The sequence below is a fragment of the Pipistrellus kuhlii genome, unplaced genomic scaffold, assembly GCF_014108245.1.
Source record: "Pipistrellus kuhlii isolate mPipKuh1 unplaced genomic scaffold, mPipKuh1.p scaffold_m20_p_2, whole genome shotgun sequence".
Classification (NCBI taxonomy): domain Eukaryota; kingdom Metazoa; phylum Chordata; class Mammalia; order Chiroptera; family Vespertilionidae; genus Pipistrellus; species Pipistrellus kuhlii.
The window spans coordinates 67,196,295-67,268,383 of NW_023425515.1; the positions used below are offsets into that span (position 1 = coordinate 67,196,295).

General features: G+C 35.6%; 1 pseudogene; it reads right to left on the reverse strand.

Annotated features, from left to right (window-relative positions):
- Nucleotides 1-41,383: 41,383 nt before the first annotated feature.
- On the reverse strand, nt 41,384-41,732 carry LOC118724733 (annotated as a pseudogene).
- Between the last annotated feature and the right edge of the window lie 30,357 nt (nt 41,733-72,089).

The window sequence follows — 72,089 nt, forward strand, 5'->3', positions numbered from 1 at the left end:
GGTGGAAGCCTGGATATCTGCATGTGTCTGCTTTCACCTGTGACTATCCCCATGCCAGTGGGAACATACCATTGAATAGAAAATGAAAACACTATGACAGTTTGGGAGAGAGAGATTGTTGTAGAAAAAATGAAACTTTCTTCCAACTTTTTGAAAAATAGAATTCTACATTTTCATTTTTCCTTGGTTTAACAAAAATCTGTAGCTGGCCTGATCTGAGTAACTGTAAAATTACTTATATTGGCTTTTCCCCCCTCCTAATTTCAGGCTCAATGGGTAGAGCATCAGCCTATGGACTGATGGGTCCCAGGTTTGATTTCAGTCAAGGGCACAAGCCTGGGTTGTGGGCTCTGTCCCCAGTAGGGGGTGTGGATTCTCTCTCATCATTGATATTTCTATCTCTCCCTCCCTCTCCTTTCCTCTCTGAAATCAATAAAAATATATTTAAAATTTTTTATAAAGAAAATAACAATAAAAACCTCAAATATTTCGAAGCTAAAAATCATATATTTCTAAGTAGAGTATTAACAAAAATATTTGAATTGAGACTTAGAAAAATGATAAATTGAAAGAAAATTTTAGAATATTGTGAAATAAATAATGAAAATGCAGTATTTCAAGATTCATGGGACACTACTTTTATTTAACATTGCTCTGAAACTCATATCCAATGTTAAAGTCAAGGAGATAAATAAAAAGCATATAAATAGGAGGAAAATCATATAATCTATGATTATATGAAGACTCTAAAGGAAATTAGAATAAAGCTGGTACAACTATTAGGTGACTTCAGCAATGTTCCAAGATACAAGGTCACTATATAAAAACCAATTGTGTTTCTAGGTGCTAGCAATGAATACTGAGAAAATAAAAAATCATTCATAATATAAAAACATTACTTAGGAATAAGTAACTTTACTATAAAAACTGCAAAACACTGGGCATGGAACTTTAAATAGATCATATAAATATTATGTAATCATTGAAAAACTCAATATTGTTAAAATTTGAGTTCTGTCCAAATTGACTTACAGCCATGCAACCCCAATCAAAATTTTAATATGCTTTTTAAAGAAGTTGAAAAACTGATTACAAAAGATATAAAATGGCAAAATGCCTTAGAATATGTAAAATACTTTTTAAAAAAATAACATATTTAGGGAAAGATGTACTATCTAATTTCAAGATTTACTTCAGTCAATACTAATAAAGATAAGATATTAATATGACTAACTAAACAACATAGTCCAGTAATACACATGACTTACCTGGTCATTGATTTTAGTCCAAAGCAACACATTAATTTAATGAAGAAAAAATAGTGTTTTCTATAAATGGTGCTAGAGGTTAGATATCTGTATGTAAAATAATGAGTTTCAATCTTTACTTCATGTGATACACAATTTTCATTGAAATGGATCACAGGCCTAAAGGTAGGAACTAAAATAAACTTTTGGAAGAATATACAGAAAACATTTGTGATATTGAGTTAGGGAAAATATTAACTTAACAGAAAACAAAAAAAAGCACCAAGGAATATCAGAAAGGAAGTACTGGTAAAAGGAAATACCTAAGAGGATGGAAAGGAAATGATAAAATGCTAGTTTTAAACCCAAATATATCAGTAATTAAATTTATAAATGAGATTAAAATTATAGGTATTACAAAGGTAAAAATTTTGTGAGGTTTTAGACATATGATTATGACTGTGTCATTTAAATCTTCAATCTCCCTTTAGTCTATTTTCCATATGCATTTCTATGTGTATGGAAAAACCGAAGGAATATATGAATAAATTATAAGAATTCATAGCAGTTTTACAAGGCTACTGGATACTGTCAATATACAAAATACAACATAAAATATACATATTCATTTCTATGAGAAGCAGCAAGCAGAAAATAAAATGTAAACATGTCATCTAACATTATAAAATATAACACACCAAATATTATCCTAGCCAAAGATATTCATGATCTTTATATAGAAAATTATTTATTTTATTATGTTACTATAACAGTGAGAAAAATCTTATATAATAAAGATGTAATATGGCAAATTAACCATCACATCATCACAAGATGGAGGTAGGGTTCCTGTAACACAGTGGTTCTCAACCTTTCTAATGCTGCGACCATTTAATACAGTTTCTCATGTTGTGGTGATCTCTAACCATAAAATTATTTTTGTTGCTACTTCATAACTATAATTGTGCAACAGGCCTCTAGTTTTTATATAAGGCAATATAAGAAACTTTAGTATTAATGCATTACATTTTTAATCACTCACAGAGATTTCATTCTCATTTATTTCTAGATATCTTAAAATCATTTTTATCAAACTCATACCTCTGCTTTATGATCTTTATACATTTTCTCACACAACGGTATGGCCACTAAGAAAGTCATTGTGATTTGGAAACCTTAACTCTATTTCCTGCTTTTCTAACTTGAACAGTCACGATTTAATGTCACTTTTTTATTGTACTGAAGCATAAAGAAATTAATTCTATACAAATTGAAATGACTGAATTGGTAAGGAGCAGAATTTAGAAAATATGGGGCTTAATTTATACTAAGTTGCTATATAGACATATCTTATAGATATTGTGGATTCACTTTCAGGACACTGCAATAAAGTAAATGCAAGAAGTCACATGAATTTATTGGCTTCCCAATGTATATAAAAGTTATATTTACATTACATTGAGTCTCTTTAGTAGGCAACAACATACTGTCTATAAAAATACTGTACATATTTAATTAAAATATTTTAAAACCTTTATTGTTGAGAGTATTACATATGTTCCCTTTTTTTTTTTCTGCCATTAATGCTTCTAACCATAGGCCTGCTCTCAGCCACAGGCCTTTACCACCTTATTGTCTGTGTTCATGGGTTATCATATATGCATAAAAGTTCATTGGTTGATATTTTCCCTCCCACTCATTCATTCCCACCTTCCCTCTGATATTCAACACTCTGTTCCATGCTTCTATGTCTCTGCATCAATTTGTTCCACAGTTTATTTTGTTCATTAGCCTCCACATATGAGTGAAATTATGTGACACTTGTCTTCCTCTGACTGAGTTACTAGTATTTTGCTTAACATAATACTCTCCAGGTCCCTTCGGGCTAACTCAAAAGTTATGAGATCATGCTTTTTTACTGCTGCATAGTATTCCATGGTGTACATATACCACAGCTTTTTAATCCACTCATCTACCAATGAGCACTTGGGCTGTTTCCAGATCTTGGCTATTGTAAATAGTGTGCTGTTAGAATATAGGGGTGCATACTTCCTTTCTGATTGGTGTTTTGGATTTCTTAGGATATATTCCTAGAATTTGGATCACTGGGTCAAATGGCAGTTTCATATTTACATTTTTAAGGAAACTCCATACTCGCATCCTTAGTGGCTGCACCAATCTGTTTGCCCACCAGCAGTGCACTAGCATTCTCTTTTCTCTACACCCTGGCCAGCACTAGTCATTTGTTGATTTATTGATGGTAGACTTTCTGGCAGGTGTGAGGTGATACCTCATGGTTATTTTAATTTGTATATCTCAGATAATCAGTTACTTTGAACATTTTTTCATATGTCTTTTGGCCTTCTGTATGTTCACTTGAGAGAAGTGTCTATTTAAGTCCTTTGCCCATTTTGAAATTGGAATGTATGTCTTCCTTTTGTTAATTTGTATGAGTTCCCTATATGTTTTGGATATTAATCCTTTATCAGATGTATCATTGACAAATATGTTCTCCCATGCTGTGGGCTCTCTTTTCACTTTGTTGATGGTTTCTTTTGCTGTGCAGAGCTTTTTATTTTGATGCAGTTCCATTTGTTTATTTTCTCCTTAGTTTCCTTTGCCCTAGGAGATATATCCATAAATACATTGCTACGATAGCTCCATCAGAGGACTCAATATCTGTGGCAGCTGTAGCCTTATAAAATGTATTTCTTAAATAATATGAATTGAAAGTCAAAATTACTCCTTCGCTATGGGCTACAGAATTGAAGGTGTGTTAGTAGGCAAAGAAACAACATTAATTTTGTTCTACATATCCAGAAGAGCTCTTGGGTTTTCAGGTGCGTTTTCAATGAACAGTAATATTTTGAAAGAAATCTTTTATTTTGGGCAGTAGGTCTCAGCAGTGGGCTTGCATTATTTAGAAAACTATGTTGTAAACAGTTATGTTGTCATTCAGGTTATGTTATTCCATTTATAGAGCAGAAATCAGAGCAGATTAATAAAATTCTTAAGGGTCCTAAGCTTTTAAGAATTATAAATGAGTATGAACTTCAACTTAAAGTCACCAGCTACATCAGCCCCTACCAAAGAGTCAGTCTGTCCTTTGAAACTTTGAAGCCAGATATGACGTCTCCTTCCTAGCTATGAAAGTCTAAAATGGTATCTCCAGGATAAGGCTGTTTCATCTACATTGGCAATTTGTTGTTTAGTAGATTTTTCAATAGATCTTCTGGATAACTTGTTGCAGCTTCTTCCTCAGTACTTGCCATACCTTGTACTTTTATGTTATAGGCATGGCTTTTTTCCTTCTACCTCATCAATAAACTTCCACTAGCTTCAAACCTCTCTCTTTTGCATCTTTCTTACCTCTTTCAGCCTCCAAAGAATTAAAGAGAGTTAGGACCTTTCTCTGGATTATCCTTTGGCATAAGAAAATGTTATGGCTGGTTTGATCTCTCCAGAACACTAAAACTTTCTCCATATAATCAATGAGGTTGTTTTGGTTTGTTTGTTTTTGCTTTCTTCTCATTTCTGTGTCCACTGGAGTAGCACTTTTAATTTTCCTAAGGAATTTTTCTTTGATTTCAGAATTTGGATAAGTATTTGGCATAAAATTTCTAGCTTTTAACCTATCTCAGCTTTCAACATTCCCTACACACTAAGCTTAGTCATTTTTGCAACGCTTCCTTTCTGTTGAACACTAGAGGCCATTGTACAGTTTTTAATTTGTCTAATGTCAATATTGTTGTGTCTCAGGGAATAAAGAGGCCTGAAGAGTGGAAGAGAGATTGGGGAACAGCAGGTTAGTAGAGCAGTCAGAATACATACAACATTTTCCCATCGCCTTCACCCTCTTGTAGAGTCATGGCTCATGGAAACTCAAAACAATTACAATAGTAACATCAAAGATCACTTTTAACAGATAACCATAACAAATAATAATGAAATAATAAAAACAAATAATAATTTTAAATACAAATAATATGTAATATTTCTTTTTAATTGAGAGAATTACTCGAATGTGACACAAAGAATGATGTGAGAAAATGCTGTTGGGAAAATGAAGCTGATGGACTTGCTCAACAAGGGTTGTCTCAGACCTTTAATTTGTATAAAACACAGCATCTCCAAAGCACAATAAAGCAAAGTGCAATAAAATGAAGCATGCCTGTGTAAGAAACCTGAATTTTCTGTAGACATCAATGAATTCTTGTGGGCTATAATTTATTCACATGTGCAAATGTCAATTTGCCTTTGGTGAAACAAAACCAAGCAAATAGAATTTTGTTTGAGCCACACCTGAATCATTCATTAGGGCTGGTGAAAAGTTCATTTCGGAATCTAGCTGTGTGGGGGAGAGGTGGCCAGAGACCCTATGGTATGCTTTTGGGTAAGCTTCAAATCTTTAATATCTGTATAATCCCCTTAGTTTTCCAAGAAACAATATTTTCATGAAATTTTGGCATTTCAAGCTATTACATCTTGCCTCTTTCTACAGTGCAGTTTTCCAACCGATAGCTAAGAATGTCATCCTAGATAGTGAGAGTCTTATGAGATTTCCTGTATCTTTTTGTGACCAACTTTAGGAGCTGCCAAAGCAGACAACCCCTCCCCCTGTATTTAACCCCCAGAGGGCAGAAGGTGGAAACATGTTTTATAACACTCTCAGCTCTTTTTAAGTTGGAGGCATGCTGACTTTCTGGCCTGGTGCCAGAAAGATAGAGACAAATGAGATGAGGCCTACTTTTATTCCTGTTCCCAATGCTCCCCAATCTAAGAATCACAAAAAAGTAAAGGATCCTGTTGAAAAGAGGCCCTGCTTCTTTCACCAGGTCAGAAGTTTAAAGGGAAATAATTGGATGCAGTCCTTAAACTGAGCATTTGCTTAAGAACAATGCGGCTGTTATTTTTGATATTTATAATAAGAAATAAGGAATCTATGGAGGAGTTTAAAACATTTAATTAAAAAATAAACTTTTGAAAGTTCATTTCCTTCATTCAGTCTCCACTATGTTTATTTTTCTGTATCATTAACACATTATAGTACAAATAGTAAAATAGTGAAATGAAGTATGACACATTTTCACCCTTTATGTGTTTGAAGTATTTAGCATGGACCTCTCTATTGGCCTCCAAAAGTTATTCTTCAGTTTCAAAAATGAAAGGAAATTAGGCATATGGCAAAGTCAATTCTATGAAATATGGATGGAATGGCATGCTCTAAAACTAACATGTGTGAAAGTTTTTGTGAGGAGTTATTCTGCTTCAAGAGTAATCATTTTAGATTTGTTATCAAGATAAGAAACAAGTAAAATCAGGTAGAAATGCTTAATTTATTGGTGCTTCTTCAATAGATCCTACTTGCCTCTGGGAGTTAATTGAATCTTGCATGGAGTCCAAATTAGAGTAGACATAGAGAGACTGCTCACAAAGTTGGATGAAGAAAACTCTTTCATTGGTTTATTTCCATTTAAAATAATTCTGTGTAGATTGGTGTGGTTTTTTTTAACGTCTAATAATACTGAGATTTTATTTTTCAAAGCAGTGTAAGGTTTATAGCAAACAGGAAGGGAAGAGAGAGATTTTTCATTTAGCCCTTGCCCCACACATGCATAGCCTCCCCTATTATTAACATCCCCCACCAAAGTGGTACATTAATTACAATTGATAGATCTACATTGACACATCGTAGTCATCCAATGTTCATAGTTTACATTAAAGTTTATGGTTGGTGTTTTACATTGTATGGGTTTGGACAAATGTATAATGACTTGTAGCCATCATTATAGTATCACTCAGGATATTTCCACTCTCCTAACAATCCTCTGTACACCACCTCTTTATCCCTTCTCCAAATGCAACCCAAATTGCTTCTTTTTTAAGTGTTAATTTTGATTCTATTGGAAGATATTTAAAAAAAAACACCTCTATTGGGAAACTGACTCAATATATCAGGCATAGCAGTATAGATTCCCCAAAGCATAAAACAACCCCAATATAATTGACCCAGATGATAGTCTTTTGTCAAACCTGAAGTAGGAAGACTTTTCCTTCATTCAGTCTCCACTATGCTTGTGCCTCCCAATTACCCATCTCTAATAGCTTCTGGATTTTTTCCAAGTGCAAATCAAGTACAATATATCTAAATTTATTTCTTATTTTTCTCAACTTTTCATAATAACCTTTTCTACAACCACATTCCACAAATAAGATAGGATTAAATTGCAAGGTAATATATTTTTTTAATTTAAAAATTTTCAATTAGAGTTTACATTTAATATTATTTTTATTAGTTTTAGGTGTACAGAATTATATATTTTACAATGTGTTCTCCTTGATATCTCCAGTACCCAACTGGCAGCATACATAATTATTACAATATTATTGACTACATTTCCTATGGTATACTTTACATCCCATCACTAATTAGTAACTATGAATCTGCACTGCTCAATTCCTTCACCTTTATCACAAAGTCCCCAAACTTTGTTCCCTCTGGCCCTCAGTCCGTTGCCAGCATACGTGTTGTTGTTGTTGTTTCTTTTCTTTTTAATTTGATGTTATGCTTTAATGTTTTATGAAGAGTCTGACAGGTATTGCAAAAAGGCACTGATAATATTAAGTAATTTTTGAGTTTTACAATATAATTAAATCACTCAGGGGAGCTGATGTCAGATTTTCAGAAATTTTCATCATGACACAATTTGAAATGTAATATATGCTGAAATAATACTTTTTAATATCACCTTTTGATGATATTATTATGATTTTTATTAGTTTGGAATGTACAAATGCAGCTTGTATATCCAGAATATTTATAAAATAATGCTTATTAACAAAGTCACCACAATGCATTTTGGAATATGTCAAAATAAAAGGAAACAGAAAAATAAAGAAATTTTTCCAATTTTAATGACTTTGTTGAGAGAAAATAAAAATAATTTATGAAATAAAAATTATCTCCATCTCTCTAAACCAAGTCAAATGCAGAGTGAGGTTTTGTCATTTTTGCTTTGTATAGCTATACACTTGCTTAAATAATTATTCTATATTTTAGACATAATTAGTTGGTCACTGGTTTTCTTATCTTAGTGACTACTCATTGAGCTTCTGTAATAACTACTGACCCTGGATCCCAAAGCAAAATTTTGAGTGACTCCATAATTCCACATATAACAGTAATGATTCCTTTAGCCACATATAATACTTCATATTGATAACAATAAATTATTACTACATGACAATTTTTAAATTTGAAATCATAAGGAGAAGAATGACACTCCTGACTCCATCACTCCTACCTGTGAATGATTTGATAAGTCATATAAACTTATTTACATCATGGCTTTTTGAAAGTATTCTTATATTTTAATTATCTGGGTATAAATATCAAATATTAGTATACAAATATCAACTAAATAAGCAACATAAGTTTGAAATTCTGATAATTTAAATGAGTACCAATGATGATCTGCAATTCCTTCCTCTAATGAGAAAAAACAAAAACAAAGATGTCATGTGTCCTCTCAGCATATCAAGAAAGTGAAACTTTTTAAATACCTTCCAACATGACCAAGGGATATTTTTTTATATATGAGATATGTTATAATAAATACTTCACAGAATTTTTAAAATGATGACATTATCCTTGTAAATATCCTATTACAAAAATACTTTCAAAACTTTTCCATTAAAACTGAGCAAAATATGAAAAAAAATTATTTTCATTTGCCAGTTATACAAGTCTTCCAAATTTCTTTTGTTAATTGTAAAGATAAATGGAGCACTAAATACATGAGAGATGTTATTTTAAAAATAACTTCTAAATTATGCAAGTTAAATTGGAGAAGATAAGAATAGTATAATTAATATTCAAAAGTACTTCTGTAAAGTATGAGAATATTATGAAATCATTTTTTTCTGATTGCTATAAAATTTTTAATTACAAAAGTCCCAGTAACTTAAAAAGACTCATAAAAATTATATGCACACAAAAAAAATTTGATTTCTTTATAGGTGGTCTTTATCATGGAACAGATGTTAAATAAACATGCAAACTTATTCTTGGTATGTCTTCTTTGAAGTGTAATAACTATAGAATTAATGAAGGTAAACACTAAACATGCAGCCCAAACTGGTTTGGCTCAGTGGATAGAGCATCAGCCTATGGAATGAAAGGTCCCTGGTTCGATTCCAGTCAAGGGCACTTACCTTGGTTGTGGGCACATCCCCAGTAGGGGGTGTGCAAGAGGCAGCTGATTGATTATTCTCTCTCATTGATGTTTCTAACTCTCTATCCCTCTCTCTTCCTCTCTGTAAAAAATCAATAAAAATATCAGAAAACAAACAAACACTAATTATGCCATAGTGTGTCAGTTTTGGTGCACTATGTATCACTTTTGTGTGTAGGCTCTTTGTGTATGTGTTCTGTGTGTGTGTTCTATGTGTGTGTGTGTGTGTGTGTGTGTGTGTGTGTGTGTGTGTGTATGTGGAGAGAGAGAGAAAGAGAGAGAGAGAGAGAGAGAGAGAGAGAGAGAACAAATGAAAGGTTAACAAAAAAGGATTCTTTGGAATACTATTTAGCAATATTGATACATTATTACAAACTAAAGGCCATAATTTATTTATTCAGGTTTTTCTTGTTTTTGCCTAGTGTCCTTGATCTGTTCCAGAAGCCCATCCTAAATACTGTGTTACATTTAGTCATCAAGTCATCATGTCACATCTCTTAGGCTTTTTTTTTTTTGGCTGTGTCATTTTCTCAGACTTGATTTTTTATTATCTTATTTTTGAAGAGTCCTGATCAGTTATTTTGCAAAATATCCTTCAATTGGGATTTTTCTCATTTTTTCTTCAAGATTATACTGGAATTAAATGTTTTGGGGAGAAAAATCACAGAGGTGCATTCTCATCATATTGTACTAAGGGAATATACTACCAATATGTCATATCTATGGGTTTTAACTTTGACTACCTGGATATAAAGCCCCCTCACCCCCAACTTTTCTTACTGTCCTTTTTGGAAGGAAGTCACTGTGTGCAGATCATAGTTAGGGAATGAGAAACTCCATGCCCTTAGGGGCAAAGTATGTATGTAATATTTTTGTAACTTTTCTGTCCAAGACATTTGTTTATTCTATCCCCAGTTATTTATTTATCTTTTTAATCACTTATGTTTATCAGTAGTGGTGACTCATAAAAATTTATTTTATACTTTACATTGTAATCTAATATTGCCTCATTTTGTTGCTCAAATGCTCCAGCTTTAGTATTTGGAGTTTTTTCAGTTGGCTTATTTTGACATGCATTGCAGATTTTGTTTTCTGAGCACTCCCTTATTTTCTGGCACTAAACAATGGTCTAGGATCATTCATATATTACCTACCCCAATTCTAAAATCAGTCATTTCTCTAGGTTGCACTATTTTATTTAATTGGAGAATGGGATTAGAAACCAAGATCTGATCTCTGGATATACGCATTGTTCCTGGGGTGTCATTAATTCTTGGCCTTCTCAGCTGACAGAAAAAGTACATACATATGAATTCATATGTATATGCACATATCTATAAATATTTTGGTATGTAACTATGCATATCTGTATTAAGCAAAGCATGAATTTATACTGATAATTCCAAATCTCTTCCATTGGCACAAGGATAATTCTATCCTCTTGCTTATCTGTAACCTCCTACTCCAGCAGTGAGAAACCTGGCTCCCATTATTGGCTATTCATTTTCTTAATGATTCAATACCTGTATATGAGTACTGTTGTCTTAAAAATTGTTAAACTATTAGAGTGCACAAATTTCTGTTTTTTATTTTGCATTTAGTCTAACAGACTTCACTTATTTCCATAGTTACTGAGGTCAACACCTTTTCTCCATCCCCTTCAGTGAAGTCATTTCATACATATCTAGTGCAGTTGGATTCTTTTGTCACATTCTGCATGCCATCCATCCTACAGAGTTTCCCAAGCTTCCATGCAATTTTTTAAACATTTGCATACATTAAAATTTGCTCTTTGTTTTTTAAAGCCTAGACAAGAGCTTAGTGTCACATATTTAGCATTGTAGTTCATTCAGAATAGATACAGAAGAGTAAAACAAAAAACAAAACAAAACAAAAAAACCAATTCACAATGAGGTGAGGGAAGGTAATGAAAGGCTCTGTATTGTTTATTTAAAAACTAGAAGCACAGTGCATGAAGTGTGTGCAAAGGTAGGGTGCCTAGGCCTGGCCAGTGATCAGGGCCGATCAGAGACTTCTGGCTGCTTGCTGGGGCCTTCCTTCTTTCTTTACTGCCCCTTAATGGTCAACACATATCATAGCAAGTAGTTGAACTCCTGAGGGGACAATTTGCATATTAGTCTTTTATTATATAGGATGTGTCTTTACTTTATATTATGAACTATGGTGGAACAATGAATTTTATTTATTTGTTTGTTTAAAATATTAAATGCCTCACCATTTAATTGGAATGCCCGGACATGCTTTTAGTAATTCTGTTGACATAATACATCATATTCTGGTTGGAAATCATATGGTTTTGCCATTTCTGTAATAGTTTTGCTTGTATTATGTTTTGTTTTATTTTACTTGACTTTTTCTCATCTTAATGTAATTCCTTATCTTTCTTTGTCCCTTTTCAGCTGTGCCCAAGTTTAATTTTATAAAAAATAACAACATACTCTTTATACATAAACACCCTTTCTTGTTGGACAGACATCACATGTGTCATTTTTTTAGGTTAAAGAAATACTTTGTATCTGGAGTCCAAAAACTATGTTAATTTATGAATCTTACAGCCACATTCTTGCACAACCTGACAACTCCTGGACTCTTCTGTTATTTATGGACCAGGACATAATACCCCTCTTTGTTACTGTAGATTTGGATCTGTGAAGCCACAAAAACTTCCTTATTTTATAGAAAACACAGTGTGAGAGGTGAAAGAGAATCAGTCACCAAATAAATGAGTCACTGATATTCAGCAGACTGAAGTTCCCTCATTTATCCAGGTCCTTAGCATGGTGCTTCCCAGAGGCAGAGTGGCTATCTCCTCCACAGCACTGGCCTGAGGTGAAGAATGGTGAGAGGAGCTGTTCCAGAAACTGTGTTTGCTTTTTTAGTTAAAAAGTGCAGGGCAAACAGAGAACATCAGTTACAAGCTATGCACATTTTTTTAAAAGTCCTAATTATAAAACAGAGGGAAGGGAGAGGTGAATAGAATAATAACTCACAGTGAAGCCAATATGGTTTTGGTAAAGATTACTGTATTATAAACAAAGTTATATCTGATGGCATGCTTTGGTAAGAAGATTGCTTTGTTTTATAGAGAGATAAGTGTTTTTTTTAACTGTGAATTATGAGTACTAAACATGACTTCTGAAATGGCTGAGCTCTACATTTTGGACAATTTAAGCTCAACAAATATGTGTGTTTTATTCCCCAAGGGGAAAAAAAATATAAAACATGCCCCGAAAACCAACCCCTAAACATGTTTGGATAGCAACTGATAACATAAATAATCTAACTTCAAAAAGTAAATTCCTTCTCACTCAGGATATTATTATTATTAACAATGGAAACTATGCAGCTCCCATGGGTATTATTATAACTTACTTAGAAAGTACATGTGAAGTAGATGTTTATGCTCTACAAGTAAGAAGCAAAAAATTGATGCCTGATTGAGGTCAATGGGCAATGTATCCACTTCTGAGAGGCAGTAAACACTAAACAATGGCACAATTAAGAAAAAAAAAAAGCTTTTTTTTTCTTCTGATCTGTGAAATGATTACAAAAAAATATTCTGGGGAGGGAGGTGGTTTAATTTTAACAGCCCTCACTTAGAAAACAGAGTGTTGAAGGATGCATTGACTGGATAGAATTACAGGGATAACATTTTCTCAAGAACAAATTGAAGTTTTGTAACTGGCACAAGTAGATAGTTCAGGAGGGGTGTAGCTTTGTTCTTGAGCAGAAATGTTTGTATGTAGCTAGTTTGTAAAAACAAACAAGCTCTGCTGGCATTTAAATTTCTTCCTACTTGTCAGAGATGTCCAAGGGTACACCCTGAGCACAGGATCATGTTTCCTGCCTGCTGGGCTTATTTCACACGGAGGAAAGTGCTTTCAGCACTCCCGTGCGGGTGCCGGCAAGGAGTGACCTTCCCAGCTTTATCTCAGATTTAAAAGGATAGTTATTTTAAGCTTTGGTGTAAAAAAGCATGTATTTTTTGTGATACATGCTTTACAAAAAAGAACAATATATATATATATATATATATATATATATATATATATATATATATATATATATGCTGTAATAAGGAAGGAAAATCATTTGTTTCTTGAATACTAACTTTATGCCTTAAGTTTGGAGCTACTTATAAAGGGTTAAAACACACACACACACACACACACACACACACACACACGAGTGTGTGTGTGTGTGTGTGTGTGTGTGTATGTATATACAGATATATATGAATACCTATGTATAGTTTTTCTCTTTCATTTATAAAACCACTATTATAGTAATAAAGTAAAACGGGGAAAAATAGACAAATCACCCATAATTACATTATCCTAAGCCAACAACCTTCATAGACAACCTTTTATAGCTTAAAGACTTAAACTATGAGTGGTAAAGGCATTCCAAACAGAAGTAACATACTTTAAAATAAATTGTTTATTTGGAGATAAGCTAATCATTTGATTCGATGTAGAACAATGAGGTGAGATTAGAAAAAAAAATGAGGGAAGGTAATAAAAGGCCTTCTATATTTACTATATTTTTAATAAGACTCCACATTTTTGCTTTCAAAACATTTCTGCTTTCTTTGGGTTATAAAATTGGCATTGTATATATTTTAAATACAGATTTTAATAGTAAGTTAATAACTAATTGACTCTTCATTTGCTAAAGCAGATCTATCATTTTAGTTATAGAACTGTGCACTTTAAATAAGATAAACTATCATGTCAGATAAACTCTTTTTCAAAACTAAGAATGGAAGTAAAATTCTAATTCAGTATATACCGAATAATGACTAAACTTAATGAAGATGCACTGTGGTATAATTACATCTGATTTGCTCAAAGGGCAATGTTATTCTATGAAAGCTATAAACATCAAGGTAATTTTCCCTTCTTAATTGATCAAAATTCTAAATGTGTTTCCAATCATTTTGGAGCTTTTAAAAATTACATGAGAAAATTTGCTATTATATCTAGGACATTTTGTTAAAATCACAAAACCTTTTAATGTCATGTTTACTAAGAGCAAAGCACACAGAATGGGTAAAACAGATATCTTTTGATTTTTTAAAATAGAGTGATATACAAAATGTCCATTAAGCATGGCTGGTCTATGTACTCTAGTCACACAATCTAAAATATCTTTAGCAACTATAATGTAAACATAATTCAATTTTGAAAGTACATTTACTGAAGCAAATAGACAATGTGTCAAATTTAAAGTGTTTCATTTGTAGTGTTTATCCTATTCTGAGATATGAAAATAGAAAGGATTAATATCTTATTTCACATGATTTTATTTATTATTACTTTTTCTCTTTGTTTCCCTCATTGTCTTCCTCTGCTTCAGGAGTTGATTTTAATTGCTCTTTGAGACATTTGAAATTTTCTGTAGGCTTCATATGCAGCATCTTTCATACAATCTTAATTGCCTGCCTTATTTAAAGACTGCTTCTAAATACAATTTAAATTGTTTTGTATTGGAGTACATTTTCCCTTCTAATAGATTTGCTTGGATGTGTATCATTGCTCTGATGCATAAATTCTGAACCTAATAGAAAGAACCTATGACAATTTAAGGCAATGGATCCTTTCTTCCTTCTCTTCCTCCCTCCCTCCCTCCTTCCTTCCTTCCTTCCTTCCTTCCTTCCTTCCTTCCTTCCTTCTCTCCCTCTCTCTCTCTCTCTCTCTCTCTCTCTCTCTCTCTCTCTCTCTCTCTCTCTCTCCCTCTCTCTCTCTCTCTGTCATAGGCCTATATCATACCTCCTTATTAACATCCAATTTTTTAAGAGTATGAGGAAAGAGAATACTTGAGGAAATCTCTGTGTTTGTTTATTTTTAAGGAAAGTGATATTGAAATTTGTAGTGAGACATTAAAGGAACCGAGCATATTAGTTTTAACATTCTATTTTATATAACTGTTCTCTGAATCTTTTTAAATGTAAAATGTATGTGTTTTACCCTCTTTGTGCATTCCCGTCTTGTGATGAAGTATAGGCAAAATAATTAACATCTAAAGTTTTCCATCCATTTTTCACACACACACACACACACACACACACACACACACTCACACACATATAACTTGGTCATTGATAACAATAACCTGTTATTTGATCATTTGAAGCCAGTATGTCTGTAAAACATGAAAAGATTTACACAAGTCTTTTTTTTTTTAAATTGCACATAGTCTTTAGTTGTATTGCATTCTCTACTTTATTACATTAAACCTATTTTATAATTCAAAGTGGATACCTATCATATCTTAAATTTTTATTAAAGTTGTTCAAGAGATTTGAATAAAACTTCTATATAATATTAATTAAACTAATCCATATAGTAGAATTAGAATTAAAGTACCTGAAAATATAATTAATAGTTAAAAATATTTGAGTCTCAGATCACAACAAAACATGTATATTTTTGACAATGGTAATTGACAGATATGCATTAAATACTGGTGACTAATTTAGTACTCTTGTTTTGAATGAAAAATCAATCACTTTATCATTTTAGATCGTTTTTCATTTATGCAATGCTCTGCCCTCTCCTTCTTTCTCTCATATTTCAGCAAACCCAAAACTCATTATAAGATTTACTGATAAATCATACAGGACATACATGTTTATCTAAAAATTCACTCTATCTCTCATTAAATTGTTAAGAATATATGTCAACCTGCACTTTATAAAAACAAAGTTAAATTATTCTTATTTTGTATTTTAATTACAGTTATAAATGATTAAACATGCTATTTGAGTGAGCCAAGCATCTTTGCTAATGCATTACTGTTTTTTCTTGTTAGATTGTTTTCTAACTGTTCTTTGCTCTCTTCTGGCTATCCTCATCACAAATCTCTTCCATATTTTATATATTTGTTTCAGGTAGTTTATGATGTCAGCACCTTGGTTTTGAACATAGCTGTATACGTGTATGGGCTCTGAAGAATGGCTTTGAATGCATCTCATCACCTCCTCTCATTTATTGCCACCTTTTTTGGTGTGAGGGCTGAGGACAAAGCTTTTGCAGGCCCACCTCACATGCCTCCTTCACTTGTCTTTTGAGAGTGCAACTTGAAAACTTTTAGACATTTACTCTCCATGCCTCTAAGTAACCAGTATTGCTGGTGAAGAAGCCTAAAAAATCTCGTATTATTGAATTGAATCTATTTATACTCCACTTCTACCAAAAAGAATTTGAAGCGAGGCTCTCAAAGTGGTTTCTTTCTGAAGAGTTAATTCCAAGAACTGAAGAAAGAAACATTTCTGTGGTCAGAAATGTGTGATGAGGAGATCTGTTCAAGCAACTTAACGGGAACAATTTTGACAAAAACAAAAACACAATACCATGATTTAGGAAGAAATCTATAAAATACATTTTTCTTGCTTCATGAAATTGGAGTTCAATGAGTCAGTGAAAATTTATAAAAATTGAATGAAAAGAAATTATAAAACCTGGCTATTATAATCCCAATCAAGTCCTCATTATATGTTCTCATTCCACTGGAATGTAATATAATTGTGATGGATATTTTTTATGAATTAAGTATTAGGGAAAAAACCTAATTGTAATATTGAATTCATGTGACTTGAATTATTGTCTTGGATTTTTCACCAATGTGAATAAGTTACTTAACCCGGGAGACCTTTACTTTATAGGTTTTGTTTTATGATATCAGTTTATTTATAAATTTAAAAAGTTAGAATATAAAGACACTAATATTTTTAAAAAGTTTTTTAAATATAAATTTGAATTTTTTAGATTTTTTTTCTTCTAATTTTAAGCCATCTTCTTTCATCCTCATGTAGTGATGCTGGATTTCTTCTAGGTGTGGTGCTGGTAAAATATGTATAATTATGTCAACAAATGATTTTATTTTAAAAGACCTCCATATTGAAAATTTTAATTTGCCTATAATTAGGTATTTTACACACCAAGTTATACTGCTTTTTTATGGGAAAGAAATATGTATATAAGAAATGGGACTGGCTGTATGCATAGGAAGAACAGCCTGCAATTTCATCATTAGAGGATCATTTCCCAGTGGTAAGACATTACATATCCATTAAGACTCTTGTTAAAGTGCAGGTACATTTGGGAGATATTAAATATGGAATAACTAAAGTTTATAATAAATTAATTTACAAGAGTAACTAAGGTTCCTAAATACATGACTGTGGAAGACATAGATTTTAATGTGGTGTTGTCACTTGGGATATACCTGGAGGTGAGATTTAGCTGCTTCTGAATACTAGAAGCCAAAAGTATGAAATATCAACAAAAAGGAGGCTTTTATTAAAGGGAATTTGGTTACCATGTCCTACTATTTGTCCTTTCTCTTATTATGTGTACAATTCTCATTAATAACTGTCACTACTCTCATCATCTCACATTACCCAAGTATCATAATTTGTTATCCTATTCCTAGTCTTACTTTTCTCTAGTACTTCCTCCCTGCAATTTCCAGAATGTTCTCATATTATATTATTGGAGATAATCCTCGTGGTTCATTCTATATACATTTTCTGTCTTACCACTCTTCCTTCCATGACAACCATCTTGAATTACTTGAATACCCTCAAACAAAATGTCCTTCTGGCTGCCTCTGTGACTTTGTCCATTATAAGATAGCTGTCAGAATTACTCTTCCCATATTTTCTTTTCTGACATCCTGAAACCGTTACGAATTTCTGCAATCATAGTTACAATATCTTCCCCTATATTCCTTAAATTCCTTAAATTTGCCAAAATAAAATAATTGCTCTTCCTTTGTCCCATTTCCTCATCTGACACTTACTTCTAATCCTTTATTGCTACACTTCATTGAGAATAGGTAAGTGTCTGCTCCCTGATGGCAGCTCTTGTGTCCTATTGGCCTTACCATACTTAGTTCCTTCCATTATGTGGGGCATATCATGGGAGCTCAAGAAATCTTTGCCTAATTGTAAGTTTTTGGGTTTTGAAACTAGTGTTTGTCTAATTTTCAATTGTAAGAGAACTTCTAACTCTTAGTTTAATGCTTAGGGAAAGTTTATTAGGAATTAAAATACTTTGATTTATCACTTAAAAAAAAATCTCTTGACCTTTAAAATGTGATTAAAAGTTTAGGCACTTTAGGGTATTTATATATTTCTAAGGTTGACAATTACACAATTGTTATATTGTTTCAAATGTGTGTCATTGGCTGGATTCCCTAGGACAGTGGTCAGCAAACTCATTAGTCAACAGAGCTATATATCAACAGTACAAAGATTGAAATTTCTTTTTTGAGAGCCAACTTTTTTAAACTTAAACTTCTTCTAATGCCACTTCTTCAAAACAGACTCACCCAGGCTGTGGTATTTTGAAGAAGAGCCACACTGAAGGGGCCAAAGAACCACATGTAGCTTGCGAGCGGTGGTTTGCTGACCACTGCCCTAGGAAATAATCTTTGAGGTGGGATTTGTATGCAGAATATTTGTTGGAGAATGCTTCTGAAAACAGTTCCTAAGAGGGTTGAGAGAGCAGGATTATCTAGAGCAGTGGTCTGCAAACTCATTAGTCAACAGAGCCAAATATTAACAGTATAACAATTGAAATTTCTTCTGAGAACCGAAAACTGATTTCTGCGCGTGGGCCACTAAGTTTCAATCACACTGTAAGTGCGCACCTACACGTGGTATTTTGTGGAAGAGCCACACTCAAGGGGCCAAAGAGCCTCATGTGACTCACGTGTTGCAGTTTGCCAACCAATGGTCTAGAGCACATGTGTCAAACACAAGGCCCTCGGGCCAAATCCGTCCCGCCAGGCCTTGCAATGTGGCCCGCACCGCGCTGTCATCACTGCACTCCGCTGCGTTTCCATCACAATGACAGTTTATGACTGTTCAGTAAACCATTCGGCCGGCGATTTAGGCTGGATTTTAGATTTTGGCCCCTTCTCTGATTGAGTTCGACACCCCTAGTCTAGAGAGAGAAGTTGAATTGTAATACAATTTCACCAAAAGCTTTAGCCAGTCTCAAGGGGAGTTTTAGAGCTCTGTATTAACAATCAGAGATGTTTCAGATATAAGTATGGGTACCAAACCTCCACATAGATCAGTCCTTTGATATTGGAAATTCCAAAAGAGTGTAATCCTGGCTTGACAGTACCCTTACTTGAAATATGGTAGCACTCATACTTGGGTAAAAACTGCTGTCTGACTTCTACCTTCCATTGCTTGCTTAAACAATAGGGTAGTTACAGGAGATTGACTCCCACTGACTCAGTAGCTTCAGGGGTAGAAACTGTAGATAACCTTTAGTTCTGCTTTTGTATTATGGGCAAGATAAGGGCCACATCTAATGTCAAGCAGATGTGACTGGGAACCAACCCTGCAGGCCGTCCCCAGTCTTTAGAATTTAGTCCTGAGGGGCCAATCAGGGTTAGCCGAGGCAGTGACATCACCGACCTGAATAAAACTCCTGGACTGGGTGATATTCGCTCTCTTCCGCCATGCTGCCAGCGTGAGTGGGACAGGGCCCATGCTAGCATGGAGATGGCTCTTTTGTTTATTGCATCGGACTTGGCTCCCTGGTGGTCCTTGGGGATCATGACTGGAATCCCCAGCCAGGACCATGAGGGACCCCCATTCCGAAGAGCCTGACTGGCCGCGGTAGGTGTGTGTTTGTCTGTGTTTTTGTGTGAGCGCTCTGGAGGGACTGCCCCTCCATCAGGGCTCTTACCTGGGTGTTTACTGGCTGCTGCGTCAGCCATGGTTTGAGTCCAGATTCGAATCTGTAATAAACTCTAGCATGCTTAATCAAATTGGCTCCGGTGGTCCATCTCTTGGGGACTCGCTTCGTAACATTACTGTCAGGGTAACTTCTAGACAGGTCTCAGTTTTGAGGTCTCAGAAGCCAACACTAACAGCAGCTGGAGAAATAAGTGCATTAATTATATAAGGCAGATCTCAGTAGTAAACCATAGCCTCTCCTACTATAGTTCTTAGAGATCTAATTAATGAATGTCTTGACTAATCTATTATCTGAGCTTCAGTCTCTCATGAGGGATTTTTAAAAAAATGATAAATCAAAGTATTTTAATTCCTAATAAACTTTTCCTAAGCATTAAACTAAGAGTTAGAAGTTCTCTTACAATTGAAAATTAGACAAACACTAGTTTCAAAACCCAATAACTTATAGCTGGTAACCAGGAACAGGGAACTGAAACCTAGCATTGTCACTGGAGATAAAATGTAAAAAGAGCTAGCCAACCTTGATGGCTCTGAATGGTCAGAGCTATTAACTCATTGTCTAGTTGAGATAGTGGTGCCTGAGGCAAGTTTAATTTGTTAATCATATGTAAATGTAAGTTGATTTTCTGTTGTTGGAACTTCCTCCTTAAGAGATGTATTTGTTTCAGAATCTCAATAAAAGGAATGGTAAAAGGCCAGAGAGCGGTTAGTCTTCCCACTGAGGTAGACTTCTCGCCTGGCCCCCATTTTCCCAAATTAACTCTTTTCCAGTCTCTCTCTTCATTTTAGTGTGCGACCTTCTCCAGAAACCGGACCCTGAGTGGGCCCTGAACCACGTGGGTCGTGTTAAGGGATCCCACACTTATAATTAGGCAAAGATTTCTTGAGCTCCCATGATATGCCCCTCAGGAAGTTGATGATTTGGTAGGTAGGACTTATTGGTATATAGGGCTCATTTCATTTCTTTTACAATGCAATTCTATGCTTTCCTTAAAATGCTCTTCATCTCTTCCCTGCTATAACCACTGGCTTTTATCTTATTTTAATGAGCAGCAGCTTCACAAAAATAATTAGAGTAGGTAATTGTTTAGAACCACACTAAAACAGATAGCTCACAAGTAAGTACAATTAAGCTATTATGTTTATTTACAAGGCTACTGTTACTATAATTGAAGAAAGAAAGTAATATTGTGTTCAGAAAGAAATGGTGGGAGGAAATGTTTGGTCTGAAAGAACAAATTAAGCCACAAGAATATGCTTTACTGAAAAAGTATGACTCTTATCAGCATATGTTTTCACTTAACTGCACTGACTAAGGCAATTTTCAATGATAGTGACTCCTTCTGTCTCTTTTTTATTCATCACTATCTTGTTCCCGTTGTAACATTTTTAATAAGCAGACTCTGTTGGATTATGACTTTAGGAAAACCTCATGTGAAAGCCAAGGAGAACAGCACCCTGAGGTGAAAGAAATCACCTTAAAGTGACTAAAATTATGCATTTTGGATTAAAATTTACTGTAAGTGGCATATTTGTGACCTCAGGGGTTTTTTATATGAATGGTCAAATTGGTAACCAGTAAAAGGGGAAATTTCCTATAAGAATACTACCCTCTTTCAAAAAGATAAATGAGATTAAAGGCAAGTTTTATATTGCAATAGAAGCTTGTTTTTTTATGATTTGGTTGTTTATTTTGCTCTAAGCATTATTTGTTCTATTTAACCCTTCCATTTCATTAGCAACACTATGATAGCATCCCTGGACTATCAGTATGAAATCCTATCAGAGAGCATAGCACATCCCTGCAGAATTAAGCTATATGGTGCCTCTCAGGTTGTTCTAAGTGTAAATCGGTTTTCCTTTTCCCAAAGTCATAGCTTCCTTTTTACTATAGCCAAACTTTGTGTGTGTTTCTGCAGTAATGCAAAGGGAGTTGCATTGACCAAGAGTTCCATTGCTCAGTGTGATGTGAGCTGACCACCAGGGGGTGGTGCAGAATGAAGGGAAGCCCTGGCCAGCAGCTGGCAGCTGGGGAAGGGAGCAGCTGCTACAGACCCTACCCTTGAATTTTGTGCACTGGGCCTCTAGTTGCTATTAAATATATCTGTGTTCATCTCACTCATACCCATATTGCCTCATGAGCTACCGCAGCAGAGTGTCATCTAAAAAAGAAAATACAAGTCAAAATTAAAAATAAAAGGCTTAAAAAGAAAGGATATCTTACACAAAAGGGAAAAAAAATAGAGAAATGCTTTGTATGACACATAACAAAATGTCCTGGTTTATTCCTTCTCATCTGAGTTCCCCAAACCTCATTTGTCACTGAAGAAGCTCGTCAAGTAAATGTCAATTCTCCCTTCCCAATGTCTTCCCCATTATAGTATCTTCTGGCTCTTCTGGCTCTTCTCACTCCACACTCCTAATCATAGGCTCTGTTCCATTTTGATGTACATATTCCATGCAATTTAGCCTCTCTCTCTCTGTTGCATTCTCTCCATCAAACAGTATAATGAAAGGTAAAGATGCATGCTAATGAAATCCACATTTCACCACAAATAGTATACAGGATAGGTTTTTAAATACCCAAATACCATCATTTTAGGGTTGGTTACATATAATTTTGTCTATTGTTAGCACCCTACAATTTTACAATAATCCACTATAAATGTCAATAAAGGAGAATTTTTATACCTTAAAAATACTGTATATGCTAGTAAAAGGAAAGTTTCTGAAGACAACTTATTGCTTGGGTATAACATTATAATGTAACATATTTCCCGAAAGTACCATATTAATGAGGGTTTCTTGGGATGTATCTCAATGGATTTGTTAATGTGGAAAAGATTGCCACAGTGCATTTCCATCTGCAAAGAAAGTCCTCTTAACTGATTCTGCATTCTCTAGAACTAACTTTCCAAAGCTTATTTGTTTAGATGTATGTTTTTAAAACTCACAAAACACTCACATATAGTTTATATAATTCTTTTGGTAATAGTAGAATAAACTTCTCCATTTTTGTCTTAGCTGATGCCATCCTTTTTCAATTCAAGTAATGTTTCATTCATCTCTTCTCTCTGACATAAAATTCATTGTTTCTACCTCAGTGGTCCTTGAAGTGTAGTCCTCTCTCATAGATAAGAACAATGAGACACATTGATGAATGCACAGGAGACTAACTAAGCAAAGTTATAAATCCCTTCTTTTATCTCCAAGTCTAGTACTATGTTCACTACCATATACTCAGAACCCCATTCAAAAGGGCATAACTGAGACATAGGCTATAAGAATAAACTGTGACTAAATGTTCTGCATTAAAAAAGTATAGCAGTTGATAGAATGGATATGGTGCACTTTTAAAAAATGCACAAAACATGCACACACATTGCATATCTCCTTGCAGAGTGTAGATGGCTTTTAATATAAAATAAAAAGAAAATTTATATAAAAAATATATTTCTAATGCATCAACACTGTTTTTAAGGATAGATGGGTGAAGGGGAGGGCTCGGGTTCATGCAATCGAATACTGCTGGTCTAGTCATGACTATGAAGCAGATATGTTCTCATATTTTCTCCTCTGAAAATTGTGTCTAGTTGTATAATAAGAATTTTGGAAACCATACCCATATGCTATTAAATGATTTTCATATCTCAATTTGTTTAGAACCAATGTCCTTACATTTGCTTTTATCTAGGTAAGGTATCTCAAAAATATTTGTCTCCATTCCATTCCATTCCTTCAGTTCACTGACACTAATTCTCCCTTCCTTCCATGGTGTGTTTCCAGGAGATGGAATCAAATGCCCTTTCCTTTATTGCTCTTTCCATCTGGAAGTAACTTCTTTCATTGTTCTGTCTCACTGACTCTATTTCTTCTACTATTCATATAGTTCTTGAAAGTCTCTTTTCCGTTGCCTAAAGCTCTCTTAATTTTCTTTTCCCTTTGTGCTTATTTAACTGTGTAATTGTATTATTTAACTTTATAAATAATTTTGAGATTCTGTGTATGTAAGTCACAGTGTGAATCAAGTGCTCCTTGAATTGGGTTTGTGAGTTCAGTGCAAAGTCTTTCTTAAATATCAGTTGTAATAAGTTTGAGGTTTTCCTGATCTTTCCTTTTTGCAATTTAAGCCAGTATGACACAGGAAAGAAAACTTGCTCCTCTGTGACCAACCTAAGCTCCTTTATTTCGCATATGAATTTCGCCAAGGATATATCTCAGCTGATAGCCATCAGATATTACATACCATCCCTTTAACAGCTAGAATAGCTAAGCGAATGAGTGCCATAGCCCTGTAGAAGGGTGTGCCCTGTGGTGGACATGAAGAGACTCTGTCCAACCTCCCCTTCAGGAAGCATCTGTTGCTCAGCCACTGGGAATCTATCCAGCAAACAGTCATCATGGAAAAGCTCCTTCAGGTATAAAGAACTTCCTTGGACAAATTCAAGGGGTCTCCACCCAGAGACTTACCAAGGTGGGATACAAAATTCTGTCAACTTGGCCCAAAGCATAAAAACTCCGTGGGGCATTTCAGCTCCAGAGCTCCCCACAGAGTTGAAGAAGGCTGTTCAAGTCTACATCACAGCTTGGCCTCTGCTCTTGCCCAAGCCTACTTCCTCATTCTCTTTCACACCAGTGTGAAACCGAAGGGCACTCCCTAAGAAGCATTTTGAATACTAAAAATTCAGTTTCAGAATGTGCTCTCTGGAAAGCAAATCCTGCAAACTCAAATTAACTTGCAACTTATTTTACTGTTTGAATCTACTTTATATAATAGGAAGTTATGAAAATAATTTCTCCAGAGATTCTTGTGAGCTCTTCTACTAAAACAAAACAAAAACACCCTCCTCCCCACGCCCCCCCCCCCCAAAAAAAAAAAAGCCTTACAAAAAAAGTTAGTGGAAGGAATGGGAGCTCTATTTTTTTAAAATATATTTTATTGATTTTTTTTAGAGAGGAAGAGAGAGGGATAAAGAGTTAGAAACATCAATGAGAGAGAATCATCGATCAGCTGCCTCTTGCACACCTCCTACTGGGGATGTGCCCACAACCAAGGTACATGCCCTTGACTGGAATTGAACCTGGGACCTTTCAGTCCGCAGACCAATGCTCTATCCACTGAGCCAAACAGGTTTTGGCGGGAGCTCTATTTCTGAAACTGATTTGGGGGTTGCAATTGATTCTGATCTTTTCCTTCCTCCATGCCCCATTCTAGGTTTCCCTCACCTCATGATCACTTCTGCTGATCTAGGCAGGTTATCTGTTAGATGATCCAGGCCAGTGTGTAGCAATAAACAGTTTCTCTCTAAATATTCCGATGTCTAGCATTTTCCAATTTCTAAAATGTAAATATTTTCATCTTTGCTAATTTCAAGCTACCAATGCGAGTGGTATCACTCCACATGGGTTTCGGAAGAAGTGTGCAAAAATGGTTCTCAGCTTATAAGCCAGTATACCACTGTTCCCGACCCTTAGGCCTAAATAGTCTGAATACATGGTAACCATGTGTGTTTTTCACCATGGCTGTTTCACTCATCTACTTACCATCAAAATTAAAATATCAAATACCATAGAGTATCTCTGTGGACCAGAAAACTTCCTGCACACTCTGAGTAGAGCATCCTGGCTCTTACTAATGACCAGAGTCAATTTTCATTAACATGATTGTGACTCTTTTTCTTTTTTCTTTCTTTTAGTATTTTTTAAATGTTTTTATTGATTTCAGAAAGAGGAAGGGAGGAGGAGAGAGAGAGATAGAAACATCTATGATGAGAGAGAGTCATCAATCAGCTGCCTTCTGTATGCCCTCTACTTAGAATTGACCCTGAAATCCAGGCATGTGCTCTCTCTGGGATTTGAACAGTGACCTCCTAGTTGATGGGTCTATGCTCACTCACTGAGGTACACTGGTTGGGTGTGGCTCCTTTTCTTGACTTTGAATGGAACTCTTGCCCTGTTTCCTAGTGAAATTGTTTCCCATTGGCTAATTTATATTTGTATACAAAATGGATAAGCAGGTGCATTGCCTAAGGTTCTTCCCCTTGGGAGATGTTCCAAGCTTCCCTTATTCATGTCTTTCCCAGAGAGTTTTGGTGAGACTTTAGTATAGTAGCAACATATATTTTTTGGTTATACTCACATACTGGGCCAATCCACTGATGCAGTTCTCTCTATCAGTGAGTTATAATCCTCCCCACCCCCCCGCCTCACACACACACATGTTAGCTGTGAATTAAAGGAGAGGCCTCAATAAAACAAAGATGGATGATATAAAACATTATTAGGTCATTTACTTGTGCTGCTTCTTGGAACCTCTGGTGTTTCACTTCCATCCTACAGCATGGATTGCTGTTGAACTTATTATGGCTTGTATCTGACAGAACCTGGCTCTTAGCAGGCACTTCTGAACACAGTTAATCATCATCTCATGGTCAGGTACTTTATATCAGGACCCCGTAGCAGATTACCTGCTCCACATGGCGTGGCTCTCATCCAGAAAAACAGGATTCTAAGTTGTGATTCCCCTAGTATAGTTTGTTATAAGCTCTGCACAGCATTTTTCCAGTTGCCAATTCTCTGACAAAAAAGGATCAGAAGTTAACAGCTGCATTGCACCCTGATCCTATTGCAAAATGTTTCCCCCCCTTCTGGTTCTCATTTAAAGCTGGTAGCCTTTTGCATTACTTGTGATGAAACAACAATGTTTTGATGAAACAACAATGTTTTCCCAAGTTGGAATATACTGCCTACAGAATCCAGGTGGGCCTAATAGGCATTGTGTTTTTTGTTATGGAAGATACCAGTGACAATAATTTGCCTTTTCCTTCGTTTTGAAGTACCCAGGAGCACTGGACTCACGCTAATTATACTCTTTTCCTTCAATCAGTGGCCTGATGTTCTTAGAACTGGTTCAGTATCAGAGAGGGATTATGCTGTTTTGAGAGGTGAAACCCTTAACCTTCTGATTATCTGTTCTTGACTTATTTTATATATTGAACAATATCCTTTTTGTTTGCTTATCTGTCCTAACCAATGGGTATAGGTTCTATTAGTTATCCCCATAGCTTTTTTGGATCAAAGACCCCACGGGTACAGGTTTAGAGAGTTCCAGATGTTCTGTTCCAGTGTTTGCATGAATCATCCTAGATATACTTCTAGATATACAAATTTCAGGGTCTCACACCTTTCTCACCAGGGACATGATCTTGGCATAGTATATTTGCTGGGGCAGGAATTTCAACTTTCCCTGGAGTTCTGCAATTCTTATAATTAAGTTCTGGAGCCTGGCCCTCACCTTTGTCAGCATTCAATTGTGGGAATAAGTTTTTCATAATGTTACTTAAGAAGTATTCTGACTTTGACACTTTTTTTTTTTTAATTTCACCTTCACTTGGTGATTCAACAACCTAAGCATTTCAGTCTTTTCTAAATACCCAGTCATTCAACAAGACCATCAGAGTCCTGTTAACCTTTATAATTAATATTATTTTTTTAAATTACATTTTATTGATTTTTTACAGAGAGAAAGGGAGAGGGATAGAGAGTTAGAAACATCGATGAGAGAGAAACATCGATGAGAGAGAAACATCGATCAGCTGCCTCCTGCATATACTGGGGATGTGCCAGCAACCAAAGTACATGCCCTTGATTGAAATCGAACTTGGGACCCTTCAGTCCATATGTGGATGATCTATCTACTGAGCCAAACCGGTTAGAGTAATATAATTGATTTTCTTTATTTTATCTTAAAGGCCTGAGATATTATACATGCTAGTCCAATTCCCTTCTACCAGTATACCAGCCCAGTTTAGCACTTGTGAAGATCCTGACAATTGAACTCATGCAACATTCCAAAAGCAATCAGTGCCCCACTTACACTATACATAGATCTGCTTGCCATATTGCTGGCTTCAAACCACATTATTTCAGACCACTCCTAACATCAAATCTCTCAGTTTTATTTTCCAAAAAATTGACTCTGTGATGGAAATTTATGTGCAGAAAGTTGATCAGAGGAACCATAGGAAATGAAAACATTTGGGAAATAAAGGATATTATGGTTTGGAAAAGGGAAGAGTCACAGTGCATATCAGTTGCAACAAAGGGAGAAGTTGCATCAGTACAAATCCTTTTTGGGTGTCAACCAAATCCTCAGGAATCTCTGAACTTCCTGGCACAGTGCTTTATAGTCATTTTTCCCCCCCTTGTAGCAATGGAGACAGGTTTATACTCATAACAATTAGTCATTGGATGAGGATTGCCTCTGGGGAAGGGGTATGATCTCACATCAAAGAGGTATCTTCAGAGAAAAGACCTAGTAAGGGAAATTCTAAGAGAGGGACCTAGCCAAGAGTTATCAATCATCACCCCTCCAAGAAACTGAGGGAATGCGTGCCTTGTGCATGATGGAGGGACGGGGGCATAGCATTCATTGCATTCAGTCTGGACTCTGGATTTCTTAAATCAAGTAATTTGACTTATTCATCTTCACACCCTCAGAGCCTACAATAATGCCTGCCATTTAGTAGATCAACAATTTCTGCTGAATGAATAAACAAGCATATATTAACAAACCACTACAATAATTTATTAGTCAAAGATATGAAATAGTCATTTACAATTTCATTTACATAGAATAAAATATGAAGACATTTTTCTTTAACTTCATTTATTCATTATTCATTATTTCAACACACACTTGTTGAATACTTTAATGTGTGCTAGGCATTAAGTAACACATTAAGGAAAAATATTACTTTTATTTTTTATTATTTTTTATATATTTGGTTGATTTTTTACAGAGAGGAAGAGAGAGGGATAGAGAGTTAGAAACATCAATGAGAGAGAATCATTGATCAACTGCCTCTGCACACCCCCCACCGGGGATGTACCCGCAACCAAGGTACATGCCCTTGACTGGAATCAAACCCAGGACCTTTCAGTCCGCAGGCCGATGCTCTATCCACTGAGCCAAACCGGTTTTGGCCAAAATATTACTTTTAGTGGAACAAATATTTTAGCCTTCTCATTTTGTTAAAAAAACAAAACAAAACAAAAAAAAACAGATAGCTTCCATTTCTTTTTTGTAGCCTTGTTAAAAGGCAACATGGAAATTAATCTTATCTTGTGCTTTTGGGGTTTCCATTATGATACTCTTCTCTGCTCTTAAATGGCTAACATTTGCTGTATGGAAGAAAATAATGATAATTGTTGCAGTAGTCACTCCCATGACACCTGTGTGCTTACTATTATAGTAGAGCACTTAGTCTATTTAGAGTTGAATATAAACTAGAGATAGAAATAGCAACAATCTAAAACAGACAATCCTCTAAATTAAGACATCCTATATAATAAAAGGGTAATATGCAAATGGACCAAACAGCGGAACAACAGGTCACTATGATGTGTACTGATCACCAGGGGACAGATGCTCAATTCAGGAGCTGCCTTCTGGTGGTCAATGCGAGCCAGAAGCAGGGCTCATGGCTGGGGAGCACAGCAGTGGCGGGAGCCTCTCCTGCCTCTGTGGCAGCACTAAGGACCCCTTGGAGGATATCTGACTGCCGGCTTGGGCCTGCTCCCCAGACTGTCAGACATCCCCCAAGGGGTCCCAGACTGTGAGAGAGCACAGGCCAAGCTGAAAGGACTCCCCTGCCCCCTCTCCCAGTGCAAAAATGTCATGCACTGGGCTTTTAGTTGATTATAATTCCTCAGTTTTGGGATGTGCTGATATAAGTATATATCTTTCTTCTGAGAAATGAAATTCCTTTTTATAACCTGTTTTACATGTTATAACAAAGCTACTATATTTGTGGATATTTGTTAATCTGTGACTCTTGCAGAGTTCAATAGCACAGCATTGGACTAACTGACAATTGGTTAGAAATTATATGATCACTTAGTATTTCTCACTGGTTTACCACTCATTATCTAGATTGAAAAGATATACCATGCAGTTATTTAAATATAAAAATGTTTTAAAATATGCTTTTTCCTTGCACAATAAACTATTGCTTCTGTAAACAGGTAATCCACTCGCTCCCTATATTATGTTTCCTAGAGCAGAGTCAGTTAAAAATAAACAAGTCTATTACCATCTCAACATATATCTTTCACTATTTTTTTTCTTATTTATCTGAAACCTGTTAAAAAAGAATTAACATTTTGATTCATTATAAATATTTATGTGATTTTGATTAATGCCAATATATAATAGTAGAAAGAAAACTAGGCATTTCTTTGCCCAACCATATTCTATATTTGTTTTGACAAAACCATTTGAGTCAGAGTATTCATGTCTATTCTCCATTTATAAGATCATGACATAGGAATTTATTATTTTAGAAATGATCACTTATCAAAAGTATTTTTTTTTACATTTCAGTCTCCCACGCTATTTCTTCTCACTTTCAACTATATTCTTATCCTGTAGTTGTCATTTTTCATTCTTTCAGTAATTTAAATTATCACTGTGTTTCTGGGAACCTGAATAACAATTCAGCATTAAAGAACAAAAGCTCTATTTTGTTAACACAGATATCTCTGCTTTAGAGAAGACTAGAGTTTTGTTTTGCCAAAATTAATAACAAGATCAGCTATAAAAATAACCAAAGATAAAAGAATCTAATTCACTTATATTTGATGCCCAGATTAGATTGTTTCTTTTTAATTGATAATATTATATCTTACAAAATACTAGCAATAAAGGGGAAACTATCTGATTGTGGGCATTTAAAGTACTTTTCCATTGGTATCTATATAAATTATTGATCTAGTTCAGTGATTTTTTTCAACATTAATGTGAATGGGAATTACCTAGGAATCTTATTAAATTGCAGATTCTGATTCAGGAGGTCTGGGACTTCAATTACAACAAGTTTCCAGATGATATTGATGCTGCTGATCTATGGAACAGATTTTGTTAGCAAAGATCCAATTGATATGTTCTCACTGAATTGTTATAATTATGAAAACATAAGTTGATGGTGGGACATTAAACCATTACTAATACACCACTCATGCCTAGTAAAGAAAATGAAACTAGAACAATCTACGATATTTAATGCAGAATATGTGTGAGTAAATGTGCAAATTGAGAGGAAAATATGAGGGAAAATAACTTCAAGAAAAATAAGTTTTCAATATTAGTAAAAGTTTTAGTCAAGCTCTAGTTCCATGTGAGCTCAATCTGGAAACCAGTTTTGGTTTTTGAAAATGGTGAGTGTGGACATCTTCATTGGTTTCATTTTGACTTATTTTCTGAAATGCTTAATGATAGCTAGAAGTATATCATAGAAACAGTAATGTGTTAAATAGAAAAATTTGGAACAAAGCTTTCTGTTTTGAAGGATATTTAATGTTTGAATAAAGCTAAGTAAAGCTCTTATTCAATTTCTGCTACAAATATACATTTCCCTAAGGAAAACAATTCATTTTTATGGATAATATATTCTAACTTTAAATATGGAAATATTGTATTAGATATTCTCAAAAATCTCTTCCCACTTTAATAGCCTATGATCTTATGATTCTGTTATATATTAATGGAGCCATTTAATAACCTATTTCCTCACCCCTCACAAAAAAATCATTTTATGCTGTGGAGACTGATGCTAGCCAATACCAGCATATGGCAAAATATTTTCATATCTTTCTCTTTCCCATTTTTTCAAATTCTTACACCACATTTTTATTCTTCAATAAATAACCAATTTTCTTTATCTTTTCCCTTCCAATATCACCCATGTAATAAATCCCAAATTGATTAGTCTGACATGCTCAGTTCTGTGTTAATACTTAAGATCAGCCTTAATTCAAACTTCTCAAGTTCACTTCTGAACTGCTGGAGTTAATTATGAAACACTGACCCTTTATTAGAGTTTCTTAGAATTCAACAATCAGGATAACAAATATTTTAGGTTTAAAACAAGTGCAACAAAGGTAGTAAGAATAACTTAATATAAATGAAAAATACAGATATAATTTAAAATTCCTCAACTCCATTACAAACTAGTAAATTAAGAAACATTAAAAATGATTAAGTTCACAAACACACACAAAAGTACTTTCTGGCTAATGTTTTAAAGTATAGGAATTCATTTAAAGTATAATTGAATCTCAAAAGACTGGCTGACAATGGAAGTTTCAAAAACACATCATTATGTAAAGTAAAACAACATTTGCATAATAAAAGAAAGACTGTCTTCCTTAGAGTTATAGGTAAGTAATGAAAACTCCTGGATTCATGGAAGATACAAACAAAGGAATATGCTCAAGCTTGGCAATTATGAAGACAACAAGCATGACACTGTTGTTAATGCTACTTACTAAAAATCAGATATCAAATAAGCTAATGAACAAATTTTACTATAATTTTAACTTTGATTTTTTTCTATTTACATTTATTTTGTCTATTTATTTTTATTTTTTAAATTTACTTTTTAATTTTTTCCATCGACATTTATCTCCTCTATGCCCTCTTCTACTTCCACCCACCCCTTTGCCCCTGCAATCCTGCAATTATGTCCATGAGTTCTCTCTCTTTATTTTTTTCTCAATCCCTCAACCCGCTCCTATTACTGCCCTTTACCTCCCCTTGCACCCCCCCTGCCCCCTAAGCTCTTGCTCTCAATCCATGAGTCTGTCTCTATTTTGCTTGGTAGTTCAGTTTGTTCATTAAATTCCACATATTTGAGAATTATTTAAAATAAATAATATGGGGTGCATTGTGATGGGACAATGATAACAAGTTACAAATTCCACTCTGGTTATTATTTAAGTTTACATTTGATAAAGTCAATGCTGAAACACTAACAGTTATTGCTCTGCTCATAGTAAGTTTATTTTATGTATAATTTACAAACTTTTATATTCCAGACAAAAGTTTACATTTAAAAGCCAGAAACCAGTAATAATGTTAGCAACATGGCCAAATAAGATGTCCCTCACTCATAAACACCCTCACTCAAAAAAACAAATATTTGGCATCCACTCATGGACAAATGCTTCTTTCTGGGGACTGTAGGGTCCAGCATCATACACCAAGAGACTCATGAGGAATCTTATCCACCCATGTATAGATATACAGACCTTGGTCCTGACTATAGAGGCCCATGAACTGGCTCCAACCCTTCTTGGCCATGGTCAGGGAACCTCTGGAACACCCTATCACAGACAATTGCCCAAAGACAAAAATCGTTGTGGAAATCCAAATTTTCAGTGAAATTTCTGCTCATGGTCTTAAAGATGGAAGTTTGTTTCTGTTTCTGTTTGTCAGTCCTGTTTCTCATTGGTCTTTGAGGTCTGTCTCTTTATTGTCTGCATTAAATCTGTGATCCTTACTTCAGTGATGGTCAATACTATCCACCAAAATGTTTAAGCTGAAACTTAAGAGTCATTCCAGGATGATTTCCTCTCCCTCTCCTCCATCCAGTTGGTACTTGAGTCTTCTTGATTCCACTTCCTAAATATTTTCTATATCTGTCTGTTGTTTTCCATCTTCTGTCCTAATTCAGTTTCTCATCAATGCTTAGTTAAAATTTTATAATTTATTTTGGGTGTCATAAGAGTGACCTTTCTAATAAGGAAACATAATAGTGTTACTCTCCTCCTCTGAATAATTTGTGGCCCCACGTTTCCTCTTTGCTTATATTATGTCCTTGTTGCCCTTTAGACTCCAGCCATATTAAACTCCATGGTGGCTACATGCTTATTCATACCTTCTTGCCTTTGCATGATGTTTTCATTGTCTGAAATCACAGTTTAAATTCATACACTTGGAAAATTCCTACACATGATTTAGATCTTAGCTCATATTTACTTCATCTGAGAAGCTTTCTCAAACTCTTCTAGGAAAACAAGATTGCTTTTTTTTATTTTTATTTATTTATTTATTTTTAAATATATTTTATTGATTTTTATACAGAGAGAAAGGGAGAGAGATAGAGAGCTAGAAACATCGATGAGAGAGAGTCATTGATCAGCTGCCTCTTGCACACCCCCTACTGGGGATATGCCCGCAACCAAGGTACATGCCCTTGACCGGAATCGAACCCGGGACCCTTCAGTCCCCAAGCCGACGCTCTATCCATTGAGCCAAACCGGTCCCGGCTGCTTTTTTTTATTTTTATTTTTTTTATGCTTCGACTTTTACTTCCATCAATGCTGCCGTTTTATTTTTTATGGGTTTATTTCCTTTCCGACTTCCTATAAAAATCCTAAATTTAGAGGGACTTGGAGAGATTAAGTAATTTTACCAAGGCCACCTAGCTTGCTAGTTATAGAGAAAAAGTTGGAATCCAGATGGTCTGACTTCAACAATCAGGAATTTAACCTACTAGTTATGCCAACTACAGTCATTCATTATAGACACGATTGATTACCTAATGCCTTCTAATCTGCTGTGTCAGATCAGGTAAGCTAAATCTTTTTCTGGCTTTGATACTAAGAAGTTAAATAATGGATTAAAAATGGGTTTTCCACAAGGCTTAAATTATCTATTTTAAGAGCATTTACTGAATTTCCCCTGATAACTCAACTATCTTACCAAATCTTTGGGGCTTTATCCTCTATATTCAGACTTCACCAACCACCTCAAAATGATCTCCCCTTACTATTTTTTCCCCCCTGAACTTTATTTCCATCAGTCTTACTCAAACCACTCTGCCAACTAATTGTAAAAAGAATTTAGTAAACCTGCAGCGTCAGTTAGCTAGAATTTACATTAAAATAGGAAACTCTTAAAAATAGAAACCCTTAAGAAGCAGAAGGATAGGTCTCTTGTGGAATGACAGGTTGTGTGTGTTGAAAAGAACATTCCATCCAGAAGTTGTCTCAGATCACAATGCTTAGATAAATGTCTCAATGACTAGTACTGGTTCTGCTTAGAAATTATCTTTTAATCCTGAACACCTTGCTAACAAAACATAGCAATAAAAACATGAGATTTTCTCCCAATATTTAATTCCTCCTAAGTATAGTATAATTCGTAGGTATATGAGTTTGCTGGTAAGTTTCTTTTACTTGAGAGACAAGAGGAAATAAAAAGAACACACTTCTGATGCAAACTGCCTAACAGGAACTTCTAAATTTACTTCACTTTTCTGTTATTCACTTCACTTCATTTCTCTTCATTAGTTTAAAATTATGTGCTGTGATTTTATCTTTTATTAATGTAACAGAACTGATGAAAAATTAATCATATGCTGCCCTCTTGCATTTCTTTTAAAGATAAACATCATATATTAATCCAGTAGTAGTTATATGTAAACTCCAAATTTAACACAGTGGTTTATCAGTCTTTTAATTGATAGAAAAGATTTACTTCATTAAACAGATTTAAAATAGTAAAGCAAAGAGAGAAAAATATATCTGCAATATTTAGAAATCTAATACTATTTAGAGGGACATAGCACAGCATCGTCCCAAACCATGACACTTGGATAAAAAACTTGCCACCAAAGTTACACATTCTGGAGTTATGAACTATTTCCCTGTTCATAATGGTTCACAAGAATATTGTTCAAAGTTGACACTAACAATAATCTAATAACTTTTAATAGTTCAATTGAGAAAGTGTAACTATTAAGGATTACCTATTTTTTAAGGTGAAAATTAGCAAATCTGAGCATTCATTCTCTGTTGGTAGATCATGGGAATTTTAAAGGCATTGTATTGTTTGATTTTTATGTCAGATGGAGCTGAGGATATATAGATGAGTGAGAGAAGATAGAACAAAATTGCATTTACAAAAGCAAGTCCTCCCCCCCCACCCCCATGGACTGCGTGAAATTGGTTGAAATTTCCCGTGTAATCTTTGCTATAATCATTAAGTTGAAACATTAACCTCTCTCTGGGAGATCAGCAGATGGAGCCAAAGTGGCCATATTTCATGATACATACATACATTGATCTGGGAGAAGCGACTTCGTAATAGAAGAGAATAACGTTTCCTTTCAAGCACATTGTAGGATTGAAAAATCAGATTGCTACTGAAAGACTAGTGTTAATACCAACAGGTATTATTGGTATAGAACTACTCATTTTTACTCAAGTATGCACCACAATTTTTAAATCTTTGTACGACTATGCTTTTTCCTCTCTCTAGGATGAGATTCTCCAGCCACCTTCCTTAATGAATCCTTTTATAATCATCCTTCAAGACTCTGATTTAAAATATCTGCAAATATTTCTATTAATGTATTTCCCATTACACTGTGAATGTTGTTTCTTTTACATAATAAAGTCTAAATTATTAAGGATTATGACTTTTTTCACCTTTATATTTAATGAATGTATTATATCAATATTTATCTAATGTATTAATATATATTCTCAGAACTTGTACATATTTTTTGTTTGCTAGCAAATTAGTTTTATCACTTCTAACAAAATGTTCAAGTTACTTATTTGTGACTTTGACCTAAGTAATCTGAACAAGTTCTCTTGAAGAAAATATTTTTATTTAAATGCTACTTTAATCTAATATAGCATTTACTATTTTCCCCCTTTTTTTCTTTATTTTTCTTTCCTCTATTTTTCTTTGTTTTACTTAAATATAACAAAGAACCTGATCATTTCAAACTGCTGATTTTCTGCTCAGCTTTGGATAATTTTAAGAGTTAAAAAATCTTATAAAAATAGTCTTTATTGCATAATAGGGAGAAGCGCATGATGTGATATTTGTTTTTCATGCAATTAGCAGATCCTGATTTCCTAAAAGTTATGCTCATTTTTATTTTGCAACTTACAAGCTGAACTGTTGAAGTTTAACCATGACTTTTCCATTTGAAAGTAAAAAAGTATATTCTGTTCAGTAAAACCTCTCCTGAAATTTCTTCTAAGTTTGTGGGGCTGTTGTTCTTGAAGTTGCCAATGAAAGAGAGACAGAGAGACAGAGACCTGGAAGACACAGTGATACCTAAATTTCTTTCTCAGTCTTCATATTTCTTCTTAAATGTTGCTGATTCCTGGATGAGAAACTCAAATCTTAAATTTGGTAGTTAGATACAGCAATAGAATGTATTTACTTATTTATAAGCCTAAGCACTGAAATTGTTTTATGCCCACAAAGTAGAAATAAATATAAAACAATTAAAAATAGGTCACATGAGTTTTATTTAGTCAATATTTATATATTTTAATGTATGTCTAGCTTGGTAACTACTGCCAGGCATTAGTCCAGTATATTTACCGCCCAAAAGTCTACCCAGTTAGAGCCTGTCCGAAGAATTCACCTTTATAATAATGGCACATCCAGTTTCAAAGGGTAAGATGCTCTGGAATGAATGTATTTGGGGGCTTGAGAGATTATTTTGTTTCTTTGATTGCTCAGCTGTTTGAATAAAACCATATAGAGATTAGAAACCCCATACTGAAAAATCCAAGGGAGCTGGTGTGCCTTTGTCTTTAAAATTTGATTTTTAAAGAATCACAATTTCTGTAGGAGTAAAATCATTTCCTTAGTAGTCAACATATTATTGTTAGCATTAGCATAATATGTTCAAAGGTGAAATAATGAAGATGGGAAAAGTATAATGCAATTTATTTTGTTTAATTGCACAATTTCCTTAGGCCAAATATTACATATCCTCTTATCTAATGTAAGCTTGAAAAAATTCTGTAAGTTAGGTTTTATTATTTTATAGATGAGCATAATAAGTTTACAGAGATTGAGCAATTATCTAATGTTAAATTTAAAGAACCTGTCAGACCTGCTTGACCCCTAGGATCAGGATATTAAACCAGTTCATTATAGTACCATCTTCCATGTTTTTTCACTTATTCTGGAAATTGTTTGGCCAAATGCAATTAATTCTACCTTTTCCCTTTCTTTTCTACTCCCTCTTCTCTTTTTCTACTCAAGTTTATGTGTTTTTTCTGTGTGTTTTTTTTTAATTGAAATATAATCAGCCTATAACATTATATTAGTTTCATATATATATGATACAATGAATTAATATTTATATAAATTGCAAAATAATCGTCACAGTAAATCTAGTTAACATCCATCACCATACATAATTAACTTTATCCTATCTAATGAAGAGGGAATATGCTAATTGACCCTCTTACCATCACAAAGATGGCAACACCCACAGTCAATTAGGAGGGAATATGGTAATTAACTGCCACACTCTCAAAGATGGCAGTGCCCACAGCCACAAGATGGCAGCGCCCAGTCCCCTCAGCCCTGACAGGGTGGCAGGTGTGGCAAGGTCAGGCCCACCTCAGGGAGGGACTGACCACTCCTCATGCCTGCCTCTGGAGTCCCCTAGTCTCCTAAAACCCCCAGCCACCCAGGGCTTCCTGATGCTCAGATAACCAAGGCTTGCACTGCTGGCAGTGGCAGCAACAGAGATAGGATGGGGTGCAGCCTTCCCCTGGTCGCTGGGTCATCTCCCACCCCTGAGGGCTCCCAAACTGTGAGAGGGGGAAGGCTGGGCTGAGGGACCCCCAACTCCAGCGCATGAATTTTCATGCACTGGCCTCTAGTTTTCTTATAATGAGAACTATTAAGGCCTACTCTCTTAGCTACTTTCAAAGTTGTAATATACCTGTTGATGGGTATAGCTTTGTTTGTTAATTGTACCAGGTGTACAGGATTCTAATATAAAATTCAGCACAGTTTACTTTCAGTCTCTTTTAGACTGATTACATTTTATTTAGCCAATAAAAATCAATGCTTCAGCTCATCCAGTGTGGCTCAGTGGTTGAGGGTCAACTGATGAACCAGCAGGTACCTATTTGATTCCAGGTCAGGGCACATTCCCAGGTTGTGGGCTTGATCCCCAGTAGGGGTGTGCAGGAGGTACCTGATCAATGATTCTCATCATTAATGTTTCTATCTCTCTCCCCCTCTCCCTTTCTCTCTGAAATGAATAAAAATATATTATAAAAAATTACTGTTTCAGTGTGAGTTTCACAAGGATCTACACCACATGTTAAGTTTCTGGTTTTATTTATGTACATCTACTAGATGTTATCACAGTACTCTTTAAAGGTTTTTCACCAATTAATACTCCAACTAGTGAAACTTGAAAGTTCACATTTTTAATCTTTTGTCAATATCTGACATTATCAGATATAAATTATCTTGCCAATCTGTTAAATGCTAAAACGTGTTCGCTGGTTGTTCAATTCACATGTCCTTAAAGAAATTTGAGCATAATTTTATGTTTATTGGTTATTATAATTTCTTTTTCTGTGAATTGTGAATTTGTCCATATACTTTTCTATTTGTTCACACTTTAAAAATTTAAACTGCATCTTTATATATTCTGTATACTAATTATTAAAATATTTTCTTCAAAACTGTCTTGAATTTTCAGTTTTTATGGTAACTTTTATTATATATATTCTATTATATGTGATATTAAATTCTATTTATTTTATGATCTGTGGATTTGTATTTGACATATAAATTTCTTTTTATCCCGAGACCCTAAATATGTGCTATATATTATTCTAAAATTTTTTAAATGTCTGTTTAATTTATGGCCTTTTATACTTCTGTAATTTACTCTTAGGTGTGCAGTGAGGTAAATATCTGATTTTCTTTCCTTGAAAATGAATATGAGTTGTTTCACTCTATTTTTTTAAACTGACTGAGCACTTTGGCTCTCGGATAACTTGGCTTCACTCCATTGTCCTCTGCTTCTTCCCTCTGTCCAGTCAACTTCTCTTCCAGATTCAAGTAAAAAAACATGACATTCAAACCCACATTTCAAGAATGGGGTTCTCCAGACTCAATGACATCTCTATAATTAATAGTTTTCTTATTTCAGTGGTGGACCAAGAGCAAATGGTCCTGAGGAGAAGATATCAGTCCTTCGATTTGAGCTGTAACTCCTCATTGGTAATCACGTAAAATTACTTCATCTCTAAAGTCCAACTTTTTAACCCTTAAGTGTGGCAGCTGAACTGATTGAGCTTTATTTTTTATTTGCTTTTGTAAAAACTAGGTATATCAAGTGCAAGTATCCGAAAAGACTGTGGTCTTTTGCTCCATAGTACTTTAGCTAGTAGAAGTTTTCCAAAATTGCATGCCCATGATTTATGAAATCCTGCAAAAGGAGAGTTGATGTACTGTCCCAATCTCTTTTTTTCTATTTCCCCCATTAGTTCTATTAGAACTGTCCTCCCTTTAAAGCAGTCGGTATTTTTAGCTATTGCTGCTTCAAAATCACCTGGACAAAGTTTTAAAATTTGTTAACTGGACTCCACTCACCCAAATTAAACTGAGATTACAGGATAAGTGGAAGAGTGTTATAAAGTTTGGGCTTTTTGGTGGTGTTGTTAGAAAAACTCAGCAAAATAAAACTCCAGGTTATTGTTGGACAGCATGTTTCACATGCACATCAAACAGGCCAATAAATAAGAAAGCAAAAAGCAACTTCATAGAGAGAAAAAGGGACAGAGAAACCTTTTATCTGTATCTTTGGTCTTATACTAACCAACTATGATGGTTGAGCTAAATACATACACAAAAAAGTTACTGGAGTTCTCAGAATAAGATTGTCTTTGTTGTTATTTTGGCTCCTCCTTCTTCTTCTTCTTCTTCTTCTTCTTCTTCTTCTTCTTCTTCTTCTTCTTCTTCTTCTTCTCTTCTTCTTCTTCTCCTCCTTCTTCTTCTTCTTCTCTCCTCCTTCTCCTCCTCCTCTTCTTCCTCCTCTTCCTCCTCCTCCTCCTCCTCCTCCTCCTCCTCCTCCTCCTCCTCCTCCTCCTCCTCCTCCTTCTCCTCTTTTTTTTCTCATCCTCCTTCTCCTTAGAAGGTTTCGGGCTTTTTTTTTTCTTAGAAATTAAGAGTATGTTCACAGCAGAAGTGAAGACAGAAGTAGGACAGAGAACACTCCAAAGGCTGGTTTTATCATCCTGAGATCTCTAAAATTGATTGATCCCTAACAATATGTAGAAAAATATGCAATGCAAATTTAAACATGTATATATATATTTTTTAAATGTACAGAAAGAAAAATCAGGGTATTAGAAGTTTGGGTTCCTTTTTCCCTCCCTTTTGCAAATTCACCTTGTGACTTTGGTTGGGTGGTGGAGAGTGCCTGTCATCTGCCCAGGGTGCTATCTGCAGAGGGCCCATGGGACTCTCTACTTGAAGGACACAGGAAGTGGAGGGTGAATAGGTCACAGAAGGCTTTTTATTTTCAATTCAACTTTTCCCTTTTTGCTGTGTAATCCTCTTCATTGGTCTACTATCTTGTGATGTCAATATCCTCATCCTCATCATCTTTAGCTTCTTTTGCCTGTAGCTGCCTCAGTCTCCTAAATTTCATCTCCATTCTCTCCCTTACCATCACCTTCATCCTCATCCTCCTCTTCAACCCCTCTTTCTTCTTCTTCATATACCGCATTGTCAGCCTTCTGGTCCCCATTTTTCTCATTAGTGCCCTCATTAGCAGGTGCGTCTCTGCCATGCTTTGCCTCCTCAACTACCTTCTTCTTTAAGTTCTTGGTGGTGATCTCGGAGTTGGTGTCCCCCTCAGCGTCTGCCATGGAGTGGCAAGTGGATGATCTCATGCAGTGGATTTCTCTTAAGGCTAGAGAGTTCAAGGAGCCTGGGGGACAAATGGTGGCAGTTCTGGGCTGTGGAGGGGGAGCGAATGGAGGTAGCTGCCTAACCAAGAGCCAAATGCTGTAACAATGCACACATGGCTTTCAGAGCTGCCAGTCTAAGCTTTTTTTCTTTTTTAAGTTTATTCAACTATGTCTGAGGCATTGAGAAAAATTGAAAAACATTGATTTACTAAGCTCTGCTTGTGTTTTTTTTTGTGTGTGGGTTTTATTGTGTTGTGTGTTTTTTTGCTTTTCTTTGTGTTTGTGTGTGTGTGTGTGTGTATGTTTGTGTGTGTGTGTGTGTGTGTGTGTGTGTGTGTGTGTGTGTTTTGTTGGCTTCCTGAAAAAATTAGAAAACAAAAATGCTGAGCCAATTTGCAACATTAATCTCTCTCTTCTCCCCACACACAGTGATTCACAGTTTATGAATCTTCACATTTGGTTCAAAAACCACTCTTTTCATTTACACTAAATAGTGTAAATTCTGTTTCTGATATTTTCTGTTTCTTTTGTTATTATCTTTAATTTCTTCTTTTGAAGTAAGACAGTTTCTTTTGATAATCTTTAACAAAGGATTTCAGGTTTATGAATTCTCTAGTGACCACACAGATTTGTGAGTGCCACACAGATTTGTGAGTGTTACATATATGTGAGAAAAGTAATTTTTCCTCTCCCCTTCTGAATTATTGACTGACATGCCTATAATAAAATAAACAGATTAACAACAGAAAAAAAAACCAAGTTTATTAACATGTATAACACATCTTCATGTACGCATGGGAGATTCCCAAGGAAAAAAAAAAAAAAAAGAGTAACTCCCAAGGTGGCTTAGAATTCGGAATTAAATACTAAGTTAACAGGCAAAGGGGTACAGGGATGGAGCCCTCTTAGAGAAGAATAAGTGATTTTTAAAGAAAATAAATGGACCCTTAGAACAACAGATAGTAGGTATGATGGTTATAACAAAGTTTGGTATGGTGTGGATATTTAGGTTGCTCTCCTGTGATGAAACTCCCCTCCTTGGAGATTTATGACAGCTAAGTTTCTTCTTTGAGGATCTATCTTTAGATGGGTAAGGGAAGTTCAGAGAAAGCCTCTCTCTGCATTTACAAGAACCTGTTGCTCAAAATACTTAATATAACAAAGTGGCATATTTTGGGTGGCACATCCTCAATGTCCATGGACATTCTTGGAGCAAGTATATTCTGCTTTCTTTCAATACCCATCACTCTACTTTCTTTCAATACCCATCACAAACATACATCTACATCACACTTTTAAAACATTACTAAGCTCTCACACTCATATTTTTCAAGTTTACAAAATAGTCCACAGATATATGAGGTTCCTTTTCTCTTAAAAATGTCAAGCAATTTTCAGATTATTTTATTTGAGGGATAATTTGAAATGACTTTTTTTTTTTTAAATGGCTTTATTAGTTTCACATCATGAAAAGATATTTTTTTTTCTGAAAACTGGGTAAAATTTCCCTTCTGGACAGAAAAATTTATACTCAGACAAAAACAATATTTAATTAGAAACTGGAAAATGATAACACCAAAAGGTTTACAAATAAGTAAACTACAAAATTAAAAATGCATAGTGCAGAAGCCACAGTATTCACCTCAGAGAAAACCTTAGGATTCAAAGGTAAAAATCAACATGATGATCAGGTTCAGGAGTTTGGACATGCATATGATGTTTCACTGGCTGCTCCTCATCATTCTCCTGACTTCCATTGGCTGCACTATGATCTTTTCTACATCATCTCCCACTTCATTATGGTCAACATGCCTGTTAGGCATGGTCCATCAAAAACTTGGGAAAGTAGTTAACCCTTCCCAGCCTGGCATTTCCTTCAGGCTTCTGGGCTTCAAGCCTCCCAAATGGTGTGTTGATTTTTCACTGCTTGTTCCTCTTTTCTGACTCCTCTTCATCCTGATTCTCAAATCTCCCAGTGGATGCACTGCCACAACAGTTGGACCTGCAGATCCACTTCCTGCTGGCCTTCACCTCCTACTCTTAGGGCCATCCCTGGCTTCAGGGAGTAAAAACCAAGAAGGGACCATGCCACAGTCAGGTCAGAAATGACTTCTGATGGAAGTCAAAGAAGAAAGCAGGGTTATATTTGAACACCAAGAAAATAAAAATCATGACTACACAAGAAATACACAACTTTGAGGTAGAAAACATATATATCCAAATTGTTAAAGATTTTGCTTACTTTGATGCAATCATAATTTGAATAGAAAGCATAGTCAAGAAATCAAGAGAAGCCTGAAAGGGCAGCGATGGGAGAATTAGGAAAGAGGGATATAAGCAAAGAAATGGCTTTGGAAACCAAGGCTGTGGTCATCCACACCCTCGTATTTCCAATAGCCATGAAAAGATGTGAAAGTTGAAAAGTGGGGAGGGGTGATGGAAAAAAGAAAATGAGTCATTTGAAATATGGTGTTGAAAGTGAGCTATATGGATATCCTGGACCTCCAGAAAGAAAAACAAGTGTTCCTAGAGCAAATTAGGCCTGAAACATTACTGGAGGCAAAAATTATGAAACTGAAGCTGCTCTATTTTGGGTACATCTAAAGAAGACAAGGTTCTTTGGAAAAGAAAATAATGCTGAGAAAACTAGAAGGCAGCAGGAAAAGAGGAAGACCAAGTTTAAGATAGACTGACTCCATAAACAACAACAACAATGGGTGTGAATCTAGAGCTGAGCAGGGCTGTTGAGAACAGGACACCATAGACATCACTCATTCATAGAGTTATCAGAAGTTGGGGCAGATCCAACAACATGTAACAATAACATCGTAGAAATAATTGTTCTAGAGAAGAGAAATTGGCTAGAAGACCACTTGTTTTTCTCTTTGTCAGTTTTCTCCTTGGCTTTTTAAATTCTATTCAAGAGACCATCCTCCCAAAAGCAATAAAGAGCTACTTTGTGGAGTAATCAGTATTAGAAGAGTCTGAGCATAATGTTAAGGTATTGAGTGCTTCTGAGGTCATAGAAAAAGGCAAATATTCCCAGGGATAGAGCTGAGCTAGCAGCAGAAGCCCCAACAGAACTGGAAACAATAGAAAAGAGGTAAATTCCTCCCCATATTCAATATGAGAATCATGCCTTATATTTATAATATTACTTGTTCAGATCAGAAGGATACTTCGTTTATGTGTTGCAGTAGTCCATAGTCTGCCATGCTGGTTCATTTTGCTGTGTCTAGTGAGTGCAACGCAGCATAAAATAATTTTATGATTCCTAATCATTAATCCCACCTCCTGAATCGTGGATAGTTCTTTTTTTACTGCCTTTTGTTTAAAATTTCCAAAAGAATTTTTTAAGGAAAAATCCAACTGGAATAGGGCACAGAGTTTGCATTTCCAATGAGGCACCTTCTGCATGCGTTTGAGGCCTCTTTTTTAAAATATATTTTATTGATTTTTTACAGAGAGGAAGAAAGAGAGATAGAGAGCTAGAAACGTCGATGAGAGAGAAACATTGACCAGCTGCCTCTTGTACACCCCCTACCAACGTACATGCCCTTGACTGGAATCAAACCTGGGGCCTTTCAGTTCGCAGACCGATACTCTACCGCTGAGCCAAACCGGTTTCGGCAGGCCTCTCTTTCTTACCATTGCTCCTCCACCAGAGTTTTGGCAGTTGGTTAGCAGCTCCTCATCTCGTGTTCTGCCTCATAGCCGGCTGTCTATTTGGCTTTTCCTTCTGCTCAGACACATCAGCAGAGACAATGGCCTCCCAGAGGCTGATATTCATCCTGCATCAGCCCATGTTGATTTTCTGCTTATTAGTCTGAGCTAGTCACAGCCAGCTGGTTGCTGTTTGCCTTGACTGAGCAGTAAGAAATATACACAACTGCAATGGCCCCTTGTGTATATGTTCACCCAGGTGCTGGCTGCCATAACAATTTTTTCCCATAGAGTGAGGAGATAATTTTGACTACTGAGGTTTTTAGGTATTTATTTATTTATTTGTTTATTTATTTATTTATTTATTTATTTATTTTTGTTTATAGCTTATTCTTGGGACATGCTCAGAGAGGGACTAGAAAGGATGCAGTTTATAAGGCAACTATATTTAAAAGAGACCCAGTATTTCACTCTGTAGTAAACAGAGGGGAAAAAAACAACAACAATAACAAAAAACTAAAGTTTAACTTTGCTTATTAGTTTCCTTCTAATAGCAATGAGAAGCCAGTACAGATTTTGGAAAACCCATAAGCAAGCTGTCTTTTAAGCATCGCAGATGAAATGTTTCCTGGGCAGCAGGTATCACACTGGCTAGTGCTTCAATATTCACAGCTTACTCTTTTATGGGTCCCAGGAGTGAAATGTTTTGAACCAGGGCATGCTGGGACCTGCTCCACTTCAGAACCAGAAGCTGCTGACTGCTTTAGGTATTGTCCTACCAAACAGTAAAAAAAAAAAAAAAAGAAAGTCTTTTTTAGAATTGCAGTTTAGTTTTTTTGCTCTAGCTGATATTCTTGTTTTGATTTGTAAAATACTTCAACATTTTTTTGAAGTTTTTAAAATAGTTTACTTGGCCTGTAATTTAATCTCCTTTTTTCCCCTGTCAGTGTCTGGCATTAGCAATTTTTTTCTAATGCCATCTTCCCCTTAGTATCTTAGCCATACTTCATTTTACCACTTTATATTGAATAAACAACAGTATTTTCCAAGGTAAGTGTATGTAATTATTCTCCTCACACTTATATTTCCATGAAATCATATTAAAAAAGAAATTGGAGTGACTGGACATATGAATTGTTTATTAGACCTGTCCCTAGATTGCTATTAGATATACCCTAGACAGATGAAATAATATTTGCTTTCAGTTTAGGAAAAATGTGAGATATACTAGTATATTATTAAAGTATTAAAATATCCTTATTCTACATTTAATAGATGATTGGATAAAGATACAGTTGTTGGCCTTATCAAATATGTGCATCATATATAATAGTAAATATATTTAATGTCAGAATCAAGGCTTGAGAATAGGTCAACATACTAGAATGATGAACTAAAAAAAATAATTAAAAACCTACTAAATATAAATGTAAAATTTCTCATGTGAATTAAAAAAAATCAATTGTGTAATTTCAGTATTGGAATGATTTTGGATTGAGAGGACATTAGATTAAAAATAACAAATATGTGGTAAGTGTAGACTACTTCACATTCCTTACCCAAGCCAGACATTTCTTATAGTCATCACTCTTTCCCTCAGATACAGTATAAAATTTTAGGTCTTGATCAATAGGATGTCTAGCAATTGATTAGAGTTGGCACAGGAGTTTAAAAATTGGCTTGCAGAGTTTAGATTTAGGGCTTGACCCTGGCCAAACAATGCCTAAAAAGTTCATCTGTGTAACCTTAGAAAAATTCTCTCTTCTGTAGTACTCGATTATTATTTCCTCACTTATATATAAAAATATGGGATTTGAACCACTTGATTTCTAAAACCTCGTTAGTCCTGATACTCTTCTATTCTATCTTCTTACGAGAAAATAAAAATATAAAAATGCCATGCTCTAGATTTAGAATAATTAATGTTTGAACTGAATTAAATCAAAGAAAATAGGATTTTTAATATGAAATGATAAGTGTATGTAACTCTATTTTTGTATCAATTCCTTAATGTAATATTTGAAGAGTGATTGTTATCAGTGAGTTGGAGTTATACAGAGAGTTTGAAAAAAAAATGGCATGTGAAGAAACTTGGAATGTTTCATCCCACACACAAAACAGGAGTGGATATGAGCACTGCTTTCTAATTAAGAATAGCTATTAAGTAAAAGTGGCACTAAACTTCTTCCTTTGAAAATATAAATAGGAGCAAAGTTTCAGAAGGAAAGTTTGATTCAATATAAGGAATAATTTTTCATGTTAAAAGCTATGCCACAAAGGATTGGACGATCTTTTGAGCACTCAAGGTACACTCCTGATAATGGCTAAAGATTTTGGAGACTACACTGTGTCAGGGACTGTCCTAAGCACTTTACTAATTTAACACTGTTATTGACCCAATGAAGTAAGAACACTTATGTTCTCTGTTTTAAAAATGAGGAAATAGTGAGCCAAGAGAAATCGAGTGGTTTGCCCTGGATTCTAAGTATAGATTTAGTAAATTGTCCAAGGTTATCCAAGCTGGAAAAGGCAGGACTGGCCACAAAGCCTCTGTGCAGAACCAAGGTTGTTATCCATTAGTCTGTACTGTTCACACTAAAAGCATGGTTCTCATCCTCTAAACATATTTAAGAAGAAAATGGGAAACTGAAATGTAAACTAAGGCCCCTTCCCACTCTATGATTGATACTGAACTAGAATTGCCTATATTTCTCATTTGAGAAATCTCATGCAATATAGAGATTTGAAAGACTATTTAAAGTTAAACATTTTTACTTTCTTTTTTTAAAAAAATATATACACATTTATATATATCTTATTGATTTTTTACAGAGAGGAAGAGAGAGGGATAGAGAGTTAGAAACATCAATGAGGGAGAATCATCGATCAGCTGCCTCTTGCACACCTCCTACTTGGGATGTGCCAGCAACCAAGGTACATGCCCTTGACCGGAATGGAACTTGAGACCTTTCAGTCCGCAGGCTGACGCTCTATCCACTGAGCCAAACCAGTTTCAGCCATTTTTACTTTCTTGATACTGTACTTTAGTTTTATTGGTACAGTTACTGAAAAACACTTAAAATATAAATAGTGGCAATGTTAATCTCATATAAGTAAAATAATCTAAATTTATCTAATTTTTATACATATTTTCTCCTGTCTGATGACTTTTGATTATCTTAATTAGGAAATTCAATTTAGGAAAGTACAAAATATAAATTTAAAAAAGTAAAATGGAGCAGTCTAACATATAATATCCCTTTCCAGAAAGAAAAAAAAAGTCATCTGTATCACTCAATTGTGGCAATTATCCTCATCATAATGACTGCTACTAAAAGTCATGCTTACTTTCTTATTGCTTATCTCAGTAGTTATAACACCTAATAATAATCCATAAAGATTATAGACAATCAAACCAATGAAGACATGAAGATCTAGAGCAAATATAAGACTGAGGCCTGGTGTTTTTCCATGCAAATGTATAGCCTGTCACTCTCTTTAAATACTTAGCCCCTTCATTAGTTCCCCTAAACTTCCTAAGACTTTCATGATTAAGCAATTTGAGACAGGAAAGCTACCTAGGATGTTCTGGCTTTCATATAGGCTCTGCCCAAGGAAACAAAATTGCATTTACTAATTAGTCTACAATCTTTCATAATTATAGGTATTTCATTGTTTTTGCCTAAACCGGAACTGAAAGCAAATATTATTCCATTTGTCCAGGGTATATCTAATAGCAATCTAGGGACAGGTCTAATAAGCAAGTCACATATCCAGTCACTCCAATTTCCTTCTTAAATATGATTTTATGGAAATATAAGTGTGAGGAGAATAATTACATACACTTACCTTGGAAAATACTGTTGTTTATTCAATATAAAGTGGTAAAAGGAAGTATGGCTAAGATTCTAAGGGGAGAATGGCATTAGAAAAAAATTGCTAATGCTAGACAGCGACAGGGGATTATATTATATGCCAAGAGAACTATTTTAAAACATTTTTTATAATTTCATAGGTAATCCACAGAATGATAAGGACTTCCATTCTGTAATCAGATTGAGTCTGTCAATATTGGTGCTGTAACTCTTTTCCCAACCCTTTTATCTCTGCTGGATCATCAATAAGCCTCAGTGACCTCCATGGATAAAGCGAGGACCAGAGCATCTTTCATCAAGCTGCTTCATCTGTTGCTACTCAGAGACACAGAGTAGTTTTCTGGCATCTTTCCAAGAGAAGACAAGCCTGTGTTATGCTATGATATTTATTTTTATAATATTGCTCTTGCTTTGTGATGGGTTTTTATTCTTTGTTCTCTGATTTTCTAACTCCTCATGGGCACATTATCTCTTGATTTTTATATCTATTTGTCTATTTATTTCACATGTACATCTCAGTGCCTTTGGCTCACAAGTTAAAAAGTATTGTTTATTGTTTATATTATGTATAACTTACCAGCATTTCCTCTCCTAACAGGTGAAGGATATGTGGTTTCCCCTCAGTCAAAATAACATTAAACTTCATTGATATATAAGTTTTGATGATACCATTGGCCTGAAAGATGACTGAGAGAAATGAGTGGCAAAAACAACATAAAAGGATGCTGTCTGAGAAGAAGTATATTATAACATTCTGCGCACCTTGAAAGGCTGTGGTGGGCCCAAGGGCGGGTCTTGGCCTATTCTCCGCACCCCTGCCTGACCCCTCCCGCCTTGGCCCCTGGTGCCCTGTCTGCTGGCAGCCCTGTTTCTGCTGCCACCACTCCCACACGCTGATGGTGCCAGCCCCGCTTGCACCCGCTGATGGCACGAAGCGATTGGGGCCAGCACTGTCAGCGGGCATGAGCTACAGCTGCTGTCCTGATCACCCTCCAAGAGCAGGGGGAGGTAGAGAAGCTCTCAAGGGCAATGGGGGCGGCATCTGCCACTCACCCCAGCTGACTGCTCCAAGCGATCAGGACTGGCGCCAGGTGCTGGAAGCAGGTATGAGCACTGGGCGACCTTGGTACATGGGAGCAAAGAATTTTCAATAATCACCAGAGTCTCGCCCGATGACAGTGACTGGCACCCTGCCTTGATCTGGCACCCCTGCTCACCTGCTCCACCATCCTGCCACAGTCAATGCCTGCCATGTCCAGCACTCTGCTGCCTGCTGCTGATGCTTGCCATGTTCTGTGCATGCCCCTGGTGGTCAGCCCATGTCATAGCCACCGGTTGTTCAGTTGTTCAGTTGTCCAGATGTTCGGTTCTTCCACCATTTGGTGTATTTGCATATTAGGATTTTATTTATATAGAGTATGTATAAAGAAAGAAATGTTTATTATTAGAAAAAAGTTAGCTAAAATAATAGAGTTTCACTGGAAGGTTCATACTTTATATACTAAAGTTGTATACTTAAATCCTTGAAGTAGAGGATTATGTTATTTGTAGCTGAGTCCCTCCCAATCCATGTATATTTCGTTACTGGCACCTAGTAAGTGCTCATTAGATTAGTAGAATGAATAAATGAATAACTGAATGAGTTTATAAGGTATACAAAGTCATAGCATGACTATTCTTATGCCCTCATGCCCTTATGTCCTTATGTTGGTATGCAATATCAATTATTGTGCCTGAAGAATCAGAGAATCAGCCAGGAAAAACACATGATATGTGATTTTAGTCAGCTATACTGATGCAAATTATAAGTATGTTTTACTATATCTTTTTAAAAAAAGGTTTTGTTTACCATAGTTCTTAGACAAAAACTTCTTCATATTTGCGCATGAAGAAAACACATACCCTTAGATGTTTAGCCTTATTTACAGCTCATTGCTTTTATTCATAAGTGTCATGAAATACATTAGACTCTGTGGTCTTTAATTTAATTTGAACATGGAATATCTGATAATTTTATGATATAAAATTTTCCAATGGGAAAGGTATAAGCAATGTTTATGAAAGGGTTGAAAATCCTAATCATAAAAAATCAAGGGAAGTTAGAACTTTATCATATTTCAGTGTCTGTGGTATTCAAATCCTTCAGTTGTTGAGTTGGAAAGTAAGGTTCCTGTGGACTCAGTACAAGGCTGGAGAGCTTCAGAGTGAGGCAGTGGGAGAGCTTTATTTTTCTAGTACTGGGATTGTTTTTATTATTTTTAATTAGCTTTGTTCTTCCCATAGAAATTCCAATGACTCTTACAAATTTATTTCAGAAGATTGCCCTACGTGTTTTTTTAATGATGTATGTGTGTGTGTGTGTGTGTATGTGTTCTCTTTACATTAGCCAGAAAGACCTTTCATTGGTCCAAAGTAGCCAGTAAATTTGAGTTTAGTAACTCCTGGCATGGGCAATAGCAGTAACATGTCAAAAGTGGGGTATAGTAAATCTATTAAGGCTGTGCATCTCTACTGTCCCTTCAGGGTACCCTTTACTGGTTTTGGATTGCCTGCTAACATTAAGGGTACCCGTAATCCATTTTTGTGTGAAAGTGCTTATTATTATATATATGAAGCCTGTTTCCTACTATATTGATATTTTCAGCAGTTAATTAGGAGATGTTAGAACAAAAGCTGATCTGTGGCTCTGGACAGGCACGCATCTTAATGACCTTTTTACCCTTTTGACTTTTGATCAGTCAGTAAAAACAGTCACTAATACCTGCTTTAATTTCATTCTGGAATGTTTCAGAGCCCTAGAAAAAAAGTAAAAAATAGCTTAGTTGTTTGTAAATAAAAGAGAATCCCGAGTAAATATTTGATGTTTTGCTTATTTATTTCTTTAGTGAGTAGAAGAACAAATGTTTAAATACATTAAATTTCTTGCCGAAACCGGTTTGGCTCAATGGATAGAGCGTCGGCTTGGGGACTGAAAGGTCCCGGGTTTGATTCCAGTCAAGGGCATGTACCTTGGTTGCGGGCATATCCCCAGTAGGGGGTGTGCAAGAGGCAGCTGATCAATGACTCTCTCTCATCGATGTTTCTAACTCTCTATCTCTCTCCCTTCCTCTCTGTACAAAATCAATAAAAATATATTAAAAAAAATTTCTTTATGCCCTAACATTTTCTTAAATTTTTTTGAGTTGTAATGTTCAGCTATGTAAAGTCACTCTACTTTTACTCAGATTTACATGTATGTGTCTCTCAGGATTTGGAGGTTGTTTCCTTCATTGTTTTTAGCCCATCTTAATCTCATTTCCTGAGCAAATTCCTTCTCTTAATTTTAATATTATTTCTATTTAATTTTTCTATTTTCAGTATTTTTATGAGACATATTTGCCACGCTTCTCCTTTCCTATGTATCTATTTTAGTTTTGGAATTGGTAGTTAACACTTGACACCATATCCTTTAAGATCCAAGATCTAGACTTTCAATATCATAATCTAATTTGGAATGCATTGTAAGAGGCCATTGGAATTGCCAATTTTGTGTACAGGACAAAATAAGCTGCTGCTGTTGTTTTTAAAAATAATGACATATTTACTTTAGGTTTGTATGAGCATATATCAATTTACATTCATGAGAAATTTGTGAGAGAATATGAAGGTGAAACAAAAATATTTCTATGGAATTTGAGGATAAAGAATTGAGTCCTAATAATTAGAAAGTACCAAAACACACAAACACACACATACACCACCACCACCACCACCGCCACCATCATCACTGTAACTATCACTGCTGGCTTCAAAAGATTTCCCAGGTCATTTTTTTTTTTCTTTTCACCTATTTCCTTTTAGAGCTCTCTCAGTTCTATGCTAGTTCTCTAAATCTTGTCTCTACCAACTCAGAGTATCTGGGAAGAGAACGGCTTTTCAGTGGTTGAGGAAAGAGATAACATATACAATGCATTATTTTTGGTAAAATAGCTTATAGGCTGCTGGAAATTTTATCAGGGGTTGAATAGCACAGATTCAACTGGGGAACTTGGAGCAGCTGGGAAACTTTTTTAAATGGAGTGAAAAACTGAAGAATTTAGAGAACGAAGAAAGAAGTCTTATGAATATTGTTGAAGAGATCATTAGCAAGTAAACTGGAAATTGATGCAGATTAAGCCCAGAATTCTGCTAAAGGTCGGTTAGTCAGATGGTACATTAAGTCTGGTAACGCTTCAAGGAGAATTTGCAAATAGTGTATTTATCACATAGTAACCTTATATAAACATCACAGAGGAAAAAATTAAAACCACATAACTTCAGTGAATTTGGCATAATTTTACTAATTAATACTTCATAATAAATCTGGATGCTATTGAGATGAATCTTATGTTCAAATGAAGACAACAAGGACATAAAATTAACATGATTTTTCAGCTACAAGACTTGAGGTGTGATTCGCCAGCTGCATTGAAACAGGTTTCACTGCACTCAGTTCAGTTCTCTAATTAGCCAAAACACTAAACCACTGCAAGAATGTTTCTCCCTGTTTATTGTTTTCTGTTTTGGGTTTGTTATGGGTTTTTTGCTTGTTATTTCTCCCAGCATCTTTGCATCTGTCTAATATATTTTAGCTTCCATTTATCCTTCTGAAATATTTTGGATAATTTGAGGAAAGTTCTAGAACCAAGGCTAAAAGCAAAACAAAAATAATGTAATTTTGAGCTAGGTGTTGTTTTTGTCACTGTCTTACAATGTAAATTTTAATGAGTTATACCTTTTCCACTTTCCTCTCTACTCATAAAAGTTTGGAAAAGTACTCAAACAAAATGACAGTAATTGCTTTTTATAAATATGCATAACACATATGAACTGCCTATAAAATATTTGATATTTGCTTAATTTTTCTTTATGCCATCTCATTACTTATAGTTATATTTCTTTACATTTTGCTTACATTCTCTAAGTATTAGAATATTACTTCCCTTTGCCTGATCCTATCCAATTTGAAAAGTTACACATTTTACAACTTTGCCATTACTTTCATTTTCAGTTTTTCAGCCTAGCCATTTTTGGTACATTATCTCAAGTGCTGTTATTAATTTAAATACACATTTCCATTAAAGTGCATGTTATTATCAGGAGTCTTCATGCACCATAGACTTGCAAAAAAGAACTCATTACTAGAATCGGTCATGCTAACCATGCTAAAGAAGCAAACCAAGATGTTGCCTATTTTGATGAGCTGTGAACAGTCCAGAAAAATCCAGCTGCCTTTCAGAATATCACTCCATGTGTGCATTGCCATGGTCAAAATAGTTTAAATCTACTGGGAGTCTCACTTATATTGCCACAAATATAACAAATTTAGCAAACAAGAAGCAGATGAAAAATGCATCAATCATTAAAAAACAGAGACTTTTAATACAAAGTAAATATTCAAATATATAACAAGAGCAGATCATTTAAAAAAAAAATCCAGGTAGAAAATAAACATCTGGCAACATGAACAGTAACAGGAATACGTTCTCTAGTAGTTAAAGACTTGCAAATTAAAACAATAAAAAGGTACATTTAAAACCTATTAAATTAGTGAACATAATACCCAATGCTAATGAGGTTGGGGTAAAGTGATACATTCACGCATTAACTGGTAGCATTGTAAGTTGTTACAATGCTTTTCAAAAGCAATATCACCATTCTGAAGACATTAAAAATTGATTCTACACATTGATCTCTTAAACCCATTTTTACATTAAGAAATACAAAAGCCAAGCAAAACATACCTTTAATATGTTATTTGTAGCTTTAAAAAAAATACTAAACAGTGGAAATAATTTAATGATCAAAGGGTGACAATTTAATAATAAATAAGAAAAAAGGAGTGGAGTCCAAAATTGTATGGACATTATACATATATGTATGTGGTCAAATACTAAAAGGAACACAGTTTACAAAAGCAACTCTTCACCTAATGTACTATAATTATTATTCAGTTGGTTTTATTTTTAAAATTCTCTTTGATTATATTGTTTTAATGATAGTTTATGTAAAGAGACTCAATTTTAATAATATGTAATATTATTAAAATGTCAACTTTCCAAAGTGATATAATAAAGTTAGCAGGACATGTTGACAACAAACTGGAATCAAACTACCTGGTTTTAAAAACTCAGAAGAGAAAATCACTTAGGAAAAGAGTAAGTTTCAGAAAGAGAAAAAAAAAACTATTAAAAGAAAACTATTAGTAAACCAAATTCAGACCTTTTTACTTTAAAATTTCACCTAGGTCTTAGTAAAGTCAAAGAACTAATTTTATCAAATATAATAAAAATCTAATATGCAAATTGTCTCTTCAACTGGGAGTTCAAACAGGAATTTGACGAGATGGCAGGCCCCCCGCCAACTTCCCATGGCCCCTCTCCCAGGCTGGCATGGCCTGATCGGCCCCAATTGGGGCCGACAGGATGGACCAACCTGTGCACAAATTTCTGCACTGGACCTCTAATATGGTACAAAACTGGATTTATTTACTTTGCAAGAATAATATTTTCTGAAAGGACCAGTCTGTATTATATACTGAGTTTATTGCTTCCATATTTTGAAGATACCTAAGTTCAACTAAATGGCAAGGTGTGAATGAAGATATCATAAGGGAGCACTTTGAATATAACAAACATTATAAGCTAAATCTGTATCCTTTCATCCATAAAAATAGTTAAACTCTAACTATATATCAATCTATATATATATAAAGAGGAGTTAGACAAATTAGGCCAGGGTGCCATAACGAATCATGGTCAGACAAGAGGAGGTTGCGTGGGCTGATGAGGCCCCCAGCGGACATGGACAGGAACAGGGGTCTGGCCAACAGCCTCCCTGGCTGATTACAGGCCTGGAGAGGAGATGGTGGACCCACCTCCCGTGGGCACCGGCAGCTCACGTCTGCCTCCCTCAGAAGCTGCATGGCTCCTATTGAAGCAGCGGGGCTCCCAGTGGTGCACTGCAGTTCCCGTTGGGCTCCTGCAGAAGCAGCTAGGGGCCTACTGCACACGATATCACGTGATGGGCTACTAGTTATAGTCATAAAATAAATGAAAATCAGCTTGTTGGTATTGTTGAGTTAGCTGTATTTAACTAATTGAATGTCAATGCTTTCTGGTATGTCCTTTTTTATCCATATGTTTTTGTAAAGTTTCTTCCAAGTTACTTTTTTAGGTTAGTTTAATATCAAAGAATGAATGTATAAATTTTTACATATAGAAGTATTTATGTATAAATATTTTAAACATGATACTTTGCATTCTAAATATCCAAAATGTAAAAGAGTAATATGTAAATTGACCATAACTCTGCTACACCCACTCGCCATGCCCACCAGCCAATCGGGAACAAATATGCAAATAAACCCAAGCAAGATGGCTACAGCCACAGAGAGCAGGAGGGAGGCTTGGGTTTCCCAGGCAACAGAAGCCAAGCTTTCCACCTGCCATTGCCAGCCTAGGCCTCCACTCAAGGCTACAAAGTATAAATTATAGAAGGTAAATAAACTCCACCAGAAATGGCTGCAGCCACAGAGAAAGCAGGAGGCTTGGCTCAGCTCCAGGCTACAAAGTTTCAATTGTAAAAGATACATAAATCCAGGGCCTCCACTTGAGTCACCAGGGGGTGTGACTGGCCTGCAAATCACCACAGCCCCTCACCCAGGCTGCCCCATGCCCCAAGGAAACCCCCACCTTGATCCAGGACACCCTTCAGGGCAAACCAGCTGGCCCTCACCCATGAACCAGGCCTCTATCCTATCTAATAAAAGAGTGATATGCAGACTGACCATCACCCCAACACACAAGATGGCTGCTCCCATCTGGTCAAAGATCCTGCCCCCATATGGACACAAGATGGACACCACAAGATGGCCAGCAGGGGAGGGCAGTTGGGGGGACCAGGCCTGAAAGGGAGAGCAGTTGGGGGCAATCAAGCCTGCAGGGGAGGGCAGTTAGGGGCAAACAGACTAGCAGGGGAGCAGTTAGGCATTGATCATGTTGGCAGACAGGCCAGCATTTGGGAGCCAGTAGACCTGGATTTTGAGAGGGATGTCTGACTGCCCTTTCCAGGCTTAACTGGGCAGTCAGAAATCTCCCAAGGGGTCCCAGATTGGGCTGAGGGACACCACCCCTCCTTGCATGAATTTAGTGCACCGGGCCTCTAGTTCCTTTATACTTTCATATACATTTATTGCATTTTTTCATCTACTGAATATCCTGTGATAAATTCATTTTAGTTGCCATTTGAATTACTAGACTTCTTTTCCAGTGTGAATTATATTTTTTCTATCTTTCCATATAATTTTGGATTATGAATAAGTTAACCAAGGTGACAGCTTTGATGAGCACAATGCTTTGGGAAATACATGTTCATATTTTTATCAATATCCACAATATAATAAAATGCTTTTTGGTGTTCTTAAATTCCTAAATTATGATTGATCTGTATAAAATTTTAAAATCTTAATAATCTCAAGTATGTTATTTTCTGAAATAAAGATCTGAGAAAATACTCATGGAAGGCAAGGTCCTTCCTCCATAGTTCTGACCCTTGGAATCACCACAAAAGTTTTATATCAAACCTATGAAACAGTTTCTATTCATTCACAGCCTTTCTCAGATGATTCCTTAGCATGGAATATTTTTAGGCATTAATCTTCATTTTTCTGTGTATGTACCTGAAAATTTTATAACAGCAAATATATCTTTCAAGATCATGAACAGAAGTAAAAAATGTGTTACTTTAAAACACATCTGTTTATATAAATATAATTCATAAGATCCCAGTGAGGTCAAAATATATCAATTCATTATTATAGGGGTCCGTCTCCACATGAGGCCATATTGCTCTTGGGAGCTTAGCACTGTTATGGAATAGCTTTTATCCATTATTAAATATGAAAGCATGGGCTAGTCTAAACAATGTTTGAACATTTAAATGTATTTTTTTTCATCTTGATAACTCATAAGCAAAGTTTAAGTAACTTAACAAAGATATAACAAAGAAAGAAAGAAATGTGCTCTAAGATTCCACACTCTGTATAACACTAATTACAAACAAATTCCAAATGTGGTAAATTAACATATTATTTACCCATTGCAATGCTGAAACTTTAGACACAATTTAATTTCATTTTAAAGAGGGAAAAATGGAATCCTCTGCAATGGTCAGTAAATAAGACCTCTCAGGAAAACAGGTAATATCTCTTTTCTCTGCTTTGTTATTGACAAAATCAGATTTTAAGTATTCTCTCTCTCTCTTTGCTCTTACATTTATCTATAATTTTTACTCAGTAAATATCAAGTTTTGTTAGCTTTAGCACCAAAGAGGATTTACACTGGATATTTGTTTAAAATAGCAAGACAGACTTTATTTAAGCTATTGCCATTGGAGAGAGAGACTTCAAAATAGAACTGAACTCAACTCCTAATACAACGAAGACTGCTGGGAATTTATAACCAATTTACAGAGTGGGGGAGTCAGAAGTCGGACCATTACTAAGAAGAAATAGATTAAATATTTGGGGGGAGGGGTGGCTCAGGAGAACAAAAGGAGATCTAGTGAAGATGAGGACTCAGAAGAACCTGACTTAGTTTTGTTCAGGAAGGAATCCTGTTAGCAGGTAGCAATCATTATTTTTATGTGTGTTTGGGGAAACAGTCCTAACATTAGATACTCATTTGCTGTTAAAGCTAGAAAGGGCTTCAATGATCATCTCTCACTCTGTGGATAGAGAATTCAGAGCCACAGAGGTTAAGCAATCTGCACAAAATCAGTCTTACTGAACATAGGCCCCTAGAACCTAAGTAGAGGGAGATCTTTTCTTAGGTGTTCTTTCTTACCTATTATGGTAGATAATTTCTCTTTTTTAAAATTTTAATAAACAACAAACTTTTTCTTTAATAAGAACTCTTCTCTTTCACAGAGAATTATGTACATGCCATCTAAAGTCAATAAACCAAATTTGTCTATGTTGACTTCTAAATATCCCACAATTATTAAACTGCCACTACACAATTCTAAATACAAACACAAGCATTGCATGAGTTAAATGAATAAATGAGTGAATAACTTTCTCCCAAACTATTCTAAGACATATTCTTTTGTTTAAAATTTATTTTTTTGTGTACTTATTTATTTTAAAATATATTTTTATTGATTTCAGAGAGGAAGGGAGAGGGAGGGAGAGATAGAAACATTAATGAAGAGAGAGAATCATTGATTGGTTGCCTCCTGCATGCCTCCTACTGGGGATCAAGCCTGCAACCTGGGCATGTGCGCTTGACAGGAATCAAACACAGGACACTTCAGTCTGCAGGCCGATGCTCTAACTACTGAGCCAAACCAGCTAGGGCTAAATTTGTGTTTTTGTTTTTTTTTAATTATACTTTACATTCACTATTATTTTGTATTGGTTTCAGGTGTGGTTAGACAATCATGTACTTTACAAAGAGTTCCCCCTAATATTTTTAGTACCTAACTAGCACTATACATAGTTATCACAATACTAGAGGCCCAGTGCATAAAATTGGTGCACAGGTAGGGTCTCTAGGCCCGGCCGGCAATAAGAGTGGATTGGGGTCTTCTGGCTGCCTGCTGAAGCTTCCTTCATTCTCCACCATCCCCTTGAGTGATCAAGATCCCCATCTCCCCCTTGACCCCTTGAAATTTTGAGGGAGCACTTTGCACATAGCTTTATATATATATATATATATATATATATATATATATATATATATATATATACACACACACACATACACACACACATACATATATATACATATACATATACATACACATACATATACATACATATACATATACATATATACATATACATATACATATATATACATATATATACACACACATATATATATGACTAGTGGAACAGTGCATGGAATTTGTGCACATTACAAGGGAATTAATTAGAGGAAATATTTTAATATTGATATTTGCCCTTTCTCTGTAGTAGAAGTGTCAGAGATGAAAGCAAATTAGTAAAATGTATATGAAAATTTTCCTCCTGCCAGAGTCTGGGGTGTGCCACAGGTCCCAGAGTCCGAGGCACCCAGAGTCAAGTCCCTGCCCACCACACGCACCTCAAAATCACTTGAAACACAGACCCAGCCAGCCCTTCCTCCGTCAAGCCCAGCAGGGCAGGAGGCTCAGCTTCAGGTCCAGGTCAAGTTCCACCAGGTGGGGTGGGGGGTGCACAGCCTTAGGTCACTAGGCCTGGTTCGAGGGTGTGTGGCATGAAGGTGCGAGGGCACCAGGGCATGATGACCATTTGCATATCAGCTCTTTATTATATAGGATTACTGACCATATTTCCTGTCCTATACTTTATATCCCTATTACAGTTTTGTCACTACCACTTTGTACTTATTAATTCCTTCTCCTTTTACACTCAGTCCCCCAACCCTGCTCCTCTCTGACAACCATCAGTCCATTCTCTGTATCTGTTACAATTTTGTGTGTTCATTTTATTATTTTAGATTCCACATATAGTGTGATCATATGATATTGTTCTTTCTTTGACTTTACTTAGCATAATATCCTGTAGGTCCATCCATACCATATCAAATAATAAGTTTTCATTCTTTAAAAAATACATTATTCTTTGTTGAGTTAATATTCATTTTCACATATCTCCTCATAAGCCTAAAGTAGGTTCATTTTAAACTTTATTAAAATATCCATATTGTGAATTTTAGAGCCCATTATCATTTTTATAAGAAGACTCTTTCCCCAAAATTCCCCTTAGCAGAGATACTGTTGCTTTATCTAGGTGAAATAGGTTGTTCCTACATATGTACAAATTTTTCATCTCTGAAATCATTATGTGTGTTATTTCCTTACTTGAAATTCTTCATGTTTCAAATCACAGCCTTCTCACTTTGTATATCTTATCTTTTAATCTTACGGCCTTTATTGGCTTTGATTTTTCTTGCCACCACAACTGTGACAAAAAAGAAAAAAAGAAGGCATCACACACACACACGCGCACACACACACACACACACTCACATGTTGATTTATTTTTGGTCACTTTCTCATCTCACTGTGTTTAAGACCATGGCATCTGAAATCCAGTTTCAAGCTGGTCCTACTCATTTTTCTTGCTTAAACAGTTTAACATTTGTATTCTTCAGTTACTCATAACTGTAAAGGAGATGATAATAGATTCTATCTCATAAAATTTTGGGAAGGTTATTTCAAAATAAATCCTTAAATTAGAACCCAGCACACACTAAATTATTCCAGAAATGGTATTTTTCTATTGAACTCTGAGTAAATTATCTTTTTGAAGACTGGGAACTATGTCCAATTGTACTCATATAACATTTTACAAAATTAGTGCTCATAAAAGTTTTCCATTAAAGACTGAAGCAATATAGTTTCCATTTCAAATTCATACTGTTTTCATTCTTTACTCAAACCCAGGAAAACATCTACCTGTCTCCTGTGGATTTCCTATCATAGTTCTCACACTGGCTGTTCCAATACTTTCTAAGACTTCTCCCAATATCTAATCACACCGCTTCACTGTCATTATGTTCATCTTTCCCTTTGAATTATTTATAGATCAAAATTTTCTTGAGCTACTCTCTTCCTTTTTGACTCATAAGAAAATGTTCCTCTGCTCTTGCAAATCTACCCAGGTAGCAACCTTCTTCAACTGCTCACTTTCCATCCACAGGATTTGAGGTATCTAATACATTCATTTGCATATTTAATCTCTCCTGTCCTGGCTGGATTATTCTTATTTATTCATAAATTTTCAGATTCTCCTGGCCTCAAACTGACCCTTTCTTCCAGATTACACCCTTTTTATTCTATTTCTTAGAGGTGTCTTTTTCTGCCTCCCTGCTAGACTGAAATTGCTCTCTTGGAATTTATGAGTATTAATTAACAAACCCTTTCAGTTTCAAAATGTATTAGTGTTAACAGCTTAATATTTTAACCTTCCTTCCTTCCTTCCTTCCTTCCTTCCTTCCTTCCTTCCTTCCTTCCTTCCTTCCTTCCTTCCTTCCTTCCTTCTTTCTTCTTTCATTTCCCCCTCAAAATTCATTTTTTTAAAAAAATTAGACAGGTACCAGTTTTTATAATCAAGAAGGCACAATTATCTGTAACTAATGATCCCTGACACTCAAGGATCCCCTATCTAAAAGGTGAGGTATATGATTAATTGCACTATAATACAAGAGTAAAGTGATCATTCCACTGAAAGTAATATATAAGTAAGAGCATTTTATTTCCTTGCCATAGAAAACTTTATATCTTTCTTTTCAATATTATTATTTGAATTCTGTATTAGATGATGGTCCTTTTACATTGGCTGTAGTTGCAATGTGACAAAGTTATTTTATCTTAAAATGTGTTAACCAGCTCAGGAGTAAAGGACACCTTTGAGAATCCACATTTGTGGGAGTATTCAAAGCTGCATGGAAGCCTTAGGATTTATTTATCATTGAGTGTGTTAATGTGTACAGATAGGAAACATGTTTACATTCTAACCTAAGGCAGGAACTAGTTTATTGGAGAGAGCCTCGGCTGGAGATTAAGGCGATTACATTTCTAATCCTGGCCCTGGAGATCAATAGCTGAACTAAAGGGAATCTCTTAATTAGTCTAGGCTTCAATATACTCATCAAAATAAATTAGCTCAGAACTTGCACATTTTCTCTTCTTTGTTTACATTTGTATCCTAGATGATCTCATCCAGTCATATGTTTTTAAATACCATAATTGCACCAACTACTTTCAATTGAATAAGACTAACACTGGCCTGTTTTCTTCTGAAATCCCCTTCTGTGTATTTAAGCTACTTTTTTCTTTTTTAATACATTAATTTTTTTTTTACAGAGAGGAAGGCAGAGGGATTGAGAGTTAGAAACACTGATGGGAGAGAAACATCGATCAGCTGCCGTCTACATACCTCCTACTGGGGATGTGCCTGAAACCAAGGTACATGTCCTTGACCGGAATCAAACCTGGGACCTTTAAGTCCTCAGGCCTACTCTATCCACTGAGCCATACTGGTTAGGGCCTATTTTTTTCCCCTCTTTTTCTTTCTTTCTTTCTTTCTTCTTCTTTTTTTTTTTTTTTTTTTTTTTTTTTTTTTTTTTTTTTTTTTTAACCTAATTGCCAATGAGGTTCATGGCAAAAAGTTTCATTAATCTCCAGGTTTTTTTTTTTTTGTTGTTGCTTGTGTGTGTGTGTTTTACATTTTCCCTACTTCTATTATATATTTTTAAAATTCTTCATTGTTGAAAATATTACATATGTCTCCTTTCCCCCCCATTTATCTCTCCCCACCTGCTCCCCCACAGCACATGTCCCAAGCCCCCTACTGTCTGTTTCCTTTGGTTATGCTTATATGCAGGCATACAAGTTTTTTGGTTGATTTCTTACCCACTCCTCCCACCCTCCCCTGCCTTCCCTCTGAGGCTCAACAATCTGTTCAATGTTTCTGCCTCTGGAACTACTTTGTCCATTCATTATACCCAACAAATGAATGAGATCATGTGATATTTATCTTTTTCTGACTGGCTTATTTCTCTTAGCATAATACTTTCCAGATCCACGCTGTTGCAAATGGTAGAATTATTTTTTACAGCAGCATAGTATTCCATTGTGTAGATGTTGCCTCCAATTGAATATCTATTAGAATTTAAGGAATTTCAGAACTCCTGGTAACCCCAAAGTCTTCCCTATCTTGGCAAATAGCAACTCCAGGCTGTCTGAAGCAATCAATGTCTACTCTAAATCCAACACTCGCTTTATTCTAGCTCAGAAAAACTTGTATCTATCTTCCGTGAACTTCCTATCACAGAAAATGGCAACTCTGTTTCAGAACTATAGACCAAAAGCCACAGAGATATCCTTGCTGCCTTATATACTGTTAAAACACATATCTAATCTGAGAGCATATGCTCTCTATTCTATGTTTGAAATAAATCCAGAATCTGACCTCTTGTTACCACTTACTAAAACCAGACAAAGCTGCCATCATTTCTTATCAAAACCCTTGCAAGAAAATTCCATCTGGATTCTCTAATTCAGTATTTGCCCTCATCACCAACCCATGTTTACACAAAACAGCTTTAGTGATCCTTTAAAAATGTAGGTATGATCATGTCATTTTGCTGTATTCACAATTCACTTATATACACTATTAAAAGAGAAACATGCAAATTGACCATACCTCTGCTATGCCCACAAACCACACCCACCAGCCAATCAGGAGCAAGTATACAATTAACCCAACCAAGATGGCTGCAGCCACAGAGAGAACAGGAGGCTTGGGTTGTCCCAGGCGATGGAGGAAGCTAAGTTTCTGACCCTGGCCTCCACTCAAGTCTACAAAGTTTTAATTTTATAAGATAAATAAATCCCAGACACCAGGGCCTCTGCTTGGGTTGCTGGGGGTGTGGCCAGCCTGTAAACCACCTCAGGCCCCTCACCCAGGCAGCCCCATGCCACAAGAAAATCCCCACCCTGATGTGGGACATCCTTCAGGGAAAACCAGCTGGCTTCCACCTGTGCACCAGGCCTGTATCCTATCTAAAAAAGAATAATATGCAAATTGATCATTACTCCAACATACAAGATGGTTGCCCCAATGTGGTCAAAGATGGCTGTCCCCATTTAGACACAAGGTGGTCAGGAGGGTAGGGCAGTTGGGAGAAACCAGATATGCAAGGTAGGGCAGTTGGGGGTGATCTAGCCTGCAAGGGAGGGAAGTTAGGGGCGACCAGGTCAGCAGTAGAGGGAAGTTGGGGGTGACTGAGCCTGCAGAGGAGGGCAGTTGGGGGGACCCAGGCCTATAGGGGAGAGCAGTTGAGAGGGACCAGACCTGCAGGGAGGGCAGTTAGGGATGGCAGGCCTGCAGGGGAGGGCAGTTAGGGTCAATCAGGCTGGAAGGAAGGTGAGCAGTTGGGAGCCAGCAGTCCTGGATTGAGAGAGGGATCCCAGATTGGAGAGGTTGCAGGCTGGGCTGCGGGACACCCCAACCCCATGTACAAATTTCATACACTGGGACTCTAGTACTCACAATAAAAACATAAATCATAAATCACACCTACAAAATTATAAATAATCTGAGCCTTTACTACCTCTTCAATTCATATGTAACCATTCTTGCCCTCATTTACTTTCATGGCCTCCTTGCTATCCTCATACATACCAAATATATTTCCTGCCCAGTTGAGATAATTTAATTTTTTCCCCCTTCTCTATACTTTATTTCTTGGCCTTTTTCAATCTTCCCCTAGGTCTACCCTCAGATACCACTATCACTGAGAATGCTTCTCTAAAAATCTATTGGATTCTATATAGTCTTTTTTTTTTGTATTCTATAGAATGCTAATCACTGTATATTTATAGATATATAGATAGTAACACACACACACACACACACACACACACACACACTGACATATGGTCAGTGCTTGTCATACCTATTGGCTAGTCAGCTGTTTGCTTAGCCATATATGACCAGCCCGTAGGTATGACAAACACTGACCACCAAGGGGCAGATACTCAACTTATGAACTGCTGAGCGGCAGAAACTTTGTAGAGTGCCCTCTTGCACTCTGGGACCCCTTAGGGAATGTTGGACCTCCAGTTTCAGCCCAATCCCTGCAGGCCAGGCTGAAGGACCACAGATGGTTGGCTCCAAGGTGTGTCTGGTTTGTCTTTTCCAGTTTTGCCCTGCAGGCCACCTTCTAATTAATTTCCTTTCAATGTGCACAAATCCATTCACTGGGCCTCTAGTATATATACTAATGAGAAAATAAAAAATGTGAAAGGAGTTATAAGTGAGATGCTACTAGAAAGCAAATGGACGAAAGGCTATTAGACTGCCCTAATCTTAGAGTAGGTTGAAAATATGTTTAATCAGAATGGCCTTTGAAGTTTTTTGTTTGTTTGTTTGTTTTTCCTTAGCAGAGCTATCTGACTGAGAAGATTAGAAATGGGTGGGAAATTTATATTATTGTGCATCATGACTGACATTTTATAATCTTTAAGAATTCTGAGTCTACATTTACTATCCAAATAATTTAGAACATATGCATTACTGTTAAATATCTAATAAAAAATTCCAAGGATGGCCCTATCTCAGTGGATAGAGCATCAGCCTGCAAATGAAGGGCTCCAGGTCTGATTCCTACCAAGGGCACATGCCTAGGTTGTGGGCTCCATCCCCAGTCGGGGGTGTGCAAGAGGCAGCCAATCAATGATCCTCTTTCATCATTGTTGTTTCTATCTCTCTTTTCTTCTTCCTTCCTCTCTGAAATAAATAACAATATATATTTTTAAAAATTCTAAGGATGTTGGGTACTCATGTTAAAGTCTGGAGTTGACATGATTTACTCTATTGCTCAGGATAGGTCAATGTTAAGGTGTGTTTAAACATTTATTTAAAAAGCATAGAAGATTGAGATAAAACATTTATTTTCAGATATTGACAATAAATAAAATAATACTTGCAATTTGTTGAGCATTTACTATGTGTCAGACACCATGCTAAGAATATTATAAACATTATTTTATAAGTAGGCACTGTTATTTTCACATTTAATGGAACTAAGACTTAGAAAGATTAAGAAGCCTATTCAAAGTTGCAGAATTCAAACAAAAATCAATATAACTAGAGAGTCCAAACTTTTAGAATGACATTAGTTTCTTGATGGCGTAGGTGGTAGAATACTGCCTATTTCTCCCAATTATATCTATGTTTTAATCTCTATAATATTTATTTGCTCACAGCTTTGAAGTCTAGAGTTCAAGATCAAGTTGTTGCCAGAGGATTGGGTTGGTGCAATTTCTCTGTTGCTGGTGGGAGTGGGGTTCTTATGATATCTTTTAGAAAATGAATTTCCTAAGACTCCCATGGGAGAAAGAATGGTTTCTGTTGGTGTGGAGTTATATTCCTCAATTTGTAAAGTCCCATTGTCTTTAAACTAGTCCTAGAAAATGTGCTGCTAGGGCTCCACTAGAGCCAAAAGCAGGGCCAGTGTTCAGAGTTCCCATTCCATGGTGGAGCTGGTCCAATGTAGTATCAGGCTAGTTAAAAGGCCATTAGTCCATTGTGTGGGTCCATATGGCTGTGAGCTGCACAGGAGAATGCAGGGGAGCACTCCCCTTACAACAATAATTCCAGGACAGCAAGAAGGCCAAGAGCACAAGATCAAGAGCTAAGCAAGAACTTCCTTTGTTCAGGAATTAAGTACCTCAGATTTCTCGCCTTTGCAGTGGCCACACCTTTTCTGGCTATTGGCTCACTCCCAGGTGTGACTGAAGGTAAGCCTCTTTGAACAGCACCTTACCCAGACCTTACTGGGCATGCGACTATTGTCCAATCCCTTCCCACAGAGATCTGGGGGGAACAGACTTAGATAATATTAACTGCAGCTTTCTGGCAAAGCTGTATAAATGGCACGCCTCTATTATCTACTCTCCCCTTTACTCCTTTCCTATCTACATTAATAAAAGAGAAACATGCAAGTTAACCATCATTCCACTACACACACCAGCCAATCAGAAGGGGATATGCAAATTAGAAGGAGAAAGATAGCAGCCACCCAGCTGCTCCAGGTGCAGAGTGGCTGGGCAGGGCAAGATGCCTGCTATGAGAGGGAAAGCCAGAAAGTGTGTATGTGTGTGTGTGGGGGGGGAGGGGGGGACAAAGGGATCTATAGGAGAGGCACTGTGGCCACAGTGAAGATGAAGGCTGCAGGCTACAGAGTCTTCAGTGAAGAGGAAGGCAGGATGAAGGCCTGGGTTCTGGGTGCCAGAGGAAAACTGGTGCTGGAAGCCAAGGGAAGGAAGGCATGAATCTCTTCCTGCAATGGGCCTCTAGTTAATAATAACCAGGATGTGAATGGTAGCAATGTCAGTAGGTCTGTTTTTTTCTAGAGGCTTCTTCTTGGCTTTCAGATGGTTGCCATCTCCCTGTATCCTTACATGGCCTTTTCTCAGTGTGTGCATACCTACTATCTCTTTGTGTGGCCAAACTTCCTCTTCTCATAAGACTAGTCAGATTCCATCATGCCCACCAAAATGGTAAAATAATAAATAAAATAAAATAAAAAAAGAAAAAAGTGTTGCATAGACATTTTGTGTGGGAGATTGGTACAAATGTAGTGGAGATTTTTGTTTGTTTGAGGGAAACTTTTGTGATGTTTTGGGTGTGTGAATGTTTTAAAAACATTATATGGCCCTAACTGGTTTGGCTCAGTGGATAGAGCATTGTCTGCAGACTGAAAGGTCCCAGATTCGATTCTGTTCAAGGGCATGTACTTTGGTTGTAGGCACATCCCCAGTGGGGAGTGTGCAGGAGGCAGCTGCTCAATGTTTATCTCTCATCAATGTTTCTAACTCTCTATCACTCTCCCTTCCTCTTTGTAGAAAATCAATAAAATAAATATTTTTAAAAGCATTATATGTTCTAATCATTCTTTTTTCCTCATTAATAAATATTTATTTTCAATATAATTTGCATTTCTGTGTTTGTTTTCTTGAGGAAGGCATCCTAACCTATATAAACTTTAAGCATTATAAAACCTTCATATTTTACTGCCAAAGAAGAAAACAAGAATCATAAAATCAGAAAATTTTCTGTATTTAATTAGAGGCATTTTAAAGGAACAGTGGGGAAAAATAATTTGGTTTTATTGTGTCACAAATCCAACTTGTTAAACACATTGCCATTCTCATTTTAATGCTACTTCTCTCTGAGCATCTTCTCAGGGTTGATTTGAAACAGGTCTCATAGGCCTAGTAGCTTGGAGATTCATCTGGAGTGAAATTTAGTCTACTGAAACTCTATGTCACAACAAAAACATATCTAGCTCCTATGGTAACTGCCCACACATAGTTATTTCCCTTCCCTTTCAGTATATAGTCTATGTGTTTTTAACAGTTTTTGAAAATGCCACAAAGAAGTATATCATTTAATCTAGACTACCTCTGAAAACTGGCAGGTAATATTTTTTTTCTGTTAAGTCATTTATTTGTTAAAATTAGAAGGAGTTAAGTTGATCACCAGATGATTTCAATCACAAAGAAAATGATTGCCTTACTACTCAAGCACAAATCTATCGATTTTAATAAATTCAAGAATTCAATGCAAATTCAAGAATTTAGAAGAGTAGGGGTGGTTTCCAATCTTGTAGAGACAGGGTATGCTTTTGTAAATCATCATCACACCATCTGAACTTATTTGTTTTTCCAGATATGTACTTGTTATAGGAGAGGAGAAAACTATTTAACATTAGGTTGTTTCACATACTTCTGACAATATTAACAGAAAAATTTTTAAACGTTTTCCGTATTTCAAAGAAATGTCAGAGCTATTTAAAAAGATGGAAAGTTGGTTGTGGAATTCTACATATTAAGTGAAAATTAGGCCACAGATTATTTTTTTTTAAATACCTTATTTTCACTATATATGTTTGCACAATAAATACATTAATCTGGTCAAAAGTAGAAAAAAAGTTAGGTATTAAATTATTTGAAAGACTTTTTTTCCCCCCAAGACAAATTTATTGATTTATTTTACTACTAGAGGCTTGGTGCACAACTTTGTGCACAAGTGGGGTCCCTCCACCTAGCCTGCAGGATCAGGATCGGGCCAAAACTGGCTTTCTGACATCTCCCAAGAGGTTCTGGATTGCAAGAAGGTGCAGGCCAAGCCAAGGGACATGATTGGGGACATGATTGGGGCAGGGAAGGGATGTAGGAGGTTGGCCAGCCAGAGAGGGACCAAGGCAGGGCTCCAGGACATGTCTGGCCAGTCTCACTCAGTCCCAATTGGACAGACCACAGCAGCAAGCCAACCTATTGGTCAGAGCATCTTCCTCCTGGTGGTCAGTGCATAGCAGAGCAAGGGTTGAACAGCCTTAGCATATCATTAGCATATTTTGCTTTGATTGGTTTAACAGCCTACTGGTTAACCAGACACTTAGCATATTAGGCTTTTATTATATAGGATAACTGATTATGCAAGTTGCCCTTCAAAGAGGAATAATGCATTTATAATAATGATATACCAAATAATCTAAATTGTGTTAGAAAAGTGTTCTTATTTTTAACTTAACTTAAATTCAATCTTGAAATCTTGCCTAACTTGTGTGGCTCAGTGGTTGAGCATTGACACAGTAACCAAGAAGTCACTGGTTGGATTCCCAGGCAGGACACATGCCTGGGTTGCAGGTTTGATCCTTAGGAGGGGGCATGCAGGAAGCAACCAACTGATGGTTCACCTTCCTCATTGCTTCTATCTCTCTGTCCCTCTCCCTTCCTCTCTGAAATCAACAAAATAAATAAATAAATAAAATCTTGAAATCTCTTTTTATGAAATATTTGTGCTGCTGAAATTTGTTTGCAAATTACATTTATTCACAAACATGTTAGGGGAATAGTTGAGAGGACAGGTTTGGGAGTTAGGCATAAATAGGTTGGATTCCTGTCTGCTATTTATTACCAAATTACTTTGCCTTTTTGAGCTTTCATTTTGACATTAGAAAATGAGAATTAAGAAAACTAATATATTCCACTATTATCAGAATTAAATAACATGGAAAATATACAAAATGTTAGAAGTAGCTATCATGAAATAAATACTAATTACATAAAAGCTACTGTTTTTCTTCTCACTTTATTACTCTTTTATCGCTTATTTTAAACCCAATTGTACATGCATTTCTGGAGACAATGTTTGCATGATTCAATACTGAGTAAAAGAGGGTGTGCTTCAAAGTACCCCTTAAAAATTGAATATTTAATATAACTAATTTTAACTCTGTGAAGAAATTATTTCACATTTCTCTTTAAAACCACTATTATATTTTGGAATTCAAGTTCTCCAATTCTCCAGATCCTTTTTGGTTACTTGTTTGTTTGTTTGTTTTTGGTGGAATTTTCCCTAGGTTGCTATTTTAAGAAAGATTGTCTCTTTGGCAGAAACTACAGGCCAATCTCATATCTTTATTTGGAGATAATACAAGTAACAAATGAGTGAACTTAAATCATGCAAAATGTACATGGTGAGAAAAAATAATTGAGGTTATCTTCGCCTTTGACACAAAGGTCAGTAATAGGTCAAAAACTCCTTTTCCCCCTACACCACTCCTATCCTGTGTCATGTTGTAGAAGTTAATGGATTTTTAGATGTGAACTGGACTCTCTAGGCTGAAGGGAAGAGGAGAGATAGGAAGAACAGCGGGACATATTAAATATTCAGTATTTTAAATGGTCAAATTGAACTCATTTACTGTAAGAGAGAGCTAAGATTCTATAAAGTGATCCTTACAGTATCAAATTCTCTCTGTGATTTAGATATATATAAGTAAACTGTCTTCATATGTAAAACAATATTGAAAAGTACAGTCATTCTAAATGTAATTATGGAAATAAACATATAAATAACCTTATTTTGCTTTTGGTATACATAAAAGATTTAAGGGTAAAACTTATAGCTTGTATGACAATGTTTTTTAAATTAATTTTAGGTTTTTATATGAAATTTAATTTTTTACAAAAATGACCAAGCCTTTACTTTCTGCACTTTACTTTTTAGCTGTACTGTATTTTTAACTGCTTTATGTCTTGGTTACTCACTATAATTTTCCATTGTTTCTGGATAGTTCTTTCTTCCTTTCCCACTAGAATTTGGACATGTGATATGTAAGAAAATGGATATAAGATCCTATCTGCAAGGTCACTTCACTGATTGGAGATA